General features: G+C 40.5%; 2 protein-coding genes and 2 non-coding genes across 4 annotated transcripts; 2 read left to right on the forward strand and 2 right to left on the reverse strand.

The window, feature by feature from the left end:
• Positions 1 to 10,479: 10,479 nt before the first annotated feature.
• LOC138880168 (uncharacterized) lies at positions 10,480 to 11,370 on the reverse strand. Its single transcript, XM_070159840.1, has one exon. The coding sequence runs from the start codon at positions 11,368 to 11,370 to the stop codon at positions 10,480 to 10,482; it is 891 nt and encodes a 296-aa protein (XP_070015941.1).
• A 2,144-nt stretch (positions 11,371 to 13,514) lies between these two features.
• Positions 13,515 to 15,363, reverse strand: LOC138880169 (uncharacterized). Its single transcript, XM_070159841.1, has 4 exons — positions 14,918 to 15,363; positions 14,593 to 14,773; positions 13,871 to 14,533; positions 13,515 to 13,670 (listed from the first exon to the last, which is right to left on the reverse strand). The coding sequence occupies exons 1-4, from the start codon at positions 15,361 to 15,363 to the stop codon at positions 13,515 to 13,517; spliced, it is 1,446 nt and encodes a 481-aa protein (XP_070015942.1).
• Positions 15,364 to 15,394: 31 nt separating this feature from the next.
• LOC138880562 (small nucleolar RNA R71) lies at positions 15,395 to 15,498 on the forward strand. The gene has a single exon (XR_011403296.1). It is a non-coding gene; the product is annotated as a small nucleolar RNA R71 (small nucleolar RNA).
• A 3,403-nt stretch (positions 15,499 to 18,901) lies between these two features.
• LOC138880550 (small nucleolar RNA R71) lies at positions 18,902 to 19,005 on the forward strand. The gene has a single exon (XR_011403284.1). It is a non-coding gene; the product is annotated as a small nucleolar RNA R71 (small nucleolar RNA).
• The last annotated feature ends 53,084 nt before the right edge of the window (positions 19,006 to 72,089 follow it).

Genomic DNA, 72,089 nt, shown 5'->3' on the forward strand with positions numbered 1-72,089 from the left:
ATAAATTCAAATAAAATATTAATTAATCAAATATTATATCAATAATTTTTTTGTTGAGAAATCATACAGTGGATGGTGGTGGTGATTGCTATCTGTGGTGGTGGTGGATATCGATTAGAGGTGGTGGTTGGTTGTGTTAGGCGTTATCCTGATTTTCTTACCATATTTGGTTTTCCTATCTCTTGAAGGAAAATGGCAATATAATTACCTTAATTGGGTTTTCCTTTTTGTAGAAGGAAACTGTAATTCTCCTATATTTGGCTAGTCTTTTTTCTTGTAGGAAAAGGTTTCGACTTCTATAAATTGAGGATCCATCCTTCTCATTCAGTAGCATCCACAATGTAGCCGTATGGGGTTTGAGAGTCGTGTTTAGGGGGAGAACTTTACGGGACAAGTGTTAGTGTGTCACTTGTGTTTGCCTCTTCTTGAGGTTGTTCTCTGGATATTTTCTACTCTCTTTTTATATAGTGGATTGCTCATCTCCACCGTGGAGTAGGTCAGTTGACCGAACCACGTTAAATCTTTGTGTCTTTTTTGGTATATTTCTCTTTGTTGCATGATTTATCATCGCTCAAGGTTTGCTTTGCTAGCTTCCGCATGACACCTCACTTTTTCGGTCCTAACAAGTGGTATCAGAGCGAGGTTCAAGACAGGTTCATCTTGGCGGGTTCAGTTCTAGCCGCAACATATTTGACGATAATCGTAATTTTTCTTTGAGAAATTTGACCGGAATACTACTCGCGTTGAGACAAACTTTATGGTGGAGATTTGGAGATGCGACCTGTTGAAGGCTATGTGAAGAAGATGGATCAAGTTTATTTCGTCAGAAAATTCAGGTCAGGGAGGGAGAATTGTTAGGCGTTGTCCTGATTTTCTTACCATATTTGGTTTTCCTATCTCTTGAAGGAAAAGGGCAATATAATTACCTTAATTGGGTTTTCCTTATTGTAGAAGGAAATTATAATTCTCCTATATTTGGCTAGTCTTTTTTCTTGTAGGAAAAAGTTTCGACTTCTATAAATTGATGATCCATCCTTCTCATTCAATAGCATCCACAATATAGCCATATGAGGTTTGAGAGTCGTGTTTAAGGGGAGAACTTTACGGGACAAGTGTTAGTGTGTCACTTGTGTTTGCCTCTTCTTGAGGTTGTTCTCTCGATATTTTGTACTATCTTTTTATCTAGTGGATTGCTCATCTCTGCCGTGGACGTAGGTCAGTTGACCGAACCACATTAAATATTTATGTCTTTTTTGGTATATTTTTCTTTGTTGCATGATTTATCGTCGCTCAAGGTTTGCTTTGCTAGCTTCCGCATGACACCTGATTTTTTCGGTCCTAACAGGTTGTGATATTGACTGATGGTGGGGATTGTACCATTGTGGGTAGTAGCTAGCGGTGATGGTAGATGACAGTAGTGGTTGATGGTGGTGACGACTGAAAACGGTAATTAGTGATATATAGTAGTGGCTAGTGTCATTGTTGGTTGCTGTGGCAATTGTTTTGTGGTGGTGAATGGCTAGTGGTGCTAACAGCTGACTGCAGTGATTGGGTGGTGGCGGTTATGGCTGAAACGGTGGTAGTCAGTAAGTTAGTAGGTGGTAATAGTCTATAATGGTGGGTGGCGATAATGATAGTGGTAGTTAGAGATTAAAGTATATAGAGTAGTGGTGAAATATATCTTCCATAAATGCTTGAATGAGTAGTATCTCGATGATATTAAAGCTTTATTATAGGTCTTAATCATTAAGTTCTAATCAAACCTGTTAAGTAGTTGTAAAAGAAAAAAAACAAATGCACTTTCAAAGGTTTCTAGGTCACATCAAAACTTACTATTAGTTAAATAGTTTTTGTTTGTATTATTTGGTACTTAATTCGTCTTTGCAAATTGTTTTTCTAGACTGCAATCATCACCTTTTATCTTCTGTAGTATTAGTATTCTTTTACTTAAAACTAATTAATCATGTCCTTTACATTTGTCCATTCACTTTGGACTTGCTATTCACTTATTACAGTATTCAAATATTATTAGAAGTTTTCATCACATACGTCGTTGTTTATTTTTTTGTAAACTGTTATCTTTGTGCGTTTAGAATAATACCTGAATTTAATTCGTGCACATGTTACCCTTGCTTATGTACCATTGTTTGAGGGTCTTAATCCACTTCAATTTATTAATTAATTAATTTGTTCTTAAAATACCTTTGCAAGGGTTGATAATGTTAATTAGTTTCTGACCAAAGAAACTATGTATAAAGAATTTTCAGATATTCATAACATCATATTATGTGTCATTAGTTTGGGGTATTATAATTTTTTCCTTAAAAAAAGGAGATGACATCGCCAAAATCGACATTCATATTTTGACAGAATTAGTACTCAAATTGACACGAACCCATGGTTTACTATTTAATTAGAAGCAAAAAGGTCCGAAAAACATTTTTTTTTCTTTCATGTTTAAACTTTAAAGCAGCCAAAAACTCCTTTTGCAAAGAATAAACAACTATACTAATAGATAGAGAAATGAAAAGCTTTAATTTTTTACCCTTTCTTCTTTTTGCTTTCTATCCTGCAAAAAGCTTTTTCTTTATTTTGTGAAAGTTGTCATCATTTGCTTCTAAACTAATCGTATTCCTCCGGCCTAGAAATATATATATATATATATACTCTTATGTGAACTTTTGAGAATTATTTGTTTAATAGTGGAATGATTAGTTTGTACTATATGTGTACTTCTAAATTCTTCTTTTGGAACTACATTATGTCTATTTTTAATTGATAGTGCTTGTAGTTTCTATCATCTTGGACTAGAAGTTTGCTCTTATGTGTAAGCTACACGTGCGTAATTAGGATTTGAAGTTTATGGGTTTTGAATTTGCCACGGAACCTATAACTCGTTTTAGTTACTGGATTCACAATTAAATATTTATATATATTTAATGAATTTTTTAAAATACAATATTTAAGCTAAAATGACTGGGTTCGACCGAACCCACACCTAATAAATTCTAAGGCTAGCTCCGCCTCTGTTAGTTACCACTAACACCGCGACAAATCTTCATGGAATTATTCTTAATCAATGCACATCAAAGGTAATTAATTGTTTGCTTTCGTTAATTGATTGGTCGATTACGCGTTAATCCAGCATCATCACATTCATCTGAGAACAATTGGACCTCATGACTTTTTGTATAGCTAACGATCTCACTAATAATGATGTTGAAAATTAATCTTAAAAGAAATGATTAGGAAAGACTCTTATTGCAAACTTAATAGTTAGAACCACATCAAAAATTTGCAGAAGATATTAGAAGGTTTTTTGGTCAAATTATTATTGATAAGGTGTTTATGGAAACATGCAAAAACTTTAATTGGAAACCTCACTTTATAAACTCCTTCAACCAATAGAATGATTTTTCTTCCCTCATGTTTTTTCCATGTTCCCCACTTCTATTTATTCATTTCTCCACTAATATAATGTTTAATTTCTTTGTTATTTTAATTTGGGTGGTGATGTACGGACTAAAAAAATGCAGAGACGAATGCAAGTATAAGGTAGCTGTGGTAGGCAGTGGCAAAGATTAAAATTTCGCTAAAGGTATTCAAGTAATCACCTTTGAACATATCGCTCACGTGCAGTGATATGTGCTACGAATATGTGCTAATTTTGGTGAGTGGTAAAAATGACTCCGTCACGAGAAGGGGTGTCAGTTGTGTTGGTGGTAACGGGTGGGTTTTGTGGCGTTTGAACGTAATGTGGTACTTAGGGAGTATGGATAGGAGGTTTTGTGGGTTTGCAGGGGTTAATGGAGGTATGATTTGAGTGGTGGGTACTGATGCCGGGGTGTTGTTAGCCTGGCGAGAGGTAGAAGGAAAGTGTCTGAGATTAAGTCCAATGAGGAAAAATGAGGTGGTTGCGAAAGCGTTGTCACGGCCAGATGTGCTAGCTCCCTGATAGGTTGTACTTACTCCCTTAAAGATTCCATCTCTTGGGCAATCCTGGCCATATGTTCATCATTCCTTGTATCGTCCTTCTCTCCCGATCGCCCCGAGCCATCGGCTATGACTAGATCATGTTCGGTCGAGTTTTCCCTAGGAGACATCTTCCCTTTTGATCTTAAGTTGTACGGTGATTCCGTCAGTTATGAGTCGACACAAACCAACTTTCTTTTGGGGAGTAATAATAAAGCAAAAAATGAAAGAAAAAGAAAAAAGAATCAAAAGTCAATTTCTTTGTTTATACAAGTAATGGGTCATACAGAGCAGTTAATTCACGTATTCAGGCGAGCACATTTTTCTAAAATTTGTGGGACCTCTCATTGTCGGAGGTATGCCTAAGTCACGAATGTTTGACAAACAATCAGATTTGACACATTTAGATCCGAAGCAAATTTTGTTTTTATTGATAGTATTTGGGTTGAAATAAACGGGAATAGAGGTTACATCATTATTTCCGACATTCACAAAACTGCATGGGCTCGAACAATTTGCCCTTAGGGAAAAATAAGAAAACTGGAGATAAAGATAAAAAATGAGAAAGAAGGGGAAATTAACCAACTTCTAGTAACCATCCTTGGAATCTTTCCCTATCTCTTATTCCTCGTCCGACTCTTCCTCCCGATCTTCTTCAAATTCCTTTCCGTCATCATTGAACTAAGATTCTTCTTCTAGATCTTCCTCCTTCTCTATCTCAGATTCTATCTGGATGCACTCCACTACTAGGTCATCATCTTCAGTAGGTGACAGCATGTGATCAATGGATCCTGGGACTACCTGACGGTGCATTGAGGTAGTCACAAGGTTATGTGGCATGATCTCATGGTAGATTTTCAAAGTAGCCACTGCATCCTCCAGCCAGGCTATAAACTTTCTGCTTGGTCGGTCTAGATCATCTTCCTTGTTGATCCAGACATAATACTCTCGAGTGCACCATGAGTTTGGCATTGTGACCAAATATTCCACTCTTTCTGGAGTCTTCTTATCCTTGGTATTGGAATTTGTCCATTATACTCATCCTTATATAGTGTTGTCCTTGTCCATAGAGGCACATCTTGGATCAACCCGAATTGTTTGAGAACCCGTAGGGGTGAGTATGGCTGGATGCCCTCAAGTCCTATCAGCTTAATGGAGTATTTTTTAGGAGGCCTTATGATTGCCCTCCCACCTAACCATGACAGCTTCCAATTCTCCCATTCTCCACTTAGATTAGTCAACATTTCCCTCCACTCTTCTTGTTTATGTGGGGAGACCCAATGTCTCATCCTCTCATTGTGGGTGCAGATCATGTTGCTGACGCCTACAAAGTAGTCGATTCTGGCCTCTCGTTAGAAGAAATGCTCTGTGGCCCAGATCTGAAGCAACAAGTTACAACTCTTAAAGAAATCATACCCTCATGCACATGCGGAAAAAGCCCTTAGAATCTTATCCAATACCATCGGTACCAGAGTATCTTGGAGGTTTCCATGGAATGTCGCTAGAACCACGGGTAACAGGTTGATATTGATCCGACCCCTTCTTTGCAGGAAGAGTGATCACGCCCAACTATGCCTTATAAAAATTACCAAGCGGACGTTGCAAATATAATCTGAGTATTTAGCCCAGAGTCAAACCCACAAGGTCAATTACTCTTGTTAGACTCACTAAATTCTACGTAATCAACTTCCCAAATGTTTTGAATAACAATTGAGGATATTTTTACTCACTATAACTGACTGCAATTAAGTAACTAAAGACTAACTATGATTAAGTTGTAAACAACTAAGAGGAGGATCTAAGGTTGTGATTTCCCCTATTGATGGAATCCCTTCCTGTTATGTTGCATACAGATTTGCATAATCATCTCTATCGATCATGAGCACTCTTACTACCATAAATCTCTCCCGAGTGATTACGATAATTTACTAGACGCACTTTCTCGAATTACGCTAGCTGGCCTTGATTACATCTCACTTTAGATCACACCCAAGGCTTCGTTATCCCTAATCCCGCCTTTAAACCCTCGGTTATTGATCCCTCATATACTTTGGGAGTGGTGATGTTCAACAATTACCTAAATATGCACTCTCTCCCGAGTAATACATACTAAATAGGCACAGCTAATTGAAGATCCTATCAATTAACTACAACAAGAACGTAGTTGAACAAATAGAGATTAAACCGGGCAAACTATATTACCATAGCACGGAGTTCATCCTTCAATAGGTTCCATCAAAACCCTAGTATAAGGAATTAGCTACTCATAGCAAAGCAAGATAAAACTACAAAAGTATTCATAATGCGCAATTGAAATAACAAAGAGAAGATTGAAAAACTCTAATGGTTAATTGCTCTTCTCACACTTCTTCTTGCCTCCAATTAAATCTAAAAACAAGTTTAACCTTTGCTTGAGCGAGTTTGTTGAGTTTATAAAGGGTTAGGATAAGTTTTTCCCGATTTACACTTTAGTCCCAAAAGTTTTGGGCAGTTACACAGTTGACCGTGGACGCGGTAGAACGCGGCGCGACCGCTGTGAAACACAACTATTCTGCCTCATTTGCTTGGACTACCGCGGTCTAGCCGCGGTTGACCGTGGTCGCGATGGTATCTTTCCCAGTCCTCCTTTGCCTCTTTCTTGCTTATTTTCGTTTGGGTTCTTCTTGATTGACCTTATGTCCACATTATTGACTCCAAAACACTCCATAGTCTCTTCCTAACTTGGATTAGTCCCTGCAAAGCAAAAGAACACCAATTAGAGTATTTTGTTATCATTTAACCATTAAAACAACAATAAAGTATGGTACATTTAGAGTGTAAATAGCGTCTATATAGCCCACTATCAACACCCCACACTTAAACCGTTGCTAGTCCTCTAGCAACAAACCACACTATATAGGCCTAATCGTCATTGGGTCACTTCCCTACTCCCTATATCAAGAATAGTTCACATGGATAGACTACTTCAGTGCAATCTCCTCACCTCAAGAGTGGACTCCTTTCTAGCCACGCAATACCCCTAAACAACTCTCCTACTCTCAGTCAGAGGTCCAGACTTACTTTCCCTTCATGAATCATGTGCCTACTTACTACAAAAGAGACTTATATCATTTACACACCACACACCGAGGAATTCGAATACAACATTTCACTCATCCTCAGAACAAATTCTTATGCCATAAACAACACACCATAGGCTTGCCCGTAGTGTAATACTCGACTTATCGAGCTCATTCGGTCTAGAATCAAATAAGACTTTGTTTGGTTGTAATGTTGTTTGCGGAACGGGTAGGATACATCTGGGTATAGTGACTACACCTCCCTAAGCACTCCACTACATTGTGTACTTTTAAGCTCTTCACTTTATCACACATTCTTTCCACCATTACATTATTGTGTTAACCCCTTATTATTATTATTTTTTTCTTAAGTACACTTTTTCTTTTAATAGCTGCCACCACTTTGAGGCTTTTTTTTTCTACTGGCCTCTAATATTGTTTATCAGTCAGTGCACTTTTATTTTCTTTTTGTCCCCTTAATTCCACTTAACAGCCCAACCAACCACCCCACACTTATATTTTTCCATATCCGTTACACTTTGAGTGCTTCTAAGAGGTGGTAGGGTTCAACAAGATAGGTTATTTAAGCCCGAGTTAGGCTTGTAATGTGGTTGCCAAGGAAAACAAGCTTACAGGCTCAACGGGGTTGACTAGGGTATACACAGTTAGGTGGGAACAAGTATACTTAGAAGGGTTAAGCAAAGAAATGCATATATAACTTTCCAGACCAAGGGTTAAGCAAAGAAATGCCTATATAACTTTCCAGACCAAACAAGACTACCATTTCGCTTTGCACACACACAGAGAAAGTTCTAGGCCTTGAATGTTAACACAGAATACAGAAAGTCTCACTCACACACGACACATGACTCAATTCAGTTAGGATCATCAGACACTCTGTTCTAAGTACTTGAGCCATTCAGGAACACACAATTTAAGGCCTTCTTTGAGTCAACTAAAGAGACTAAGTGTCACACTAAAGCAGTCTTTATTCAAGGTACCATAGTTCTATTTTTGTTTTTTGCCCAAGACTTTCTAAACTAAAAAAAAAACTAACTACAATCGGTTCAAATAGAAACCCTTGGAAAAGAATCGTGGTTTAAATAAAAACCAAGGGGGAGTTGATACCCTACCTAATCAAACAAAAATCTTTTTTTTTGTTTGACTTATATCCCTCGAGAGACCCATCGAGAGAGAGGTGTCCGTCTTCGGGCCAAGTCGAAGTTAACTAACATAAACTAACAATACCAAATAAAACAAAAAAAAACACCATACAAAGTTATACAATTTTACAACAACAACCATCCCCCACCCCACACTTAAAGCATTGGCATGACCCCATGTCAATGAATATAAAGCAGAGTAAGGTAAGGGGACTTCCCTGATGCTCAATCCTGATCAGATATGGTGCTAGGATCGAGGTGACACGCTCGTCCTAGTGCCCGGAGCCAGCCCATGATCTTTTTCTCCGACTTGGCATGTTGAGTAGTCAAATTGTCAACTCGAGTGCCCAGGTCAGTGACCGAAGTGCGGAGGCCAACCATATCTTGCTCCAAGGCTGTCATGCGGGTACTTTGGCGGGCCTGTGATGGGCTCGCTTCATCAGCTCTCGGCAGTGGTATGGTAACAACGTCCTCAGCATCATCATCATCAACCATCGCTACTGGCTCTCTCCCAACTGTGATTTTGCTAGTTTGGAATGGGGCTTTCAATGGCAATTTCCCATATACTCTGGGATTTTCAGGAACTCGTGCAGCATGACACAGCTTGGTAAATAGAGAGGGAAACTAAAACCCTTTGAGTACTTCTGGGGAACGAATGAACATCTCATCATGAAGGAGCTTGGCGACATCAAAATCCCGGTGGGTCATAAAATAGTATATAGCTGCTGCTCGTCACCCATTGATATCAGTAGTGTTGCTGGAGGGCAGTAAACGGCTGTTGATAACTATGAGCCAACACTTAGCCTCCCAAATGAGGGACTGGGAGTTCAATATGATCATGTGATTTATTCATATATACTCCCTGTCAGGCACATATATTGCTTCCAGAATCGGTGCCCACTGGATAGTTGGGCGGTGATAAGCAATGTAATGATCTCTATCGCCAGTGAATACTGGCAGCCGGTGCACTAGGCGGATGGCCTCAAGGGACGCATTTACCCGGGTGTTTCGTACTGTGACCACCCCATTAACATGCTCCGGGTAGTTAGCGTAGAACTCCCTTACTATCAGTACATTCGCCTCCACCTGTTCATCAAAGAAGATGTCTAGCTGACACCCCCTAAACTCGGGAAAGATATTTGGGCATTCCACTTGCAAGGCTTGCCGGTCAATATGTACTTCAGGTAATAATTTCTTGGACGCCTTGGTATTATACCTGTCCTCAGCTGGTTTGGAGACAAACCTAGTGCGGTCAAACTGTTCCGCACTAGCTTGACCCCGAGCTCTAGAAGAACTGCCCGGTCCACTAGCGGAGGACCCTATGGTACGTCTCTTCCTGGATTGATGCATTGTACCTGCCAAAAACAGATCCTCCTATTAGTGAGGGTTTAAGTTGTGTGAACCCTGGGTGGTTACTCAGACTTCACCACTACCATGGTCACATTAGCCATTATAACTTCATTGGGGAAATTTCACAAATACCTTATGAGCAAGGGCTCTATTCTAACACACCTAGCCCCATGGAAACATCAATCATCCCCCAAATCAACCATTCTCATTTACCCTTCCACCCCACCACAATTTATTTTTTTACACAACAAAACCACACTCTTCTCTGCAATATTTTTCACATAACCCACTAAAAATCACAAAATAAAACCAAAACAAAATTGAAATAGAAATACTACAACAAGTAAAACATTAAGCTTGCAAAATACCAAAACAAAAATACAAGAGAAGAGACAGGAAAGCTTGACACACCTGGTTCTAGTAGAGGGCGAGAAGAATAGAAGTTGAGGAAGAGAGAGTGGTAAGTGGGTGGTGTGTGTGTGGGAGTCTGAAAGAGGTGAAGAAGAAGAAAAAGAGAGAGAGGCATTGGGTTAGGGTTCTAGATGGAGAGGAGATGGGGGAAATTAAAAGGGGTGGGGCTGGCGTTTTAATTTTATTAAGGGGGAGGGGGGGAAATTAGAAAAGAAAAGAAAAAAAATTAAATCGCACTTACCTGGGCGACAGAAAAGTCGCGAATCACCGCGGCCGCGGTGAGTGAATAGGCATGAAACAGAATGATCGTGTTTCACCGCGGTTATGCCGCTCCCACCATGGTCGCGGTAAATCGAGCAATCTTGCCAGAATACTCGTCATTTACCGCGGTTGAGCCTCGACACGAGGAATTTTTTTTTTATTTCATAAGGAAGTTACAACAGAAAAGAAAAACAACAACATTCATGGGTTGCCACCCATGCAGCGCCTGATTTAACGTCGTGGCACGATGCAAATAAGCACATTTAAGGCTCGCTCGACCTCTGAGGTTCAGTCAGATGGATCTCTGACACTTTCTTTGGTTCATCCATGCCCACATATAGTTTCAATCTCTGCCCATTGACTCTAAATGTATGAGAGTCTTTTTCTGAGGCAATCTCTACAGCACCTGAAGGGAATACTTCGACCACTCGAAATGGTCCAGACCAATGTGACTTGAGTTTAACTGGAAATAGCCTTAATCTTGAGTTATAAAGCAACACGATATCTCCGGGCTTGAAATTTCTTTCAACAATGTTTTTATCGTGCAACCTCTTCATTCTCTCATTATACAGCCTCGTGCTCTCAAAAGCAAGATATCGAAACTCATCGAGCTCATGCAATTCTGTGAATCTAGTTGAGCCCACAGCCTCAATGTCCAGATTCAGTTGTTTCATTGCCCACCAAGCTCTATGTTCTAGTTCCATTGGCAAGTGACAGACCTTCCCGAACACCAGCATATATGGTGACATGCCAATTGGTGTTTTAAAAGCAGTTCTGTAGGCCCAGAGTGCATCATCTAGCTTTTTTGCCCAATTAGTTCTTATGGCGTTCACAGTCTTGGTCAGTACACTCTTTATCTCTCTATTAGACACTTCGACGTGTCCACTGTTCTGAGGATGATATGGTGTTTCTACCTTGTGGCACATATCGTACTTTGCTAGCAACATCTCGAAGGCTCGATTGCAAAAGTGAGTGCCCCCGTCACTGATAATAGCTCTCGGGGTCCCGAAACGGGTGAATATATTCTTCTTCAAGAACCCCACCACCACTCTTGCATCATTGGTGTGAAGTGCTGCAGCTTCCACCCATTTGGACACGTAATCTACAACAACAAGTATATACTTATTTCCAAAGGAGCTGACGAAGGGGCCCATGAAGTCTATCCCCCAAACATCGAACACTTCAACCTCTTGAATTGGGTTTATAGGAATCTCATGGTGACGGTAAATGTTCCCGGTTCACTGACATTCATTACAGCTCTTCACCTATTGATGTGCATCCTTAAACACTGTTGGCTAGTAGAACCCAACTTCTATCACTTGCGCTGCCGTCCTGACTCCTCCAAAATGCCTGCCATATGCTGATGCATGATATGCCTGCAAAACAGAAGATTGTTATATCTCTTGAACACACCTCCGGATCATATTGTCAACACATATTCTAAACAGATAAGGTTCATCCCAGTAATACATGTGGCAGTCACGATAAAACTTTTTCTTTTGCACAGAGGAAAGGTCATAGGGAACTATGCCGCTTGCCAGGTAATTTACAAAGTCTGCATACCATGGCACTTCCTCAAGGATTGTAACAAGTAGCTACTCGTCTGGAAAGGTTTCCAGAATGTCCTCAACATCAACTGAGTTTTCAGCTCCTTCAAGTCGTGATAGATGATCAACGACTTGGTTTTCTGTGCCCTTACGGTCACGAATTTCAAGGTCAAACTCTTGTAGTAACAGCACTCAACGAATCCGGCGCGGTTTGGACTTCTTCTTCTCAATCAAGTACCTGAGAGCTGCATGATCAATATATACAATTACCTTAGAGCCAATCATGTATGATCTGAACTTGTCAAATGAAAACACCACAGCCAACATCTTCTTTTCAGTCACAGTGTAGTTCAACTGGGCTCCACTCAGTGTTCTACTGGCATAGTAGATTGGGTGCATTAGCTTGTATTTCCGCTGTCCCAGCACTGCCCCCACTGTATAATCACTGGCGTCACATATGAGTTCGAATGGTTGCTCCCAGTCGGGGGCAACAATGATGGGTGTTGTGACTATCCTCTTTTTCAACTCCTCGAATGCTACCCTGCAATCATCAGAAAACAAGAAAGGGTGATCTTTTTCTAACAACTTACAGAGAGGGTTGACAATTTTTGAGAAGTCTCTTATGAATCTCCGGTAAAAATCGGCATGCCCGAGGAAGCTCTTGACTGCATTGACTGAGGTGGGGGGTGGAAACTTTGCTATCACGTCAAATTTAGCACAATCCACCTCAATTCCCTTGCTTGATACCCGGTGTCCCAAGACTATGCAATCTTGTACCATGAAATGTCACTTCTCCCAATTAAGTACTAGGTTAGTCTCAATACATCTTTTCAACACTCGGGTCAGATTTATAAGTCACTCGTCGAACGAGTTCTCCACCACTGAGAAATCATCCATGAACACCTCCATTATGTCTTCGACCATGTCAGTGAATATGGCCATCATGCACCTTTGGAATGTGGCAGGTGTATTGTATAGGCCAAAGTGCATCCTCTGAAAAGCATAAATGCCATATGGGCAAGTGAATGAGGTCTTCTCTCTATCCTCTGGTGCAATGGAGATTTGATTGTACCCTGAGTACCCATCCAGAAAACAGAAGTGAGACCTCCCTACCAATCTGTCAAGCATCTGATCAATGAAGGGAAGTGGGAAGTGGTCTTTTCGGATGGCCAGATTCAATTTCCTGTAATCCATGCAAATTCTCCAGCCTGTGACGGTTCTTGTAGCGATCAACTCATTGTTATTATTTTTGACCACCGTCATGCCACTTTTTTTGGAATACATTGCACCGGGTTAACCCAGTTGCTGTCAGAGATTGGGAAAATGATTCCCGCATCCAACCACTTGATCACTTCTTTCTTCACCACTTCTTTCATGTTGGGGTTCAGCCTTCTTTGGTGATCCCTGGAAGGTTTGTATCCCTCTTCCAGCAGAATTTTATGCATACAATATACCGGGCTGATCCCTTTAATGTTTGCCATGATCCACCCAATGACAGTCTTGCACTCCTTGAGTACCTGCAAAAGTTTTTGTGCCTGCACATCTAACAAACTAGATGAGATAATAATAGGTAATGTGGAGTTAGGTCCTAGGAACTCATACCTAAGATGGGCGGGCAATGGCTTCAATTCCAGCTTTGGTAGTTCTTCTATGGATGGCTTGGCTGGAGGAGTTTCTCTGTTTTCTAAGTGCAGGGGCTCGAATTCTAGAGTTCTATCCCAAAACTCTCTGCCCTCTAAAGCCAGCACCCATTATGGAAATTCTTCCCCATTCACCTCATCTAAATTTACCATACATGTAGCAAGAGGGTCCTCAATAGTTAACGTCTCATCATCAGCTTCTACGATTACATCCAAGGCATCAATAAGAGAACAATTGGTGAATTCCCTTGGTCGCCTCATAGATTTCTGCACATTGAATGTTATCTCCTCATCGTTAAACCTCATCTTGAGCTCCCCAGTTTCACAATCAATGAGAGCTCTCCCCGTGGCCAAGAACGGCCTTCCCAAAATTATGGGAATCTCTTCATCCACCTTGCAATTTAGAATCACAAAATCTGCAGGGAACACAAATTTCCCTACCTGAATCAACACATTATCCAAGATACCAGAGGCGTTTTCACGGTCTTGTCAGCCAGCTGCAATAACATAGAAGTGGGTCTAGCTCTTCCAATCCCCAACCTCTTATAGATCGCCAGGGGCATAAGATTTATGCTAGCCCCCAAATCACATAGTGCCTTGGCAAAAGAAAAGTTACCAATGGTGCATGGAATTGTGAAACTCCCTGGGTCAGACAGCTTCTCAGCAACTGGTCTAGTCACCACAACACTGCAGGTCTGAGTAAAAGTCACTGTGGCCAAGTCCTGGGAATCGAATTTTCGGGATATTAAGTCCTTCATAATTTTTGCATAACCAGACATATCCTTCAAAACATCAATCAATGGAATATTTACCTGGATTTGTTTCAGCATCTCCAAGAATTTCTTGTATTGTTCTTCTTTCTGGTACTTGGCCAGCCTCTGTGGGAATGGTGCGGGAGGTCTCTTATTCCCAATAATTTGGGTATTTTCTTTGTCAGCTACCACCTCAACTACCTGTTCCTGGGCTGTATCAACTTCTTTCTCAGCCTCAATCTGTGTATTATGTTCTTCCTGGGTAGGCTGTACTGTAAACTCTATCAGTTTTGTTGACTCATCTAGCTCAATGGGCACTGGTATAAGTGTCTCAGCTTGTCTGCTTTCTCGAGCCCTGTCATGCTCCAAGTCTAGTCTCTGCCATTACGTAGACTCACTACCATCAGCTGCTTTGGGCCTTGATCTTTTGGATTTACCTGCTTGTCTACAGGCAATGTCCCAAGAGGACGATTATTCAAAGACATCAAAATCTGGCCCATCTGCACTTCAATATTCTTAATAGCTAACCCATGTGCATATACTCTTTCACTCATTTTTGCATTTGACCCAATAACCTGCTGCATCATTGCCTCGAGTCCAGCAAACCTATCTTCCTGTCTTCCACCATACTGTTACTGAGGAGGATGATAAATTTGCTGCTGATTTTGATTGTCATATCCCTGTGGCCTTTGGTAAGGCGCCATTTTATTGTGAGGTCTCATACCTCCCATGTTTCCATTGTTGAGCTATGGTTGGACTGACCTGTATGGCTGATTTTGTTGGCCCCAATTCTGACTACCTTGTCTCTGGCCCCCATAATTAGATACATAATTCATGTCTTCAGGATAGTGATGATGATCACTTTCTGCATTCCATTGGTTACCAATTGGCTGACTAATGCAAGATGTGCATAGGACCCCATTGGTAGTATCAACAATGTGTACCTGTTGCTTCTGCCCTGACTCTTCCACCTTTTTGGTGAGTAGACTCATCTGTGTCATTAATGTGGCCATGTTTTCAGCAAGAGTGTTGGATGGATCTAAGGGCACTGAGTGAACTACTAGAGTGATAGGTGCATTCTTGGTTGTCCACCCCGAATTCTGTGCCATCTTGTCAAGCAGACTCTGACTTTCTCTCCACGTTTTGCTCAAAAATGCTTTACCAGCTGAAGCATCAATATTACCCTTCACGCTATCTGCCAAACCCATGTAAAACCGTTGCCCCAACATCTGATCTGGAATACCGTGGTGCGGATATATAACTAACATCCCTTAGAATCGTTCCCATGTTTCTTGTAGTGTCTCCATTGATTTCTGTTTGAAGCTCAAAATTTCATCAATTTTTTGAGCAGTCTTGTTGGGTGGATGAAACGTGTTCACAAATTGCTTGACTAACTCCTCCCAAGTCGTTATGGAATTAATAGGGAGTGAGTTTAGCCAAGTCTGGGCAGCTCCTATCACTGAGAATGGAAACAACAACAACTTTATTGCTTCCTGAGTTACGTTGGGTTGCCTTTGAGTTTTGTAGATTGACAGGAAATTCTTCAAGTGCTGTTGAGGATATTCGATGTGTGACCCCAAAAATAGTCCCTTGTTTTGCAACAAATGCAGCATGTTGTTCGTGATTTGAAACGACTCAGCCTATATCTGCGGGACTAATATCGTTGTGGACAAGTTCTCTGTTATGGGTTGTGTCTAGTCATACAGAGCAGCCTCTGGCACAAGAGGTGCCACTGGCGCTAATGGCGCAGCTGGGTCTACTACGTGATCCCCCATGTCTGGATTGAATTGTTCAGTTGTTTGTTATTGTTTGTTTTTACGGTTGGTCCGTGTGACAACCTACCCCGATCCCCTATTAACTGCTTTCCCTAAGTTTATTTCTGCTATTTTGTTTTGCCGGGATATTCGTTTGAGTTTCGGAGAGTTTTGGGACATATAATCCCTAAATGAGAGCTTAAGTGTTGGAAAGTTGACCGTAGTCGGAACATCATGAAGACGGCCTTAGAATGGAAATCCGATGGTTCCGTTAGCTCCGTTGGGTGATTTCGGGCTTAGGAGCATGATCGGATTGTGTTTTGGAGGTCTGTAGCTAATTAGGCTTGAAATGCCGAAAGTCGAATTTTTGAAGTTTCGGGTCCAATTGTGAGATTTTGATATAAGGTTCTGAATGGAATTTCGAAAGTTGGAGTAGCTCCGTAGTGTTGAATGTGACATGCTTGCAAAATTTGAGGTCATTCGGACGAGGTTTGATAGACTTTTTGATCAAAAGCATAATTTAAGAGTTCTTGGAGTTATTAGGCTTGAATCCTATGTTAAATTGGTGATTTGATGTTGTTGTGAGCGTTCCGAAGTTTTGAACAAGTTTGAATGATGTCATGGGATGTGTTGGTACATTCGGTTTGAAGTCCCGGGGGCTCGGGTGAGTTCCAGGTAGGTTCCGAGATGTTATAGGCCTAAAATCATAGCTGTTGCAGGTCCAGGGAGTTGCAGACCTTTAAACCCACCATGCGGTCCGCACAGGATTTTGTGCTACCGTGGTGGGGGCTTTGAGGCCGCACAAAATCCAGTGCGGTCCGCGGTGAGGAAAGTTTCACTGGTCTAACTTCGGAAGCCTGCATCTTTTGATCTACAAGGAATTTCAAGATGATTCAAAAACGAAAGTTGTAGCTCTTCGTGTCTAGGTCCCAGAAAGGTAAATAAATCACAATTTGAACATCTGTAGAGAAAGTTATGGCCACAAAACTAAAGCCTGTCACTGTAGTCAAATCCACCGTGAACAACACTAGTTTTTGTGCGGTCAGTGGTGGTTTTTGTGCGGTCAGCAGTGGTGGAAATCCGGGAGGTGCACTGTAAATACAAGGTTTAGGGTTTTATTTCATATTTTGACCTAGAGAGCTCGGATTTTGGCAATGTTTCGAAGGTTTTTCAAGAAATTAATCGGGGTAAGTGATTCTAACTCGGATTTGGCTAGAGTACATGAATCTATCATTGAATTTATCATTTAATTCGTGATTTGGGATGGAATTTGGGAAGAAAATTGTGAAATCTTTCAAAAATGTAAAATGATGATTTGAAGGACCAAATGGTATCGAAATTGGATAATTTTGGTACGGTTAGACTCATGAGGGTATGGGAATTCTGAATGTAAATTTTACCCAATTTCGAGACGTGTGCTCGGGGGCATTTTGGTCATTTTACCTAATTTCGCATATTAGCTTAGAGTTTCTTTGTAGAATTAGTTACTTGAAGTGTTATTTATATTATGCAATTGATTGAATAGATTTAGGCCATTTGGAGTCGAGTACTCGTGGCAAGAACGTGGTTTTGGGTTGATTTTGAGCCGGTTCGAGGTAAGTGGTTTGCCTAACCTTGTGTGGGGGACCTTCCCCTTAGGATTTGGTATTATTGTTAATTGAAATACCTTGTACATGAGGTGACGGGTGCGTACTTGTGCTAATTATGGAGGTCGAGTATTAAGGTTGTAGGTTAGGGGAGAGTTGTGAATATTTATACATCACAATAGAGTGAGACTAGCCAGTTAGGAGTTAGACTAAGAATGTCATTGGTCATCTATTGATGCAAGGCTTTACCTGCTAGTCTTACTATACCAGTCATCTTTTTCGTATGTCGTATTCTGTATTTCATATCTATTGTATTGCTATTATTGTATTGCTGTTATTTTATTATGCATTTTTATGGTACTAATATATCGGCTTCTGTTGCTTTATGAGTCGAGGGTCTCCTGGAAACAGCCTCTCTACCCTTCGGGGTAGGGGTAAGGTCTGCGTACATATTACCCTCCCCAGACCCCACGTGTGGGATTATACTGGGTTGTTGTTGTTTCCTTTCCTGTTTATATTACTTGCACTTTAAGCCTGTTGTTAGCTTAGGAAAGTTTGTCTAAGTGATTTAATTGCTTTATTTGCTCAAATTGTTTTACCTGAATTCTGTGCAGCAAGCTAGACTTGAATTACCTGTTTGCCTTAATATGAAACTGACATTTGCTGAATATATTTCCATGTTGCTGCTGTGTATTTACATTTGGGACTACAGATGTGGGATTCCGGTAGATCCCCCTTGCCTGTTTATTTGGGACTACGGATGTGGGATTCCGATAGATCCCCTTTGTCTGTTTATTTGGGACTACAGATGTGGGATTCCGCTAGATCCCCCTTATCTGTTTATTTGGGACTACGGATGTGGGATTCCGGTAGATCCCCCTGCACAGTTATATGGAACTACGAGACTGCACCCGGTAGATTCCCCCAGTACTGGGTATTTACATTTGGGGACTACGAAATGGGATTCCGGTAGATCCCCGACACATTATGAGTTGGACTACGGGACGACACTCGGGAGATCCACTGGACATTTACGTTTGGGGGCTACAGGACGGTATCTTGGTAGATCCCCGGTTGCTATCTCTGTGTTGAGTTGTGTTCCCTCAGTGAGTATTTTTGCCTCTGTTCTAATTGTTGTTGCTCTTTCTATTCTATGTTATTTCTTAGATCCCCTGGCCATGTTTTCAGCAAGAGTGTTGGATGGATCTAAGGGCACTGAGTGAACTACTAGAGTGATAGGTGCATTCTTGGTTGTCCACCCCGAATTCTGTGCCATCTTGTCAAGCAGACTCTGACTTTCTCTCCACGTTTTGCTCAAAAATGCTTTACCAGCTGAAGCATCAATATTACCCTTCACGCTATCTGCCAAATCCATGTAAAACCGTTGCCCCAACATCTGATCTGGAATACCGTGGTGCGGATATATAACTAACATCCCTTAGAATTGTTCCCATGTTTCTTGTAGTGTCTCCATTGATTTCTGTTTGAAGCTCAAAATTTCATCGATTTTTTGAGCAGTCTTGTTGGGTAGATGAAACGTGTTCACAAATTGCTTGACTAACTCCTCCCAAGTTATTATGGAATTAATAGGGAGTGAGTTTAGCCAAGTCTGGGCAGCTCCTGTCACTGAGAATGGAAACAACAACAACTTTATTGCTTCTTGAGTTACGTTGGGTTGCCTTTGAGTTTTGTAGATTGACAGGAAATTCTTCAAGTGCTGTTGAGGATATTCGATGTGTGACCCCAAAAATAGTCCCTTGTTTTGCAACAAGTGCAGCATGTTGTTCGTGATTTGTAACGACTCAGCCTACATCTGCGGGACTAATATCGTTGTGGACAAGTTCTCTGTTATGGGTTGTGTCTAGTCATACAGAGCAGCCTCTGGCACAAGAGGTGCCATTGGCGCTAATGATGCAGCTGGGTCTACTACGTGATCCCCCATGTCTGGATTGAATTGTTCAATTGTTTGTTATTGTTTGTTTTTACGGTTGGTCCGTGTGACAACCTACCCCGATCCCCTATTAACCGCTTTCCCCGAGTTTATTTCTGCTATTTTGTTTTGCCGAGATATTCGTTTTGAGTTTCGGAGAGTTTTGGGACATATAATCCCTAAATGAGAGCTTAAGTGTTGGAAAGTTGACCGTAGTCGGAACATCATGAAGACGGACTTAGAATGGAAATCCGATGGTTTCGTTAGCTCCGTTGGGTGATTTCGGGCTTAGGGGAATGATCGGATTGTCTTTTGGAGATCTGTAACTAACTAGGCTTGAAATTCCAAAAGTTGAATTTTTGAAGTTTCGGGTCCGATAGTGAGATTTTGATATAAGGGTCTGAATGGAATTCCGAAAGTTGGAGTAGCTCCGTAGTGTTGAATGTGACATGCTTGCAAAATTTCAGGTCATTCGGACGAGGTTTGATAGACTTTTTGATCAAAAGCATAATTTAAGAGTTCTTGGAGTTATTAGGCTTGAATCCTATGTTAAATTGGTGATTTGATGTTGTTGTGAGCGTTCCGAAGTTTTGAACAAGTTTGAATGATGTCATGGGATGTGTTGGTACATTCGGTTTGAAGTCCCGGGGGCTCGGGTGAGTTCCAGGTAGGTTCCGAGATGTTATAGGCCTAAAATCATAGCTGTTGCAGGTCCAGAGGAGTTGCAGACCTTTAAACCCACCATGCGGTCCGTACAGGATTTTGTGCTACCGCGGTGGGGGCTTTGAGGCCGCACAAAATCCAGTGCGGTCCGCGGTGAGGAAAGTTTCACTGGTCTAACTTCGGAAGCTTGCATCTTTTTATCTACAAGGAATTTCAAGATGATTCAAAAACGAAAGTTGTAGCTCTTCGTGTCTAGGTCCCAGAAAGGTAAATAAATCACAATTTGAACATCTGTAGAGAAAGTTATGGCCACAATACTAAAGCCTGTCACTGTAGTCAAATCCACCGTGAACAACACTAGTTTTTGTGCGGTCAGTGGTGGTTTTTGTGCGGTCAGCAGTGGTGGAAATCCGGGAGGTGCACTGTAAATACGAGGTTTAGGGTTTTATTTCATATTTTGACCTAGAGAGCTTGGATTTTGGCAATGTTTCGAAGGTTTTTCAAGAAATTAATCGGGGTAAGTGATTCTAACTCGGATTTGGCTAGAGTACATGAATCTATCATTGAATTTATCATTTAATTCGTGATTTGGGATGGAATTTGGGAAGAAAATTGTGAAATCTTTCAAAAATGTAAAATGATGATTTGAAGGACCAAATGGTATCGAAATTGGATAATTTTGGTACGGTTAGACTCATGAGGGTATGGGAATTCTGAAATGTAAATTTTACCCAATTTCGAGACGTGTGCTCGGGGGCATTTTGGTCATTTTACCTAATTTCGCATATTAGCTTAGAGTTTCTTTGTAGAATTAGTTACTTGAAGTGTTATTTATATTATGCAATTGATTGAATAGATTTAGGCCATTTGGAGTCGAGTACTCGTGGCAAGAACGTGGTTTTGGATTGATTTTGAGCCGGTTCAAGGTAAGTGGTTTGCCTAACCTTGTGTGGGGGACCTTCCCCTTAGGATTTGGTATTATTGTTAATTGAAATACCTTGTACATGAGGTGACGGGTGCGTACTTGTGCTAATTATGGAGGTCGAGTATTAAGGTTGTAGGTTAGGGGAGAGTTGTGAATATTTCTACATCACAATAGAGTGAGACTAGCCAGTTAGGAGTTAGACTAAGAATGTCATTGGTCATCTATTGATGCAAGGCTTTACCTGCTAGTCTTACTATACCAGTCATCTTTTTCGTATGTCGTATTCTGTATTTCATATCTATTGTATTGCTATTATTGTATTGCTGTTATTTTATTATGCATTTTTATGGTACTAATATATCGGCTTCTTGTTGCTTTATGAGTCGAGGGTCTCCTGGAAACAGCCTCTCTACCCTTCGGGGTAGGGGTAAGGTCTGCGTACATATTACCCTCCCCAGACCCCACGTGTGGGATTATACTGGGTTGCTGTTGTTGTTGTTGTTGTTGTTGTTGTTGTTGTTTCCTTTCCTGTTTATATTACTTGCACTTTAAGCCTGTTGTTAGCTTAGGAAAGTATGTCTAAGTGATTTAATTGCTTTATTGGTCAAATTGTTTTACCTGAATTCTGTGCAGCAAGCTAGACTTGAATTACCTGTTTGCCTTAATATGAAACTGACATTTGCTGAATATATTTCCATGTTGCTGCTGTGTATTTACATTTGGGACTACGGATGTGGGATTCCGGTAGATCCCCCTTGCCTGTTTATTTGGGACTACGGATGTGGGATTCCGATAGATCCCCTTTGTCTGTTTATTTGGGACTACAGATGTGGGATTCCGCTAGATCCCCCTTATCTGTTTATTTGGGACTACGGATGTTGGATTCCGGTAGATCCCCCTGTACAGTTATATGGAACTACGGGACTGCACCCGGTAGATTCCCCCAGTACTGGGTATTTACATTTGGGGACTACGAAATGGGATTCCGGTATATCCCCGACACATTATGAGTTGGACTACGGGACGACACTCGGGAGATCCACTGGACATTTACGTTTGGGGGCTACAGGACGGTATCTTGGTAGATCCCCGGTTGCTATCTCTGTGTTGAGTTGTGTTCCCTCAGTGAGTATTTTTGCCTCTGTTCTAATTGTTGTTGCTCTTTCTATTCTATGTTATTTCTTACTGTTGCACTTAATTATATTGTCTTGTTCTACACTGTTATACTTTGTATTTTATTTAACCTCAGTAGGGCCCTGACCTTCCTTGTCACTACCCGACAGAGGTTAGGCTTGGCACTTACTGAGTATCGCTGTGGTGTGCTCATGCCTCTTCTGCGCATGTTTTTCATGTGCAGATCCAGGTACTTTCACTCTGTCTTATCCTCCTTGAGGCGATACGCTTCTGTAGAGACTTCAAGGTATATCTGCCGCGTTCGTAGACCGAGGAGTCCCTTTCTATATTTCTGTAATAGTATAGCACTTCAGTATTCCCCTTTTGGTTAGACATTTTTTGAGTTAGAGCTTCTTATGTATCTCTTAGCTTGTGATTCATGGGTTTCCGGGTTTTGGGAGAGATGTATATATGGGATTTGAGAGTTATATTTTGTATGCCGAGCAGCACTTTTAAAACGCTGTTTTATTACATTATTTCTGTTTTAAATTGTATTCTTCCGCAAATTGGTTTATCTTTCGCGTTTTAGGCGTACCTAGTCGTAGAGACTAGGTGCCGTCACGATGGTTCACGAAGGACGAACCGGGGTCGTGACAAGTTGGTATCAGAGCTCTAGGTTCATCGGAGTCATGAATCACAAGTCGGTTTATTAGAGTCTCGCTGATCGGTACAGAGACATCTGTACTTATCTATGAGAGGCTATGTAACCGTTAGTAAAAATTCCACTTTATTTGATTTCTCTGTAGTGCGAGATTTTTGACATCATGAATTCTAAACCTCTGTCTTCCATTCTCTCACAGATGGTGAGGACACGTGCTACCAGAGATGATCAGACACCTACACCCCCTGTGAGAGCCGCCAGAGGTCGGGGCCAGGGTAGAGGCCGAGGACGCGGACGCGGTGTAGCCAGAGCACCCGCGCGAGCTTCCACCGAGGAGCCACTAGCAGTTCCAGCCAGAGCCTAGGCACTGGATGCGCCTACTGCTACTACTACTCCATCACTTTAGGAGACATTTGCACAGTTCCTGAGCATGTTTGGTACATTAGTTCAGGCAGGGTTGATTCAGGTTGTACCAACTATTTCACCAATTAGGAAAGGGACCCAGACTTCCACCACCCCCACTCCAGAGCAGCGAGTTCTTATTGGTCGGGTACCAGGTGTTATAGCGACATAGTTTATGGTCCCAGTTTAGCGGGTGTTAAGGACCTCTCGCCGAGTAGAGGACAGGTGAGTCCAGGAGGGAGAGGACAGACGAGGTCAGGAGAGAGAGTATAGGGAAGTGAGGAGATCTCATAGACTGGAGAGACCCACTGGTCCTTATTTTGGAGGAAGAGTACGACATGGTAGAGGTTTTGTGGGTCAGCCAGCTCAGTTTGCATCTCAGATTTCACATAGTGTTTCAGGTGTTCAGCGGTCTTGGAGTACCCGTATCGCACAGTTCCCACTGCCACATCCTCCCAGAGCTTGTTTTAAGTATGGTGACACACGCCATGTGGTGAGGGATTGCCCTAGATTTGGGAGGAGTGCACCTCCATAGACTTCTCAGCCACAACACGCTCCATAGAGTTCTCAGGCTATGATCACAACACCAGTTGCTACCCCACCTGCTCAACCAGCTAGAGGGGAAGACCAGGTCAGATATTATGCCCTTCCTACCTGTACCAAGGCTGTCACCTCCGATTCTATCATCACAGGTATTTTCCTGGTTTGTCAAAGAGATGCATCGGTTTTATTCGATCTAGGCTCCACCTACTCTTATGTGTCTTCTTATTTCTCTGCATTTGAGTGTATCTCGGGATTCTTTGAGTTCTGCTGTTTATGTTTCTACTTTTGTGGGAGATTCTCTTGTTGTGGACCGGATTAAACGATCGTGTTTGGTTGCTCTTAGTAGTTTTGAGACCAGAGCTGATTTATTGTTGCTCAACATCGTAGATTTTGATATTATCTTGGGCATGGAATAGATGTCGCCCCATTATGATATTCTTGACTGTCACGCCAAAACCGTGATGCTGGCTGTGCCAGGTGTACCGCGTGATTAGTGGAGGGGTACTTTAGATCACACTCCTAGTAGAGTTATTTCTTTTCTTAAAGCTCAGCGTATGGTTGAGAAGGTGTGTGACACGTATTTAGCTTATGTGAGAGATGTTAGTATTGATACCCCTTCAGTTGATTCAGTCCTAGTAGTACGAGATTTTCTCGATGTGTTTCCAGCTGATCTTCCGGACATGCTGCCTGATAGAGATATTGATTTTGGCATTGATCTGTTGCCGGAACTCAGCCCATTTCTATTCCTCCGTATCATATGGCTCCTCCTGATTTGAAGGATTTAAAGGATCAGTTACAAGAATTGCTTAATAAGGGTTTTATTAGGCCCATTGTATTACCTTGGGATGCTTCTGTCTTGTTTGTGAAGAAAAAAAAGATGGTTCTATGCGTATGTGTATTGATTATCGCTAGTTAAACAAGATTACAGTGAAGAACCGTTATCCTTTGCCTCGTATTGATGATCTGTTTGACCAGCTTTAGGGTGTTTTCTAAGATTGAATTGCGCTCAGGTTACCATCAGTTGAAGATTTGGGAGCCAGATATCCCGAAGACTACTTTCAGGACTCGGTATGGTCATTACGAGTTCCTTGATTATGTCATTTGAGCTGACCAATGCCCCAGCAGCCTTTATGCATTTGATGCACCGTGTGTTCCGGTCATATTTTGACTCGTTCATCATTGTCTTTATTGATGATATTCTGGTGTATTCCCGGAGTCGGGAAGATCATGAGCAGCACCTAAGGACAGTGCTTCAGAATCTAATAGAGAAGAAATTATATGCTAAGTTCTCGAAATATGTGTTTTGGTTGGTTTTCGTGGCATTCTTGGGTCACGTAGATTCTAGTGAGGGGCTAAAGGTGGATCCGAAGAAAGTAAAAGTAGTGCAGAGTTGGCCCAGACCATCATCTGCTACAAAGATCCGCAATTTTCTTAGCTTGGCGGGTTACTACCGTCCTTTTGTTGAGGGGTTTTCATCGATTGCGGCCCCTATGACCAGGTTGACTCAGAAGGGTGCTCTATTCTAGTGGATGGAAGAGTATGACGTGAGCTTTCAGAAGCTCAAGACAGCTTTGACTACAACCCCAATTTCGATATTGCCTACAAGTTCGGGGTCTTATACTATCTATTGTGATGCCTCGAGGATTGGCCTTGGAGCGGTTTTGATGTAGGACTGTAGGGTGATTGCCTACGCGTCCAGACAGTTGAAGGTGCACGAGAAGAATTACCGTGTCCACAACCTTGAGTTAGTTGCCATTGTTCACGCTCTGAAGATCTGCCATCATTATTTATACGGGGTTCCTTGTGAGATTTATACCGATCATCGGAGCTTGCAACACCTGTTCAAGCAAAGGGATCCAAATTTGTGCTAGATGAGATGGTTAGAGTTTCTGAAGGACGATGATATCAATATTCTGTATCATCCGAGCAAGGCCAATGTGGTGACCGATGCCTTGAGTCTTCGAGCAGAGAGTTTGGGGAGTTTGGCTTATTTACCACCATCGGAGAGGCCTATGACAATGGATGTTCAGGCCTTAGCCAGCCTATTTGTGATAGTGGATCTTTCGGATCCCAGTCGGGTTCTAGCTTGCGTGGTTTCTCGGTTTTCCTTATTTGATCATATCAGGGAGCGTCAGTGTGATGACCCTCATTTGCTTGTCCTCAAGGACAAGGTCCAACACGGTGATGCCATAGATGTGACTATTGGTGATGACGACATATTGAGGATGCATGGTCGGATTTGTATACCCAATGTTGATGGGCTCCAAGAGTTGATTCTAGAGGAGGCTCATAGTTCGTGGTATTACATTCACCCGGGTGCCACAAAGATGTATCAGGATTTGAGACAACACTTTTGGTGGAGGCGGATGAAGAAAGATATAGTTGGATTCGTAGCTTGGTGTCTCAACTGTCAGCAGGTGAAGTATGAGCACCAGAGACCGGGTGGGTTGCTTCAGCAGATAGAGATTCCGGAGTGGAAGTGGGAGCAAATCACCATGTACTTTGTAGTTGGGCTCCCACAGACTTTGAGAAAGTTTGATGCTATTTGGGTGATTGTGGATCGGCTGACCAAGTCCGCTCATTTCATTCCTATGTGTACTATTTATCCTTTAGAGCGGTTGGCGGAGATTTATATCCGGGAGATTGTTCATCTGCATGGTATTCCAATTTCCATCATTTCAGATAAAGGTACACAGTTCACATCACGGTTCTGGAAGGATGTTCAGTATGAGTTGGGTACTCGGGTGGAGTTGAGTACAACATTTCATCCTCAGACGAACGGACAGTCCGAGCGCATTATTTAGATTCTTGTGGATATGCTTCGTGCATGTGTGATTGAGTTTGGAGGGTCTTGGGATCCGTTCTTGCCATTGACGGAGTTTGCTTACAACAACAGCTATTAGTCCACATTCAGATGGCACCGTATGAGGCTTTATATGGTAGACGATATAGATCTCCGGTGGTTTGGTTTGAGTCGGGTGAGGCCAGATTATTGGGCACCGACTTGGTTCAGGATGATTTTGAGAAGGTCAAGGTAATTCAGGATAGACTCCGTATAGCCCAGTGCAGACAAAAGAGTTACGTGGACCGGAAGGTTCGTGATGTTTCCTATATGGTTGGAGAGCGGGTTCTGCTTTGGGTTTTGCTTATGAAGGGCGTTATGAGATTTGGGAAGAAAGGGAAGTTGAGTCCGAGATTTATTGGCCCTTTTGAGATATTGAGGCGTGTTGGGGAGGTTGCTTATGAGCTTGCCTTACCTCCCAGCTTGGCAGGAGTTCATCTGGTATTTCATGTTTCGATGCTCCGGAGGTATCACGGTGATCCGTCCCACGTGTTGGATTTCAGTCTAGTCCAGTTGGACAAGGATCTATCTAGTGTTGAAGAGCCAGTGGCAATATTGGACAGGCAGGTTAGAAAGCTGAGGTCAAAGAACATTGCTTCGGTAAAGATTCAGTAGCGGGGCCATTCGGCCGAGGAGACGACCAGGGAAACCGAGTAGGATATGCGCTGCAGTTACCCTCATCTTTTCATAACTTCAGGTATGTCTCTATGCTCGTTCAAGGACGAACAAATGTTTAAGTGTAGGAGGATGTGACGACCCGGCCGGTCGTCTTAAGAATTAACGCCCCAATCCCCTATTAACTGCTTTTCCTAAGTTTATTTCTGCTATTTTGATTTTCCGGGATGTTCGATTTTGAGTTTCGGAGAGTTTTGGGAAACTTAGTCCCTAAATGAGAGCTTAAGTGTTGGAAAGTTGACCGTAGTCGGAACAATGTGAATACGACCTCAGAATGGAATTTGATGGTTCCGTTAGCTCCGTTGGGTGATTTCGGGCTTAGGGGCATGATCAGATTGTGTTTTGGAGGTCCGTAGCTAATTTAGCCTTGAAATGCCGAAAGTCGAATTTTTGAAGTTTCCGGTCCGATAGTGAGATTTTGATCTAAGGGTCGGAATGGAATTCTGAAAGTTGGAGTAGCTCCGTAGTGTTGAATGTGACGTGCTTGCAAAATTTCAGGTCATTCGGACGAGGTTTGATAGACTTTTTGATCGAAAGCATAACTTAAGAGTTCTTGGAGTTGTTAGACTTGAATCCTATGTTAAATTGGCGATTTGATGTTGTTGTGAGCGTTGTAAAGTTTTGAACAAGTTTGAATGATGTCATGGGATGTGTTGGTACATTCGATTTGAAGTCCCGGGGGCTCGGGTGAGTTCCAGGTAGGTTCCGGGATGTTTTAGGCCTAAAATCATAGCTGTTGCAGGTCCAGAGGAGTTGCAGACCTCTGAACCCACCAGTGCGGTCCGCACAGGATTTTGTGATGTCGGGTGGGGGCTTTGCAGCCATATAAAATCCTATGCGGTCCGCAGTGAGGAAAGTTTCACTGATCTGAATTCGAAAGCTTTTATCTTTTGATGTACAAGGAATTTCGAGATGATTCAAAAATGAAAATTGTAGCCCGTCGTGTCTAGTTTCCAGAAAGGTAAAGAAATCACAATTTGGACATCTGTAGAGAAAGCTATGGCCAAAATACTAAAGCCTATCACTGTAGTCAAATCCACCGCGGATATCACTGGTTTTTTGTGCGGTCAGCGGTGCTCAACCGCGGCCAGCGGTGGTTTTTGTGTGGTCAGCAGTGGTGGAAATCCGGGAGGTGCACTATAAATACGAGGTTTAGGATTTTATTTCATATTTTGACCTAGAAAGCTCAGATTTTGGCGATTTTTCGAAGATTTTTTAAGAAATTCATCAGGGTATGTGATTCTAACTCGGATTTGGCTAGAGTACATGAATTGTGATTTGGGAAGAAAATTGTGAAATCTTTCAAAAATGTAACATGATGATTTGAAGGACCAAATGGTATCAGAATTGGATAATTTTGGTATGGTTAGACTCATGAGGGTATGGGGATTCTGAAAATATATATTTTACCCGATTCCGAGATGTGGGCCCGAGGGGCATTTTGGTCATTTTACCTAATTTCGTATATTAGCTTAGAATTTATTTGTAGAATCAGTTACTTGAAGTGTTATTTATATTATGCAATTGAATTGAATAGATTTGAGCCATTTGGAGTCGAGTACTCATGGCAAGAGCGTGGTTTTAGGTTGATTTTGAGCTGGTTCGAGGTAAGTGGCTTGTCTAACCTTGTGTGGGGGACCTTCCCCTTAGGATTTGGTATTATTGTTAATTGAAATGCCTTGTACGTGAGGTGATAAATGCGTACTTGTGCTAATTGTTGAAAATTTGATTTTCATTAAGTAATTACTTGAATGTTTCCTTTCTTGTTTATATTACTTGCACTGTTGTTAGCTTAGGAAAGCATGTCTAAGTGATTTAATTGCTTTATTTGCTCAAACTATATTACCTGAATTCTGTGCAGCATGCTAGACTAGAATTACCTGTTTGCCTTAATATGCAACTAACATTTGCTGAATATATTTCCATATTGCTGCTGTGTATTTACATTTGCGGCTATAGATGTGGGATTCCGGTAGATCCCTCTTGCCTGTTTATTTGGGACTACGGATGTGGGATTCCGGTAGATCCCCCTTGTCTGTTTATTTGGGACTATGGATGTGGGATTCTGGTAGATCCCCCTACACAGTTATATGGAACTATGGGACTGCACCCGGTAGATTCCCCCAGTACTGGGTATTTATATTTGGGTACTACGGAACGGGATTTCAGTAGATCCCCAATGCATTATGAGTTAGACTACGGAGCGACACTCGGGATATTCACTGGACATTTACATTTGGGGGCTACAAGACGGTATCCTCGTAGATCCCCGATTGCTATCTCTGTGTTGAGCTGTGTTACCTCGGTGAGTATTTTTTCCTCTGTTCTAATTGTTGTTGCTCTTTCTATTCTATGTTATTTCTTACTGTTGCACTTAATTATACTGTCTTGTTCTACACTGTTATACTTTGCATTTTATTTAACCTCAGTAGGGCCCTGACCTTCCTCGTCACTACCCGACCGAGGTTAGGCTTGACACTTATTGAGTACCGTTGTGGTGTACTCATGCCCCTTCTGCGCATGTTTTTCATGTGCAGATCCAGGTACTTTCACTCTGTTTTATCCTCCTTAAGGCGAGACATTTCTGTAGAGACTTTGAGGTATATCTGCCGCGTTCGCAGACCGAGGAGTCCCTTTCTATCTTTTTGTAATAGTATAGCCCTTCAGTATTCCCCTTTTGGTTAGACATTTATGGAGTTAGAGTTTCTTATGTATTTTTTAGCTTGTAATTCATGGGTTTCCGGGTTTTGGGAGAGATATACATATGGGATTTGAGAGTTATATTTTGTATACCGAGCGACACTTTTAAAACGTTGTTTTATTACATTATTTCTTTTTTAAATTGTATTCTTCCGCAAATTGGTTTATCTTCTGCGTTTTAAGCTTACCTAGTTGTAGAGACTAGGTGCCGTCACGATGGTTCACAGAGGGCGAATCGGTGTCGTGACAGCCCGATTCAAGGCCTTGAAAACTTTCTCGGGATCTGATAATGCTTCAAATACTTCACCAGTTCTCGATGAGTTTCTAGGCATGCACCTGTACAATCAAGTCAACAAACGTTAAAATTTCAATGAATAGATTGGAAATAAGGAAAACTGACTACACTAAGAAATTTTGTATTTCTTTCAGTTGTAATTGATAACACCGTTAATTCCCCAGCAACAGCGCCAAAATTTGATCACTCCCAACTATGCCTTATAAAAAGGACTAAGCGGACGTTGCAAATGTAATCTGAGTATTTAGCCCAGAGTCGAACCCACAAGGAATTAACTTATCAATTACTCTTGTTAGACTCACTAAATTTTACGTAATCAACTAACCAAATGTTTTGAATAACAATTGAGGATATTTTTACTAACTATAACTTACTGCAATAACTAAAGACTAACTATGATTAAGTTGTAAACAATTAAGAGGAGGATCTAAGGTTGTGATTTCCCCTATTGATGGAATCCCTTCCTGTTATGTTGGATAGATATGCATAATCATCTCTATCGATCATGAGCACTCTTACTACCGTAAATATCTCTTGAGTAATTATGATAATTTACTAGACGGACTCTCCCAAGTTACGCTAGCTGGCCTTGATTACAGCTCACTTTAGATCACACCCAAGGCTTCGTTATCCCTAATCCTGCCTTTAAACCCTTGGTTATTGATCCCTCATATACTTTGGGAGTGGTGATGTTTAACAACTACCTAAATATGCACTCTCTCCCGAGTAATACATACTAAATAGGCACAACTAATTGAGGATCCTATCAATTAACTACAACAAGAACGTAGTTGAACAAATAAAGATTAAACCGGGTAAACTATATTAACATAACACGAAGTTCATCCTTCAATAGGTTCTATCAAAACCCTATACTAAGGAATTAGCTACTCATAGTAAAGCAAGATAAAACTACAAAAGTATTCATAATGTGCAATTGAAATAACAAAGAGAAGATTGAAAAACTCTAATGGTTGATTGCTCTTCTCACACTTCTTCTTGCCTCCAATTTAGTCTAAAAACAAGCTTAACCTTTGCTTGGGCGAGTTTGTTGAGTTTATAAAGGCTTAGGATAAGTTTCCCTCGATTTACACTTTAGTCCCAAAATTTCTGGGCAGTTACACAGTCGACCGCGGCAGAACGCGACGCGACCGCGGTGAAACACAACTATTCTACCTCATTTGCTTGGCCTACCGCGGTCCAGCCACGGTCGACCGCGGTCGCGGTGGCATCTTTCCCGGTCCTCCTTTGCCTCTTTCTTGCTTATTTTCATTTGGGTTCTTCTTGATTGGCCTTATATCCATATTATTGACTCCAAAACACTCCATAGTCTCTTCCTAACTTGGATTAGTCCCTGCAAAGCAAAAGAACACCAATTAGAGTATTTTGTTATCATTTATCCATTAAAACAACAATAAAGTATGGTACATTTAGAGTGTAAATAGCGTATTTATAGCCTACTATCAAAGAGCAACAATCCTAACAGCGCCAAAGAGAAAGTTATGGGCCCGAGACTCTCTCACATTGCTTGATCATACTGAAATTCTCCCAAGTACTTTTCATATCTTTCATGATGTCTGAACCTATCGAACATTTGATCCAGACTCGCTCATCCATTCTTGATGTTTCTCAAACTTCGACTATTTGCTAGACCTAGAGCATCTAGAAACTTGTAACTGGGCATGGTGACAGGTAGTATTGGTTTCCTCCCTGTAAATGACAGCTCCGTGAAACTGGTTACTTCTTCCAATGTCGGCACTAACTTACAATCAGCAATCTTGAACACCACCTTAGCCGGGTCCCAAAACTCTATTAGCATGTGAGTAAGCACCTTGTCTTCTTGGATGTTTAGCAAAGTGGTCAGTTCCCCTAGGTATGTCGAATTTCATCTCCGTGCCCTCGGCGGATATTCTTCCACCACTTCTTCAGCTTGTGTGGTGCTCCCTTCACCATACTGATCTTGGGGATGTTTTGGTTGATTTCTATTTCTGAAGCGGGTAAAGAAAGGTTTTGGTGAGTGTTTGCTTCGGATCTTTAGGTGTCTCGTCAGGTTCGTTTTTCTTTCCACCTCATGTCGTTGGGTGCATGACCTGTTGACATTAGAGTGTCTTTCCTATTTATGTATCGATGCCAATGACCGACTCACCTAAGGTTTATGCTGTATGACCTATGTTTGCTAGAGTATAGTATTTCCTACTTTTGAATTGGACTGAAGACTGCGAGAAGTTATGTTAGTTGACCTGACAAAGCCTTTCTCTGAAACTAAAGAGTTTTGAAGAGAAGGTTCGAAAGAGTGTAAAAGACAACCCTCGCGTGCCATTGGTGTGATAGTGTATGGCCAAGATTCAATAGGAAGAAGTGTGATGACAATATATATAAAGCGATAACAGATAAGGGTGTAACAATAACAATTATGATAATAAGCAGGCATAAGGAGCAAGTAAAACAGGTAAACACATAATTGCAAATTAAATACAGTTAAAGCAATACACAAACAAATCTAAGTTCCAAATTCAGTCTAAGTATGGGTAAGGTCAGAACCTAAGTGTGAAATTGTTATGATCCGGAATCCCCACTCTCGGGATTGTGATGGCGCCTAACATTCACTTGATATGCAAGTCAATGTTAGAATAATGTTTACCCATTTTTAACAAAACAAGTTAATTGATACCAGTTAAATTGAGATAACTAAAATAGAACTGAAGTAAAGTGTGGAAAGTCATAATAACCGTAATATCTATATACAACCCCAGATCTGGTGTCACAAGTGCACGAGCGACTAGAATAATACAGATAATGATTTGAATGAAAGTAAAACTGTCTGAAAAGAAATAAACAACCAGGATAAGGTAGAAGGGGACTTCAAGACTATGAACGCCGGACAACTGTACCTTAAGTCTCCGTCCGATGGTGAATCCAAGCAATCTACTGACCGCCGCTGAGACCGACTCCAGAATTTGCACAAGAAATGCAGAATGTAGCATGAGTACAACTGACCCCATGTACTCTGTAAGTACCGAGCCTAACCTCGATGAAGTAGTGACGAGGCTAAGGCGGGTCACTTACAATAACTTGTACGCAGAGTAGTACCAATAACATGAAAGAAATACAGAAAATAAGGCAGTTAATTTATGAAATTAAACTCAATCCTCAAAATAAGTAAACAAGGAGCACTGAATCCTCAGAATCTCGTATGAAAATACCGAAGCCATCACAACACAACAAGGAATACAAATACACAATCCATTACGGCATGCAACCCGATCCCACCGTACAAACACTGTGAGCACGTGATTTTTGTTTCGCACGACAATCGCTCCAAAAAGAAATAAAAAAATAATAATTGGCCCTGCTGTACAATTTTTGGATTTCTGTGCGGCACTTTGTTGATTTATTTGTGACTTTGGCCCATTTTATTTATTTACTTTATTAAAACAAAATTGAAAAATGTGTACGTGTCAAGCATAATTTGAACCGTAACATGGTTTAAATAGAAAGGCATAAACAGGCACCTTTGTCCGTGATTTTGTTTTGTTTGATTTTACTTGTTTTGAAATATTTTAGTGTGTGTGCGAATAATTGTATTGAGTGTGCATTTAATTTTTGATTTTTTGTTTAGTTTTGTTTTTAAATAAACAAGGAAAAGAAATAAAAAAAAGAAAAAAAAAAAAGAAAAAGAAAGGGTCCCTTTATTCTTCCGGACTTGGGCCAATTTTAACAAAATTAGCCCAAACGAACAGCCCAAAACCCAGGCCTGCCCGGTCAAGACCACCTGATGCCCAGAGAATCCAAACGACGTCGTTTTGGTACAGGTTGATCTGGTCCGTTGATCTCAAATTGATCAACGGCCAAGATCAATTCCCCATAACCCACCAATAAACCCGACCCGTCTCACCCGGACCGAACCCAAACCCTCAAAACGACACCGTTCCATTTAAGCCTTCAGATCCAGACCGTAGATCTAGATTGATCTAACGGTCGATGTTTACCCACCCACTAACTATATAAACCTTTCACCATACCCTGCCCCCCAGCCAACACCCCTACCTTCGTCTTCACCAAACCCATCCCCTTCAAACCCTAGCCGCCCCTGCACACCTTCACCAGAAACCCGGCGGCCTGAACGCCGGTGACCTCCACCTGAACACCATAGAACCCCCATGCCATCCTGAACCTAAATCTACCAACCACACACTTCGAATCCTACCCCACCTTCTCGAATCTTCATTTGAAGATTCGAGTCGGAACCTAATCTACACCAACCAACCCAAGCTTCACACCAGACACTCCCCAGACCCTCCTCGTGACCAAACCATACTTGGTTTGGTCCGAATCTGATCAGGGAAGCCTGAATCCCAGATCTAAGTTTTGAAAGTTTTGTGTTCCTTCATCACTGGCCCATGCCAGTCCGAGCCAAAAAGATTAAGGTCTAATGGACCTTAATCGAAGTGTTTCTCATCTGAGAAACACTTCGATTAAAGTCCGTTCAGCCTTAAGAAAGGTCTGTCCAAATCCGGGTTCAAACTTTTTAAACTCTTCAAGTTTAAGGTGAGTCTGCTTTCTTCCCTTTATTTGTTTTTAGTCCGTGTGATTTGTTTTAAAAGACTGTTCATATTTGTTTTAATTTTATCAACTTTTGTTTGTCCACTTTGTTTGAATTTCTGTGTTTGTCCGAGTCCCTCCCCTCCTATTCTAATAAGGCATGTGTATTGGTTGTATTCCAAATTTGTACTGACTAACTGATTCCTCGAAGTACAATTCTGTTTTAATCAGTATAAGTCGAGTCATGTGTCCCATACTTCTGAATGTCTGATTTTTGGCTACGATTGTGTATGTTAATGCTAATATAGTCGAGTCGACATGAGTCGTCAATTAGTTTCAACTGTCTGAGCATAGTAAATCGATTTGCTTCTGTTGAACATTTGTTGAATCAATTAAGAACCAGTTTTTGCTTACTTATAGATTGTTTGAATTGATCAGTTAATGTAAAAAGGATTGTTTATGTTTAAATTCTGAATTGGAAGGCATGTGCACTCGTGCACAGCATGTGCATTGGTGCACCTCATGTGCCTTGTGCACAGCCTGTTTTTCTGCATTAAGAAGGCTTTTAAGTTTTAAACAATTTGACAGCATATGCTGTCAGATATATTCTACTGCCCATACCTTGCTTTAAGTTTAAAAAGTGTTAAACCTTTTAAAAGTAAGTCTGCCAGGGAATGTTGATGGGGTTTAATACTTAATTAGCTAAAGTTGGAATTAAAAATGGAAGGCACATGGGAGGGGTACTGGGATATTCTGAAAAACAGGTTGTTAAAAGAGATGGTGTTTAGGCTTATAAGAGGGGGACATTGAGAGAATTAGAAAAGAGGAGATACAGAAAAGGGAGAGCTGAAAGGGAGGGATACAGATTGAACCTTAGGAGCTGAAAAAAAAAAAAACACAAAACACAGATAGAGAGAGGTGAAGGGATAGAAGCTGTATAATCAACAATCAGAAACTGTTTCCTCCTATTATTGTTCGGGGTTCAGCTGTTCAATTGGTTCAAAATCAATTCTGATTCTTTGAATTTCCAGTTGTGTCTACTAGTCGAGTGTTTTTGGTTCACTACTGGCTTGGTCTGTCTGGAGTCCTGAGTCTACTCCACTGGGTGTTGCTGTCATTTGGCTACTGCTTTCTATTGGCCATAGTTGCATTTCTGCACTCGAGCTTGTTTCTTGCTGTATTGCTTTGTCTGCTTCTATCTTGCCCTGCCGCTGCTGCTATTTTGTCTCTCGCTGCTGCTGATTTCCCCATCTTTTTCTTCTTCTCCTTTGCATTTTCAGTGTTTCCAGGTATACATTTCAAACCCAACTTTGGTGTTAACTGTAACAATTCAAAAGCATGAAATGAAAGGAGTTTCCTGCAGAAGATTTAGATATCTGTTTTGTAATGCTTGTGATATACTGACTTCAGATTGTGTACATTGATTAGTGTGATTCAGTAATGAAGATTAGTTAGATAATACTCAATCAAGTTTAGCCTCTAGCTTCTTAGTTTGTAGTTGTTTACTGGTACAAAATGTAATGATACAATACAGAGAGGGCATGGAGAATTAGTATAGATTTTGACTGGATTCCCGTTCAACTGAACGACATGCATAGAATAGAATATTTCTACCTTACACAAATGTTTTTTTGTTCATTTTAGTTTTCTTTTATCATAACTCGTTAGGCAGTACATTATATTATATTCAAATCCCATTAGTGACAATGCCTAGTAGTTAATTCCTTTAATTCAGCCCCAATCAGTCTAGTAAATTTCAAGTCAAGAAATGTTTGGACACAAGTATAATGTTGGGTCAATCTCGAGTGTAATTTCTTTGTCCAATTAAAGTATGTTTCATAAGTTATGACATCCCCCCATTTTGTAAATAATCAATCAGAAATTGGTAAGAATACGAATTAGGCAAAAGCCTATAGTTGAATTAGCACGTACCTTTTCTTCTAGTTTTAGAGACAAACGCATTAGAAATGTAGCCATTTGAGGATATCCTTTCTAAAATAGAGATGAGCCTCGCCAAATAAAAAATGCAAAAATTGCGGGGCCCTCCATAAATAACCATGATAATTATTTAGAACTCAAGATAGGCCATTTAATAAATTTCATGGCTTTTCTACAAAATAATAACGCGTTAGACTCTTTAGACACGGTTTAAGTAAATTATATTCCTAAATTCGGATGCACATTGATGTGGCCCAAATCCAAGTCTCAACGGAGTCGAAATGTGTTAACAACTACGGGTGCATTGATTGTGACGTGGTTCGAGATGCATTTTCATGACGTTGCAATTCCATAAAAATAAATGATAATAATAAAAGCGGTTTAAATCTTAATAAAAGCACATAAGCCACAACATGTATTTAAATAAGATATTTAGCCATTATAGCAATTTAAGCGACCGTGCTAGAACCACGGGATTCGAGGGTGCCTAACACCTTCCCTCGGGTCAACAGAATTCCTTACTTAGAATTTCTGGTTCGCAGACTTCATTTGGAAAAGTCGAAAATTTCCTCAATTTGGGATTCAAGATAAACCGGTGACTTGGGACACCAAAAGCCAAACCTTTCCCAAGTGGCGACTCTGAATTAAATAAATAATCCCATTTCGAATATTGTCACTTAAATTGGAAAAACTCCCACCCGCGCATTTAACCCTTCGGGGACGGGCGCGCAAAAAGGAGGTGTGACAGCTCTGGCGACTCTGCTGGGGATTGTGACCCAGAACCACTGGTTCAGGGTCCAAGAATTCGAGCTTAGAATAATTGTTATATCTGGCTTATTATCTGATCTTTATTACATGTTTTGCATAAAAGTGCTAAATGTTGTCTTTTACCGCTTTTGATATTATCTGAACTGTATATAAACTGTGCCGAAACCCTTCTTTTCTTACCTCCGGGGAGAAGCTCGCTGGTCGAGACTCCCTATTCTGTTAGTGTCAATACCTGAAATAAGAAAGAGGTCGGACAAGTTACAAAGCCGGACGATCTCGCGGGTCCCCGGTACGTAGCCCCCTCCTCGACTCGAGTTGTCCGCTCGGGTACACAGTCTAGAACAAATACCAAGGTTTAAACCTAGTATAACGAAACTTCATGACGGATCCCTAGTAGGAACGCTTATTTGCATCATATTGCATTTGACTTAGGAGACTCAACACAGGGGTTGGGTCCGTCTAGGACAGGCAACCTGAAATGGAAAAGACCATCATGCTGCATTCCTATCTGTGTTGCGCATTTATTTGCTTCGGTTCCGCATGTCGACCGGTTCTAAAAAAAAAGAAAAGGAAAATAGCAGCGTAGGGTAGATAATTACTTATTCTTGGAAAATAAAACCAATGTCCAAGTAGTGTCAAAACCTCGCCGGAATTTTTCTAAAAAAAAAACTGTTTTGTTTATTGAGAGTTATTAAAAAAAAAAATATATATATAAAAATTTTCTTTTATCACTTTCAAAAATCAAAAAAAAGAAAAGGTATTTATTTTAAAAAAAATAAAATCAAAAATTCATAATTTAAAAATGTGTTGTTTCTTTTGTAGTACCCCTTTTACGAATGCAGACTAATAGTCCAAATTTTTTCTAAAAAAAATAAAATAAAAAATATATATAAAAAAAAAAAATAGTTCCTTTAATCTTTATCTCTTTTAAAAAAAAAATAAATAAATAAAAATACGTATTCCTGATTTCTAGGTTTATTCGATTTTTCCTATTTTTACGATATGCCCGAACTACGCCGGTTTGATTCTCACCGGGTGTGAGATACGTAGGCAACCCTCGTCGGGTTCAACCCCCATTTTGCTAAAATAGCCAAAATCAAAAAAAAAAAATATGTTTCAAATTTTTTAAGAGTCATAAATAAGTCAGGTGCTGCTGTTTTGTCATAAATAGCCGAATGTTCCCGAAAGGAATGCCGGAAGGCTAACTTTGCATAAACAGCCACCTTTGGGCCATTTTTAAGGTTTAGTCCAGTTGACCCACACAACCTTAAAATCTTCGTCCCCGAGACGTTGAAAGGTCGTGTTGACAATATTGAGTTTTCTAATTTGAAAAAAAAACGATAAAAAGAGTCGTAAATAAATAGGGTGACGCTGTTTTGTCATGAATAGCCGAATGTTCCCGAAAGGGACGCCGGAAGGCTGACTTTGCATAAATAGCCACTCTTGGGTTTTGTTTAGCACTTTTAGACCCACACAGCCTTAAAATCTTCGTCCCCGAGGTGCTTAAAGGCCGTGTTCAAAACTTGGTCCCCTCTGTAAAATATGTTGAGTCAGTCATTTTTAAAATCACCTTAATAAATGTGCAGGATGAGCACGGTGCAAAATGAACATTTTTCAATAATGACCAAAATCCCTGTCAAGTTACGGCTATGGTGGAATGATCTAGGTGTTGAAGGACAAAATGAGGTTAAGAAATTTCTGAAAGGTCTTGTAGGTCTGTTGGAAGTCCATCCCCGGGGAGATATCATAAGAGCTTTGATTACCTATTGGGACCCGGCGCACAATGTTTTCCATTTCTCTGATTTTGAGCTCACCCCGACTTTGGAAGAAATGGCCGGATACATCGGGAAAACTGAACTTCCGTTGAGGGAAAAATACTTGGTCGCCCCGAGAGTTGTCACGGTACATCGATTCCTAGACTCATTGAAAATACCTACAACAGTCCACAACCCGGATCTAGCGGCCGGATTCTGTACTCCATGCTTCATATATGATAGGTACGGTCATGAGGGGGGATTCAATAATCCAATCAACAAACTGTGCAGCAAAGGGGTTCGTCAGAAGTGGGACGAGCACAGACGGGTAGCATTCATGATGATGTTCCTGGGCCTTCTGGTATTTCCAAGGAAAGATGGAAACATTGATTTGAAGATATCCGGGGTCGTCAGCACTTTACTCACGCAAAGCGACAGTACTCTCGCGCCGATGGTGGTATCTGACATCTTTCGAGCTCTTACAGTTTGTAAAGCCGGGGAAAATTTCTTCGAAGGTTGTAACTTGCTCCTACAGCTATGGATGACCGAGCACCTCTGCCGTCATTCCGAGATTTTGAGCCATGATTCCCCGGAAAAGACCCGCATAGAAGAATCTTACATAAGAACCAAAGAGATCAGTTTGCCCAAAGGAGTCCTGGCATGGACCTCGTTCCTTCAAGCTCTTACCGCCAGCCAAATACAATGGACGTTGGGATGGTTGCCTGTTGATGAGATCTTATATATGTCAGCAGCTAAAACTCATTTCTTGCTGATGGGGTTTAAGAGCATTCAACCTTACGCACCCGGCCGAGTTTTGAGACAGTTAGGAAGATGCCAAACAGTACCTCATGAGAAAGATCTTAGCACTCAAGCAGTCGAGATAAGCCCTAACGGACAGTTCCCAGAAGCAAAGATTCGCCAAATCTGGAATGAGGGCCAATATCTGAAATCAGATACTTGCGTGCGGGATCGAGCCAAAGGAGAAACGGCGCCAGGTTACCTTGCATGGTATAGAAGGGAACTCGAGCATGAAAGGCCAGCTAAGAGACCCCACATCCGGGATTTCACCGAGTCATCGCAAAGGCATTGGGATTGGTTAGCAAAGGAAAGAGGTTATTGTGCCGAAATCAGCAGATTAAAGCAACAAGTAGAAGGCATGAGATACGAGCACAACGTGCAAATTGCCACCGATCTGGGGGAGCGGAACAGGTTAATTCAAGAAAATGAAATGCTCAGAGCCCAGATCAAACAAATAAGATTGGATGCAGATAGACAACCAAGGCGTCGATCGGACGAGCAGCTGATAAAAGGGCTAAAAGGTGAAATCAGGGAATGGCGAGATGGTTTGGAGAAATCTGAAAACATCATAGCAGAGCTCAGGGCACAGTCGGATACAAGAGCAGATAAGCATCGCAGATACCTGAATCAATTGGAAGGTGACCACGAGAAGACTGTTGCTAAAATAAAAAGAGAGATGGCAACACTTGAGATCAAAGCAGCTAGTCAGGCCAAGGATTTCCAAATTGAGAGCAGATACTGGTGCGACTCTATAGCCCAGATGAAGTTGGAGGTACGGTGATTGAAGCATCAGCATGTACAAGATACTCAAGTCTTCAAGATATGCAGCGATCAGATAAAGCGCCTGCTTGTAGAGAAGAAGCAAACCAGAGATAGGATCAAAGCCATTGCTCATGCCATCACCAGACGATGTCTACGATGTGAGAACATGTCCAGTGTTACCTTCCCCTCGGCACTAATGGTTTATGTCAAGCAGACTATGCACGAGCTGGAGCAACTTGAGAGGGATCTCACGCCTAGGACCGCGGCGAGGCCGAACAATGCCCCGCGGACACCAATTTTCAAAACCATAATGCACTCACAAGTCAAGCCTGTATCTTAGCGTCTTCTGTTTGTTTTTCCGTCAGGGTGATTTTTAGTCTATTTTTGAGTCTAGGTTTGTTTTTCAAAGTTTGATTTTGGCAGAATGTAGTTTGTATTAGACTGCTTCAATAATAAGAGTTTGCTTCTTTCACGTTCATTTGTGTTATTCGAACTACGTAATGATCTGATTCACGTAGGCATCGTGATACGTAGGCAATCCTCATCGGATCCGGTCGCATTTCTTTTACTGCAAAATAAATAAAATAAATAATAAAAAAAAAAGAAAAATAATAAAAACGCCGGAATGACGCATGCTCCCGTAGCAAACATATAGTAATCCACTTAACTGTATAGGTGCATCATGCCCAACGTGAGATTAACTATCTGTTATTTGCTACAAATTAACCGTGCGTTTGTCGTTGAGCATTTTCCTAGGGTTTTTGAAAAGACGGTTGGTTTGGTGGAAGTCTGGCCTCACACTCATATTTCACGAGGTCAAGAAGAAGTGTTCAACTACCTGTTATTAGGGCCAGAAGCAGTACTCACACTTACTTCACCAGGTCAAAAGGAAGTGTGGAAATGTCTTCAGAAATTCCATTGCAAACGACCCCTGTTTCTGAGGAGAGCTCAATCTCAGCCATCCTCACACCTGAATCCGCAACTGCGGAGGAAAATAGAATCCTACGGCTCCGCATGTTGGAAATGCTGGACGACTGGAACAACGGGAAAGAGCCGCCAAGTGTCGTCCCCGGATTCCCTGAATTATTCTCCAGGTCAAGTGGAACGTCCAATGTCCCCATAAATTATCCTGCTACTCCATTTGGGTACCCAGCCACCTCCGCCTTCTCTGCTGGATCACCTTCTGAGCCTCATCCCCGAATGTCGGCCACTGATGCAAGCATGAACATCTTTACTGCATCGCCTTGCCCGATTACGGCACAACCTACCACATACAAGCCAAGCTTTGACTCATAATCTTTTACATTCCAAGCCCCATCGTTCTCAATGGAACCAACTAGGTTCGCTACTAATACTAATCCTCTACCGCCTCAGTGCGAGCTTGCACCCGGGCAGGATTAGAACCCCAGATTTGCAGAACAAAATGAGATTGCCAAAAGGATGAGAAGCCTTGAACAAAGTTTGAAGAATATGCAAGGATTGAGCGGACAAAAGAGCGTCTTTTACGCTGACCTATGCATGTTTCCTCACGTGCACCTGCCGACGGGTTTCAAGACCCCAAAGTTTGAGAAATACGATGGGCACGGTGACCCCATTGCACATCTTAAGAAATACTGCAACCAATTGCGGGGAGCCGGCGGAAAAGAAGAACTGCTAATGGCATACTTTGGGGAAAGTCTAGTAGGGATAGCTTCGGAATGGTATATGGATCAGGAAATGTCCCGATGGCATATATGGGATGATCTCGCCAGAGATTTTGTAAAACAATTCCAGTATAACATCGACATTGCGCTAGACCGAAACTCTCTGTCAAATTTGAAGAAGAAACCTTCAGAAAGCTTCAGAGAATATGCTATTAAGTGGCGTGAACAGGCGTCAAGAGTGAAGCCTCCCATGGATGAAGTGGAAATGGTCACTACCTTTCTCCAGGCTCAAGAGTCTGACTATTTCCAAAACATGATGTCAGCCATGGGTAAGCCATTCGCGGAAGCGATCAAGATTGGAGAGATGGTGGAAAATGGCTTGAAAACAGGTAGGATTCTGAGTCAAGCAGCCATAAGGGCAACCTCCCAGGCCGTCCAAAGCGGGTCCGGAGGAACGACAAGGGGGGAAGAAGAAGGAAGAAACGACTATGGCAGCCTCTGAAGCAAGGGAGTATCGTCATCCCAGGCCCCATTTTCCGGAAAGAGCCCCACAACACTACTACCCCCACTCAAATTTGGCATATGCTCATCAACCTTATATGGTCATGAATGCCCAACCTTATAACCATCCACCACAACAAGCCAACCGAGGCCCAGCTCCACCTCCCAGAAATCAGCCTCCTTACCGCAACCACTATAACCCACAACCCCCGCAGAATAACTACCGCCCCCAGGAGCCACCTCGACGGCGGACTTTCACGCCCATCGGTGAGCCATACTCAACTTTGTTCCCAAAGTTGGTCCAGTTGGGTTTCTTGCAACCCATCCCTCAAACAAGGCAAAACCCGACATCTCCTTCTTACAAAGCCGGAGTCAGATGCGCCTATCATTCAGGGGCCGAGGGACATGATACAAACGACTGCTGGTCATTGAAAAGAGTGGTCGAAAATTTGATAGAGCAGGGGAAAATAGTGCTAAGGGACGAGGAGATCCCGAATGTAACAAACAATCCATTGCCCGCTCACAATAATGGGCCGCTGATCGGCATGATTTGTGAAGACAAAGAGTTCGACCCTGCTTTGAAAGCCATAATTGCCATTGTCGACACGGGGAAGAGGCCTGAAATAGACCAAAAATCAGAAAAGGGGGAGGAGGCCAAGGTTGCAGAGAGCAAGCCTGAAAAGAAGGTGGAGAAGAAAGTGGTACCAGCAAAGGGCGGAGTTCTTTACGTACCGCGAGGTCAAGCTGAGAAGACGCAGAAATCCGGGATCAAAAAGACAAAACCTATGTACGTGCCAAAAGGGGCCTATGTGGTCCGGGGGACGATTCAACCACCTCGGCTGAATGAGCCAGTGGTTATCGGACGCGTGCCACAAAAGCCAATGACCAACCCGTCCACAGTGCCGTGGAATTATCAAAAGACTTTGGTAATGTACAAAGGTAAAGAGGTCATGGGAGAACTTCCAGAAAATACTTTCATTGGAAGGTATTCAAATACCCAAGAACTGAACAACGCCACACAAAGGCGCTTCCCGCCAAAGAAGCCCGTAAGTGTTGAAGAAGCGGAAGTGTTCTTCCAACAAATGAAAATGCCGGATTACGAAGTGATAGATCAGCTGCGCAAGCACCCTGAGCAGGTGTCCATGCTATCATTATTGATAAGGTCGGCCGAGCATCAAAAGATCTTACTGAAGACCCTGAATGAGGCATATGTGCCAGTTGAAACCTCGGTTGAGCAATTAGAGCGGATGACAGAAAGATTCTTCGCCGTCAACCAAATCTCCTTCAGCAAGAACGATCTACCCCCGGAAGGAGCAGCACACAACAAGGCTTTGCATTTAACAGTCAAATGCGAGGACTACTATGTCAAGCGGGTAATGTTGGATGGAGGTTCAGGCGTTGACATTTGCCCGCTCTCCACGCTACAAAGAATGGAAATTGGGACCGGAAGAATCCGACCCAACAATGTCTGCGTAAGAGCTTTCGACGGCATCAAGAGAGATACCATGGGAGAAATAGACCTGTTGTTGGTCATAGGACCAGTCGAATTTCGAGTAACCTTCCAGGTGATCGACATGGACACATCCTACAATTTTCTCCTTGGCAGACCTTGGATCCATGCGGCAGGAGCCGTGCCTTCCACTCTTCACCAGATGGTGAAGTTCGAGTACGAAGACCGAGAGATCGTGGTCCATGGGGAAGATGAGCATGCCATTTATCGGGACCCATCCATCCCGTATCTTGAACCGAGAGAAGGGAGCGAACATACGGTTTATCAAGCTTTCGAGGTTGTACTGGCAGAGCAGCACGAAGAGGGAATACCCTGCCCCCAGCCTTTCTTGTCTAATGCTTCGGTTATGGTGGCCAAAGAGATGATCCGACACGGATTTAGGCCAGGGAAGGGACTTGGACGAACCCTTCAGGGAATAACAGAACCCGTTACTTTACCAGTCATCAAGAAACCTTTTGGACTAGGTTTCAAACCTACTCCAGCAGACAAAAAATGGGCAAAGAAAAGGAGAAATGAGGGCTGGAAGTTGCCTCAACCACTGCCGGATTTATATGCGACTTTCATCAGGCCAAGGTACGCTGAAGAAGAAGATGATGAGGTCTTCACAGCTGAGGAAATCGAGGAAATATGTGGGGCAATGAGGGAAATGCTTTACGAGGTCCACATGGTTCAACCAGGCGAAGGCACAAGCACTGCTGAGATGATGTACATGGGGCCAAACGCCAAACTCCAAAACTGGGAGGCCACGCCATTCCCGACTAGACGGAAGTCCGGGTAGACCTGTCCTGCCACCTTTCCTGTATCACAAGTTATCTCCGGGACATAACTTGAACGTTTTCTTCTTTTTAATTGTTGTTTCGAATTCCTAGTTGTAAACATTGTTGTCTTCCAATTTTCCAAAGAAAATATACAAAAAAAAATCATCATTACTTTCCTATTTCTTTCTGTTGTTCTGATTTTTATTAGTTTTCCTTTTATCTTCCTTTTCAGTCCTAATAATGCGGCTTTAAATATGACATGCTTGCGGACTTCGCGCCCAGATCACAATGAGCTATTTAACTGCGAATTAATGAACCCAGAACTAGAATATGATGCGGAAGAGGCTTTTAGGGAGATAAACCGAGAGTTGGAATATTTCGAGAATAAACCTAAGCCAAATCTGAATGACACAGAACCGGTAAACTTAGGAACCCCGGAAGAAGCCCGGGAGACCAAGATAAGCATTCACACGGACAAGAAAACGCGAGAGGCGATAATTCAACTTCTTCTTGAATTCAAAGACATGTTTGCTTGGTCATATGATGACATGCCGGGACTAGGTGTTGATCTAGTGGTTCACAAATTGCCGATTCATCCTGATTGTCCTCCAGTTCAACAAAAGCAACGAAAGTTCAAAACTGAGGTCAGTGACAAGATTAAAGAGGAGATCACCAAGCAGCTGAAAACGGGAGTGATCCGGGTAGTCCAATATACAACATGGCTGGCGAATGTGGTTCCAGTACCGAAAAAGGACGGGAAAACTCGGGTATGTGTAGATTACCGAGATCTGAACAGAGCAAGTCCTAAAGATAATTTCCCGCTGCCTAACATCCACATCCTCGTTGATAATTGCGCCAAACACGAGATACAGTCTTTTGTAGATTGTTATGCTGGGTATCATCAGGTACTGATGGATGAAGAGGACGCCGAGAAAACTGCCTTCACCACGCCTTGGGGCACCTACTGTTACCGGGTCATGCCATTTGGTCTGAAGAATGCTGGGGCTACTTACATGAGGGCCATGACTGCCATTTTCCATGACATGATGCATCAGGAAATAGAGGTGTACGTGGACGATGTGATAGTCAAGTCCAGGACGCAGGATAATCACATCCAAGACTTGAGGAAATTTTTCGAGAGATTAAGGAAGTATGACTTGAAGCTAAATCCAGCCAAATGCGCTTTCGGAGTTCCGCCAGGCAAACTTTTGGGTTTCATCGTAAGCAGGAGAGGGATCGAGCTAGATCCAACTAAGATAAAATCTATCAGAGATCTACCTCCCCCGAGAACGAAGAAAGACGTGATGAGTCTGTTGGGCAGGTTGAACTACATCAGTCGGTTTATTGCCCAGCTGACAAGCACGTGTGAGCCCATATTCAAGCTGTTAAGGAAAGATGCGGCGATTAAGTGGACAACTGAGTGTCAAGAAGCCTTTGATAAAGTCAAAGAATACCTTTCGAATCCCCCGGTCTTGGTCCCTCCAGAACCGGGAAGGCCACTTTTCTTGTATCTGACAGTTTTAGAGAACTCTTTCGGCTGCGTCCTCGGGCAACACGACGTAACCGGAAAGAAGGAACAAGCAATCTACTACTTGAGCAAGAAATTCACCGGCTACGAGGCCAAATACACTCTGCTGGAAAGGACATGCTGCGCTCTCACATGGGTTGCTCAAAAGCTGAGACATTATCTCCAAGCCCACACTACATTCCTCATAAGCAGGTTGGATCCTTTGAAGTATATATTTCAGAAACCAATGCCTACTGGGAGACTGGCTAAATGGCAAATCTTGCTTACGGAATTCGACATAGTTTATGTCACTCGCACGGCAATGAAAGCCCAGGCGTTAGCAGATCATTTGGCCGAAAATCCGGTCGATGAGGAATACCAGCCATTGGATACCTACTTTCCAGATGAAGAAGTAAACACCGTAGAAGTGATCTCGGAGGAAGCACATGTTTGGAAGATGTTCTTTGATGGAGCCGTGAACGCCAAAGGTGTAGGGATTGGGGCAATATTGATCTCGCCTTCCGGTCAGCATTATCCCGCCACAACTAGACTTCGTTTCTTTTGCACAAATAATACAGCTGAATATGAAGCCTGTATTATTGGCATGCATATGGCAATCGATCAGGATGTCGAAGACTTACTGATTATGGGAGATTCTGACCTGATCATCCGGCAGGCTCAAGGCGAATGGGAAACTCGGGATGTCAAACTTATCCCGTACCGACAACATGTGGAGGACCTCAGCAAGCGCTTTACATCAATAGAATTCAGGTACATTCCGAGGTGTCACAATGAACTGGCAGATGCACTTGCTACTTTGGCTTCAATGCTACCCTACCCGGGCAATGCCCACGTCGATCCTTTGGAAATCCAAATCAAGGAAAGACACGGTTACTGCAGTGTAATCGAGGCGGGATCAAATACGCAGCCTTGGTACCATGACATCAAGAGGTTCCTGAAGACGCAAGAATACCCCGAGCACGCTACTGGAGATCAAAAGAGGACCATTAGGCGACATGCAAGTGGTTTCTTTTTGAGCGGTGAATTGTTATATAAGAGGACCCCGGACCTCAATCTCCTAAGATGTGTCGATATCGAGGAGGCAAGAAAGATCATGCACGAAGTACACGCAGGTGTGTGCGGACCTCACATGAACGGGTATGTCTTAGCGAAGAAAATCCTCCGAGCAGGTTATTATTGGATGACCATGGAAAAGGATTGCTTTAGCTTCGTCCGGAAGTGTCATCAATGTCAGGTGCACGGTGATTTGATTCATGCACCTCCCACGGAACTGCATCCCATGTCTGCACCGTGGCCATTTGTCGCCTGGGGCATGGACGTCATTGGACCAATTGAACCAAAGGCTTCGAATGGACACAGGTTTATACTGGTTGCCATCGATTACTTCACAAAATGGGTAGAAGCTGTCACTCTCAAGTCGGTCACTAAGAAAGCTGTGGTGGATTTTGTACACTCAAATCTTATCTGTCGCTTCGGTATTCCTGCGACTATCATTACAGATAATGCAGCAAACTTGAACAGTCACTTGATGGGAGATGTGTGCGAGCAATTCAAGATAACACACAGGAATTCCACTCCTTATCGGCCAAAAGCCAATGGTGCCGTGGAAGCGGCAAACAAAAACATCAAGAAGATTCTGAGGAAAACGATCCAAAGTTCCCGACAGTGGCATGAGCAGTTACCTTTTGCATTATTGGGGTACCGCACTACGGTACGCACGTCAGTAGGAGCAACTCCTTATCTTTTGGTTTATGGGACCGAGGCCGTAATACCGGCAGAGGTAGAGATTCTTTCACTTCGAATCATTGTCGAAGCAGAAATCGAGGACAGCGAGTGGGTTAAGACTCGGTTAGAGCAATTGACATTGATTGATGAAAAGCGGATAGTCGCAGTTTGTCACGGACAGTTATACCAACGAAGGATGGCCCGTGCTTACAACAAGAAAGTCCGACCCTGGAATTTCGAAGTAGGACAATTGGTACTGAGGCGTATTCTGCCGCATCATGAGGAAGCAAAAGGGAAGTTTGCTCCGAATTGGAAAGGCCCATACATCGTAAGGAAGATATTGCTGAGAGGAGCACTGTATTTAGGTGATATCGAAGGAAATGATCCTGACACAGCAGTGAATGCAGATGCAGTCAAGAGATACTACGTCTAGATCATACTCCAAGCGGTCCTGACACATTTGAGAATGGCGAAGGTTTTATCCCCCACTACTCCCAAACACTACCCAATTCTCTCAACCAACTTTTGAGCCGCTTACAAAACAAAAAAAAACAAACAAAAAAAAAGAGAGAAAAAAAAAACAAAATTTGATTGAGGCCTGAACTACGTTTGACTTGATTCCGAAAGGATACGTAGGCAGCCTCTCCCTGAGGTTCAGTCACACCAACAATAAAATCCCATTCACCTTGAAATTGAAACCGGGGCACGTCGAGCAGTTTAGAAGTTAATATCATCTACCTCTCTTTACCAAGCACAAGCCTTCAAATCAATTACCGAATATGGTGGGGAACCAATAAGCGTCACAAATGGAAACAACACACTCTGATTTGAGAGAGATAAAATGAGAGAGTCTCGGCAGTGAAAACCTTCGGGCACCACGAGGCGACGGGAGTAGAGAAACCAAAATGAGAGAGCTTGTTTAGTAAAAACTCGCAAAGAGTGCTATCAAGCGATGACAGGAAGAGAAATGAGAGAGGTCAGCCAGCGAAAACCCGCAAAGGGCGCTGTTGGCCGAAAAGGAATGACGCCACCCCAAGAAGGTCTCGGCAAAGTTCCACCGGTTTTGGAATCACAGATCTGTTCTGGTTCAGGAAAACGCAAGCTCTTAGAAGGTCAGACGTCCAGTCCAAAGAGCATGTCATGTCATTTAAAGCCAGCGTTATCTTCCTCAGATAAGTCTTTCTCGTCCCGAAAAGGGTATTCCTTTTCTGATTTGTTTTCCCCTTTCTTTGTTTCTTTTCGAATCCCTTTTGCATTTTAACCCCGAGTTCAGGACACACCGGAAAGGACAGGTGGCAGGTTTGTTTGCACGGAATCTCGTCTTATGAAGGAAAGCGCCTCATCTGGTTGGTATGATCACCCAAGCATGATGAATCATGACGTTTGATGGTGTTTCAGAGTGAAGAGGAAAGAGAGAATTCTCGAAATCTTCCCCAGCAAGTCCACCTTCGGACAAATCCCCACAGAGTCTCCCCCTGTACAAAACCCCACAGAGTTTCTCCTTCTGTACAATCTCCCACGAAGTCTTCCCAATATAAAAAAAAAAAAAAAGAAAAAAAAAAAAAAAAAAGAAAAATCCCCGTTGGAATTTCATCACACATCCCCAGCAAGTCCTTGTGTAAATATTCTCCAACAAGCTTACCCCAACAAACCCTGGGAAACCCGTTTTGAAACAAAAACCCAACATACCCCATTTTACAGAATCTGCACAAAGAATCCACTTTGTAAATATTCCCCCCACATAGCTTCCATTTGTACAAGTTCCCACAGAACACCTCCAATGAAACCCCCGTTGAGAACCTTCAATCAAAATGGGACGAAAGAAAAAGAGGCCTCACGAGGCCAATCATCACAGAATCCGGAAATACAAGCCTGAGCAGTCTAAAGGTTTCGCCATTCGAATCAAATCAATGGCGGGACTTCGCAACAGAAATAGAGACGCGACAAAGCAATTGGGAACGATCAAGGTCACCGAACCAATCGTCGTTTCCGAACTAACAATTTTTCTTTGTCTGAAAAGTTGAAACATGAATGATCCAAGACAACCATGCAAGAAGCGGGTGTCGCCCAAAGAGGAAGGTGCACGGGTACAAGAAACATTTTGGCAATAAGGAACTCACTCAAAAGGTAAGTTCCCGCAAAACTCCCTTTTATCTTCTATTAAAACAAGAAAACTTAAAAATAGATCGTGTAGTATTCTCGAGCTTTATCCCCAGCCAATCAGCATTAGGGTTTTAAACCCTAAACTGAATTTTCCTTTTAGTCAGCATTAGGGTTTTAAACCCTAAACTGAACTTTTCCCTTTCAGCCAGCATTAGAGTTTTAAACTCTAAACTGAGTTTTTTTCATGAAATCAGCATTAGGGTTTTAAACCCTAAACTGAATTTTCCTTTTAGCCAGCATTAGGGTTTTAAACCCTAAACTGAATTTTCCTTTTAGTCAGCATTAGGGTTTTAAACCCTAAACTGAACTTTTTCCTTTCAGCCAGCATTAGAGTTTTAAACTCTAAACTGAGCTTTTTCATGCAATCAGCATTAGGGTTTTAAACCCTAAACTGAATTTTTCTTTTAGTCAGCATTAGGGTTTTAAACCCTAAACTGAACTTTTTCCTTTCAGCCAGCATTAGAGTTTTAAACTCTAAACTGAGCTTTTTCATGCAATCAGCATTAGGGTTTTAAACCCTAAACTGAACTTTTTCCTTTCAGCCAGCATTAGAGTTTTAAACTCTAAACTGAGCTTTTTCATGCAATCAGCATTAGGGTTTTAAACCCTAAACTGAATTTTCCTTTTAGTCAGCATTAGGGTTTTAAACCCTAAACTGAACTTTTTCCTTTTAGCCAGCATTAGAGTTTTAAACTCTAAACTGAGCTTTTTCATGCAATCAGCATTAGGGTTTTAAACCCTAAACTGAATTTTCCTTTTAGTCAGCATTAGGGTTTTAAACCCTAAACTGAACTTTTCCCTTTCAGCCAGCATTAGAGTTTTAAACTCTAAACTGAGCTTTTTCATGCAATCAGCATTAGGGTTTTAAACCCTAAACTGAACTTTTTCCTTTCGGCCAGCATTAGAGTTTTAAACTCTAAACTGAGCTTTTTCATGCAATCAGCATTAGGGTTTTAAACCCTAAACTGAATTTTCCTTTTAGTCAGCATTAGGGTTTTAAACCCTAAACTGAACTTTTTCCTTTTAGCCAGCATTAGAGTTTTAAACTCTAAACTGAGCTTTTTCATGCAATCAGCATTAGGGTTTTAAACCCTAAACTGAATTTTCCTTTTAGTCAGCATTAGGGTTTTAAACCCTAAACTGAACTTTTTCCTGTTAGCCAGCATTAGAGTTTTAAACTCTAAACTGAGCTTTTTCATGCAATCAGCATTAGGGTTTTAAACCCTAAACTGAATTTTCCTGTTAGTCAGCATTAGTGTTTTAAACCCTAAACTGAATTTTTCTTTTGGTCAGCATTAGGGTTTTAAAACCCTAAACTGAACTTTTTCCTTTTAGTCAGCATTAGAGTTTTAAACCCTAAACTGAGCCTTTCCCCATCTAGTCGGTATTAGGGCTCCAGCCCTGAACTGAGCATGCATATCCTCTTTCATCAATTTTATGAACTTCCTATTGAATAATTAACGAAATTTTCCTAGTGAAACTGGGGCAGAAAATTTCGTTCGTTTGTTTTCTCCCGCAGGTCTGACCTCGAGCCACATGGATCGAAATGACCCACGAGATGAATCCCAGTTCGGAATCAAAGAAGAAAAAAGAAAAAAAGAAGAAGATGTCCCGAGATATCGGAGTAGATGCAAAGAGGATTGACTCCAACATTTGACTAAGGTCCTAAACCCTGCCAATTGCGTCTCACTCAGTATCCCAGAGGTTAAACAAGTCGCCGCAACTCGCAAGCATCAAGATTCAGATCGGAGTCTACAAGCAGAATCAGCTAAGACCCAAGATCAAGTCGTAAAAGAATCATAGATAGGAATCTTGTAACTAGCAGTTGACATGCATATAAGTAGTTAGTTCAGTTTCCAATTTTCGTTTGGTTGTAATAAGGCGGTCAGTAACGTAGCAGTGACAACAGCAGCAGCAGTAGCAGCAAGCATTGCAATCCCATGGTAGTCCCAGCTACCAAAACTTCCCGAACTACATTGACCTGATTCCTGTTTAGCCCAGGATATGTAGGAAATCTTTGAAGCAAGATTCGGTCAAATCTTTCAAAAACATGCTTCATACGGAGTAGTCCATAGGCAAAAATCGCTCATACACGCTCACTTTATCTTTGCACGAAAACTCTTCGTGTTTCCGAACAAAGAGGGGCAGCTGTGAGCACGTGATTTTTGTTTCGCACGACAATCGCTCCAAAAAGAAATAAAAAAATAATAATTGGCCCTGCTGTACAATTTTTGGATTTCTGTGCGGCACTTTGTTGATTTATTTGTGACTTTGGCCCATTTTATTTATTTACTTTATTAAAACAAAATTGAAAAATGTGTACGTGTCATGCATAATTTGAACCGTAACATGGTTTAAATAGAAAGGCATAAACAGGCACCTTTGTCCGTGATTTTGTTTTGTTTGATTTTACTTGTTTTGAAATATTTTAGTGTGTGTGCGAATAATTGTATTGAGTGTGTATTTAATTTTTGATTTTTTGTTTAGTTTTGTTTTTAAATAAACAAGGAAAAGAAATAAAAAAAATAAAAAAAAAAAGAAAAAGAAAGGGTCCCTTTATTCTTCCGGACTTGGGCCAATTTTAACAAAATTGGCCCAAACGAACAGCCCAAAACCCAGGCCTGCCCGGTCCAGACCACCTGATGCCCAGAGAATCCAAACGACGTCGTTTTGGTACAGGTTGATCTGGGCCATTGATCTCAAATTGATCAACGGCCAAGATCAATTCCCCATAACCCACCAATAAACCCGACCCGTCTCACCCGGACCGAACCCAAACCCTCAAAACGACACCGTTCCATTTAAGCCTTCAGATCCAGACCGTAGATCTAGATTGATCTAACGGTCGATGTTCACCCACCCACTAACTATATAAACCTTTCACCATACCCTGCCCCCCCTAGCCAACACCCCTACCTTCGTCTTCACCAAACCCATCCCCTTCAAACCCTAGCCGCCCCTGCACACCTTCACCAGAAACCCGGCGGCCTGAACGCCGGTGACCTCCACCTGAACACCATAGAACCCCCATGCCATCCTGAACCTAAATCTACCAACCACACACTTCGAATCCTACCCCACCTTCTCGAATCTTCATTTGAAGATTCGAGTCGGAACCTAATCTACACCAACCAACCCAAGCTTCACACCAGACACTCCCCAGACCCTCCTCGTGACCAAACCATACTTGGTTTGGTCCGAATCTGATCAGGGAAGCCTGAATCCCAGATCTAAGTTTTGAAAGTTTTGTGTTCCTTCATCACTGGCCCATGCCAGTCCGAGCCAAAAAGATTAAGGTCTAATGGACCTTAATCGAAGTGTTTCTCATCTGAGAAACACTTCGATTAAAGTCCGTTCAGCCTTAAGAAAGGTCTGTCCAAATCTGGGTTCAAACTTTTTAAACTCTTCAAGTTTAAGGTGAGTCTGCTTTCTTCCCTTTATTTGTTTTTAGTCCGTGTGATTTGTTTTAAAAGACTGTTCATATTTGTTTTAATTTTATCAACTTTTGTTTGTCCACTTTGTTTGAACCTCTGTGTTTGTCCGAATCCCTCCCCTCCTATTCTGATAAGGCATGTGTATTGGTTGTATTCCAAATTTGTACTGACTAACTGATTCCTCGAAGTACAATTCTGTTTTAATCAGTATAAGTCGAGTCATGTGTCCCATACTTCTGAATGTCTGATTTTTGGCTACGATTGTGTATGTTAATGCTAATATAGTCGAGTCGACATGAGTCGTCAATTAGTTTCAACTGTCTGAGCATAGTAAATCGATTTGCTTCTGTTGAACATTTGTTGGAATCAATTAAGAACCAATTTTGTTTACTTATAGCTGTTGATTTGGATCAGTAATGTAAAAGGGACGTTTGGTTTAAATGCTTAATTGGAAGGCATGTGCACTCGTGCACAGCATGTGCATTGGTGCACCTCATGTGCCTTGTGCACAACCTGTTTTTCTGCATTAAGAAGGCTTTTAAGTTTTAAACAATTTGATAGCATATGCTGTCAGATATATTCTACTGCCCATACCTTGCTTTAAGTTTAAAAAGTGTTAAACCTTTTAAAAGTAAGTCTGCCAGGGAATGTTGATGGGGTTTAATACTTAATTAGCTAAAGTTGGAATTAAAAATGGAAGGCACATGGGAGGGGTACTGGGATATTCTGAAAAACAGGTTGTTAAAAGAGATGGTGTTTAGGCTTATAAGAGGGGGACATTGAGAGAATTAGAAAAGAGGAGATACAGAAAAGGGAGAGCTGAAAGGGAGGGATACAGATTGAACCTTAGGAGCTGAAAAAAAAGAAAAACACAAAACACAGATAGAGAGAGGTGAAGGGATAGAAGCTGTATAATCAACAATCAGAAACTGTTTCCTCCTATTATTGTTCGGGGTTCAGCTGTTCAATTGGTTCAAAATCAATTCTGATTCTTTGAATTTCCTGTTATGTCTACTAGTCGAGTGTTTTTGGTTCACTACTGGCTTGGTCTGTCTGGAGTCCTGAGTCTACTCTACTGGGTGTTGCTGTCATTTGGCTACTGCTTTCTATTGGCCATAGTTGCATTTCTGCACTCGAGCTTGTTTCTTGCTATATTGCTTTGTCTGCTTCTATCTTGCCCTGCCGCTGCTGCTATTTTGTCTCTCGCTGCTGCTGATTTCCCCATCTTTTTCTTCTTCTCCTTTGCATTTTCAGTGTTTCCAGGTATACATTTCAAACCCAACTTTGGTGTTAACTGTAACAATTCAAAAGCATGAAATGAAAGGAGTTTCCTGAAGAAGATTTAGATATCTGTTTTGTAATGCTTGTGATATACTGACTTCAGATTGTGTACATTGATTAGTGTGATTCAGTAATGAAGATTAGTTAGATAATACTCAATCAAGTTTAGCCTCTAGCTTCTTAGTTTGTAGTTGTTTACTGGTACAAAATGTAATGATACAATACAGAGAGGGCATGAAGAATTAGTATAGATTTTGACTGGATTCCCGTTCAACTGAACGACATGCATAGAATAGAATATTTCTACCTTACACAAATGTTTTTTTGTTCATTTTAGTTTTCTTTTATCATAACTCGTTAGGCAGTACATTATATTATATTCAAATCCCATTAGTGACAATGCCTAGTAGTTAATTCCTTTAATTCAGCCCCAATCAGTCTAGTAAATTTCAAGTCAAGAAATGTTTGGACACAAGTATAATGTTGGGTCAATCTCGAGTGTAATTTCTTTGTCCAATTAAAGTATGTTTCATAAGTTATGACATCCCCCCATTTTGTAAATAATCAATCAGAAATTGGTAAGAATACGAATTAGGCAAAAGCCTATAGTTGAATTAGCACGTACCTTTTCTTCTAGTTTTAGAGACAAACGCATTAGAAATGTAGCCATTTGAGGATATCCTTTCTAAAATAGAGATGAACCTCGCCAAATAAAAAATGCAAAAATTGCGGGGCCCTCCATAAATAACCATGATAATTATTTAGAATTCGGGACAGGCCGTTTAGCGAATTTTACGGCCTTCCCAAAATAACAATACGCTAGTTGCTTTAGGCGCACCTTTAATAATTTAACCTTCTTAAACACGGGTGCACATTGATGTGACCCAAATCCGAATCTCAACGGAGTCAAAATGTGTCGACGACCACGGGTGCATTGATTGTGACGTGGTTCGAGATGCATTTTCACGACGTTGCAATTCTATAAAAATAAATGATAATAATAAAAGCGGTTTAAACTTAATAAAAGCACATAAGTCACAACATGTATTTAAATCAGATATTTAGCCATTATAACAATTTAAGCGACCGTGCTAGAACCACGGGATTCGAGGGTGCCTAACACCTTCCCTCGGGTCAACAGAATTCCTTACTTAGAATTTCTGGTTCGCAGACTTCATTTGGAAAAGTCGAAAATTTCCTCGATTTGGGATTCAAGATAAACCGGTGACTTGGGACACCAAAAGCCAAACCTTTCCCAAGTGGCGACTCTGAATTAAATAAATAGTCCCATTTCGAATATTGTCACTTAAATTGGAAAAACTCTCACCCGCGCATTTAACCCTTCGGGGACGGGCGCGCAAAAAGGAGGTGTGACAAACACGATCCTCCCTTATTTTACCATATCAATAATAACAAGTAATATCTGTTGGGGCGCGCAGCCCGATCCCATAATATAATCAAAATCAATATCATAATCCTCCCTTATTTAACCATATCAATCCTCCCTTATTTCACCTGTTGTGGCGTGCAACCCGATCCATAAATAAAATCAATAAATGTAATAAATTGAGCCGTTCGGAGGCTGCTATGCGTAAGATTGCATTCTTGGAGCATTGCTTAGCTTGTCGGTATTTTGAATGGGCTTGTTTGAGATAAGTAACACTTCTAAACTTAGCACCGAGGGTATAAACCCCGAATTATGTGTTATGTGATTGATGTTGAGGTGAAGCACATGCTAGGTGACGGGCGTTTGGGCATGCACCCTATAAATTATGACTCTATTGTTTCCAGGGCACTGAATAGTGACCCTATTTTGTTGATATTTGTGTTTTCACCATGCGATTAAGTAACTGAGCTTTCAATCATGTTAGATATTATGTTTAGGCTTTATGCTGATATTGTTAGGACCCATAGTGGTTGTTTCTTGCTGTCATCTTACTGATTTTATTGATATTCGTACTCAGTCATATTCATGCATTCATATCATATATCAATCTCAGTTGTTATTTATTGATACATCATATCATTGTTGTCGGGCTAGTTTCATGACATTGTGAGCCCGTGAGTGAGACTAGAGAGATTGATGACTGAGTGACGCTAAGGGCCTGAGTGAGAGTGATATTATGGGATCGGGCTGCGTGCCGCAGCGATATAGCGCTTGGGCTAAAGGAGCCCTTCCGGAGTCTGCACACCCCCAGGGAGCGCAGTCAACTATATATATATATATATATATATATATATGGATCGGGTTGCACCCCGCAATGAGCCTTATGGATATATGTATATGGATCGAGTTGCATGACACAACAAGTTTTATGGCTATATATATGTGGATCGGGTTGCACGTCGCAACGAGTATTGTAGAGTGCTGAGTATTGAGCACGGTAAGAGAGAAATGCGAGACAGTGAGATTGAGTACTATGAGAGTGTGAGTACATGCGTTCATCACTGAGAGTCATTGCATTTGACATGTGTACTTGAGATACATGCATAGAGATGTATGTCCTTTTGCTGCCCTATTTTGGCGACATTCATGATTTTACCTGTATCTTGACATGTAGGCATAGAGATGTAGTTTCCTCATGGTATCCGAAAATGAAACATTTACTTGATGAAAAATTTTTGGGAAAATGTTATAGTTTTCAAACTTACTCATATTTTTGACGATTTTGGTAAAGGATTTGGATTTTCACTGATATACTTGAAAAGCAGAACTATTTCGAAAAACTATGAAAAGGCTGAGCATTTTATCTCTGAGCTACTTCTTTATTTACTTGCTTTATACTATTATGAACTGCTATTGGTTATTGGTGTTGGACCCGACTTATGTTCCAGCTCGTCACTGCTTTCAACCTAATGTTAGGTTTATTACTTATTGAGTATATGTGATTGGTTGTACTCATACTATACTTCCTGCACATTACGTGCAAATTTCAGATGTTAATGTTACTGTGCATTGTGGGAGCTGGATTCAAAGGAGTACCTGTGTGTTTGTTGTAGCTGCCTCTTGTTTATGGTAGCTTTAGATTATAAAACACTATTTATGTACATTTCAAACAGAAGATTTACTTCATATCAGCTTTGTAAACTCTTCTTGTTATTTTAAGGAGAAGGTGTTATGCACCCCTTAAAATCTACCTGATGTAGCTCCATAGGACTTAGACTAGTATTAAAGGATTAGTTGTTTGTATTATGCTTAACTAGTGTTAAATGAGTACGACTTACTATATATTAGAACATGATATTTACAAGGAAAATGCGTAGTTTTAAAAGGATACAAATTTATATAGAGGAGCCTCGGAAAATAATGTTGGCACATAGATAATTGAAAGAGTTTTGAAATAAGTGTATGATATTTGCATTTATGAAAACATGTGGGAAATGGCCAAGTTATAAAATACTTTGTATTTAAAGGAAGTGACTATTTGTGTAACTATAGTAAAATAAGGGTGTTGTAAGAAAATAAGTCTAAGATGTACCTTAGCTTTCAAATCTCAATTTTTTGAGGAAAGCGTTAAACAACGTGTTGCTTAGAAGGCTGATTTTAGATTCCATTTCTGGTTTTTGAAAAGAAGGGGCTGCCTTCCTTGCTAAGCTATTCTTGGGCTTCAAAATCTCCATAAAATTTTAGCGAAAGAGATTAATAGCATGAGCAATATGTTACTAACGAATGAAAACTAATTATTATTAAGCCTAATGTTTTTTTAATCCTATGTTCTTTTAGAGCTTGCCTAAGTTGTCTACATGATTCAAAAGGTAAAATAAAGCATTCGGTCCAATATAGCAATTGTTGTATACAAGCGAGAGATAAGAAAAACAACAAGGGCACAACAAAGGTAGTGAAGTAATAAGGTTGTTAAGGCAGTGACGCAGTAAATAGTAAATGAGCAAAAGAAGAGGAAGGACTCTGGTTTTGGGCCTCAAAGAGGTAGGCCCAACAGATATCAAAATGGGCTGCAGCTGACTTCAGACATCCCAAAATGCAGTGACGCTGGGCTTGGGCCCGAGTTCCTTGAGAACTCAAAAGGCCCAACCATTGTACATGTTCGGAAGAAAAACAAGAAGGTCATTAGAAAACAATACTCTATACACATCCATGCATGAAACTTATGAGCAAAAATAAAATAAGGTGACTAACAGTATTTAAACATTAGGGAGGTCATACTAATGTGGTGACTATGTATAGTAAAGAATAAACATTAAAAACCTTTCGCTCTCATTACACACTAAACCCAAAGAGAGTAATGAATATCAATGAATTAAGGGCTAAGTTAGAGTTCCACTCCAGGTCAAAGCCCTCTTTGAATCTCCCAATACTTAAAAGTTCCCAAGAGTCTCGAGCCCAACCGAGAGTTAAACTCTACTCCCAAATACCCCTAACCACTAATGACCCATTCTTCCCTAGAGGTTTAAGTGCCAATGAGGCACTTTCAATGCGAACCAATCACCATAACAACACCATAACATAGAAGTACATACTCGCCTTAATTGAGTTTCATAGAGGCATAAAACAGTTTATCTATGTCATTACAACTACATTTAGAACTAAGTAGGTAATTAGCATGCTAGACAGTTCCTAAAAAGTTTCAAACACATGATCATGTTACTGCTAAGGGATCGTACATCTAGTACCAAACGTCCTACTGACATAAGAACATGTTCTAGTGTGTGATCACTTACGAATACATGCATGCATCTCAATAGCACCCAATCACATTAAACAACAAGTTGACTAAGCCTTAGCCCTTAAATGTACACAGGTTAACAATTACAACTCATTGCAGGTTTATCACTATGGTTAATGCTTTTCAAAGAGTGTAGGCACAGATTCAGTCTAAGCAGCTTCAAAATGATACCAGATTATTAATCTTAGTTATAAAGCACAAACTATCAATTGATCAGAGCACTAATGAGTATTGACGAAAGTTAAGGATAGAGATCACATTCAGAACTCTTACAGGTATCCTCATCACAACTAGGATTGGAGTTTAACAAAACAAGGTAAGCATACATGTAGTTAATCAAACAGAATCATTGGATAACTTAGGATCACTAACATACATAAAAAAGGCTGAACAAAGATTAAGTCATGATAAGTTACTGTTAGAGCCGTTATGTGAGGCCTAATAGATATAAATATCATCAGATAGAATGGGGTATGCTAGATGTACTCAGAATTAGACTCTAGGTGTGAGGAGAAACTCAACTTCAGTATTTTAGATGGGCAAATGCATTATCACAATTTAAGGGCAGTTCAATATTTTCCTTGACTTAAACTCAGTAAAAGACAACCTTAGAGAAGTCTAACTAATATCAATATATACTTACATATAAGTCATTAACTTAGTCAAGCAACCAACAGAACTATAGAAGTGCACAAAGAGATGAGGGTGGACTCAGACATCATAACTAATACATTGGTCCCATAGTAATTTGATCTTCATTTGGAATAGAATTTCACTCCATTAAATTAAATCAATCAATTATGAATGATGCTCGGACATGAGATACTCCATATTAAAAATTTAAATCCAACAATAAATATGGACATAACTTAATTCATGGTAGATGTCTTGACAATAATGAAATACACACAAAGATAATAGTTGAAGTTATTAGACAATTAACCTAGTTACCCTAATGAAACTATGTCACATAAACGAGACTCACAGATATGCTTAACAGTGAATACAACCACAAGATTTTCACAGTAATAACTCAAGGACTATATCATATCACTATACATTTATGGGAAGAAAGAAAGTATCTTATTAAACTTTATCATGCTTCAAATGAGTAATATATTATTAGGCCTTGAGCATTTACATCCATCTTAGTTAAATCATAAGACAACAAGCTTCAAGAATATGATAATAGATTTCACTAAAACAGGATTAGTGTGGTAGGCATAAAGGTCACAATAGAACACTAGAGGAATCTGAAGGGAGAACAAACAGAGGAAACTATCAAGGAATATAAAATAGCTTAAGGGTATAGGACATTTGATTTAAAATAACAGTCAACAAAGTCCCATGATAATATAATCAAACTGATTCATAAATGCTCCACCTACTGAAGCATCAACGTTGGCTTTCAAGTTGTCTGCCAATCCTATGTAAAAACCTCTGTCCCAACATCTGATCCGGAATGCCATGGTGTGAACACTTAAATAGTATACTTTTGAATCTCTCCCACGTCCCTTGCAATGTTTCAGCTGGTTTCTGTCTGAAGCTTAATATCTCATCAACTTGCTTGGCAGTCTTATTGGTGGGTAGAATTTGTTCAAAAAGTGCTTGACTAATTCTCCCGTCACTGAGAATGAAAACAACAACAACCTTATTATATCCGGTGTCACGTTCAGTTGCCTTTGCATGACACAAATTGACAGGAATTTTTTTAGATGCTACTGTGGATATTCAATGTAAGACCCCGAGAACAGTCCCTTTTTCGCAACAAATGTAGCATGTTGTTTGTTATTTGAAATGATTCCGCTTGTATCTGAGGGATTGCAATTGCAGTTGCCAGATTTTCAGCGGTGGGTTATGCCCAATCATACAAAGCTGCTTCTGGCACAAGAGATGCCACACCCTGATTGTTCGGGTCATTCGCATTGTTTCTCTTGTTTTGATTGTCTATGACGTCCCCCAAATCTTGTTTGATTCATTCTGTTGAGTTCTGTTATCATTTGTCTTTCTTGTTTGCTCGATTTAGTGCCTTAAAAGCTTTCTCAGGGTCCGGTAATGCTTCGTACAATTCACCAGTTCTTGAGGAGTTTCAAGGCATACACATGTAGCACAGAACACTACAAACGTTAGAGTTTCAATGTAATGAAACTAAAGTCAAGAAAGTTGACCAAACTAAGAATCCTTTCAATTCTTCTTGCTGTAATTAATAATACCATTAATTCTACGGCAACGGCACCAAAACACTAGACGTATTCTCTCGAACTATGCTAGCTGGTACTAATTCACCACTCATTACGATCGCACCAAGGTTTTATTATCTCTAATACCGCCTTTAAATCCTCCGTATTTATCTCTCAAATACGTTAGGAGTGGTGTTGTTCAACAACTACCTAAATGCATACTCTCTCTCGAGCAGTACATACTAAATAGGTACAGTCAATTGAGGATGCTTCAACCAGCAATAATAATAATATAGTTGAACAAATAGAGAAAAGTAAATGGCAAATTTATAAACGCAGTGAAAAAATCATCCTTCAATAGGTTCCATCAAACTCCAGATGAGAATTTAGCTACTTATAGTTGTTTGCACAAATACAAGACTAGAATATAGCAATGGAAAATAGGAAGAAAGAGGAAAAAACATGAAGTTGAATCCTTCTCCTTGCTCCAAGCGTGTTCTTTCCTCTCCAAAGTCTTCTCTCCTTTCAAAAAGTGGCTAACTCTCATATTTATATGGTTTAGAGTTTAGTTGAGGCGAATTAGGCTTCTCCTAATTTGGATTGGAAAAGCTGATTTTTTCTGCTCCAGTCCCGGTCTGGCGAAGTGCACCTCGCTTCGCTATCCTGACTTTTTTGGTTTCTTCTGCTCCGGTCCCGGTCTGGCAAAGTGAACCTCGCTTCGCTGTCCGAGATTTTTCTCTTCAGCTCTTTTTTCACCATTTTTTCTCCCATTTGATCCTTTTGCGCGCAAGTTTGTTCCTACACATAAGAAACATGTAATGAGCATATTTTCACTACAAAAGCGGGGTGAACTCCCGCAATTCACACAAAAAATAACACAGATATGACTCTACTCTCTCAGAATTTGCATAGAAGTATCATATATTAGAATATCCTCTTTAATGATATTTTCGCTATTCCTAAGCACATTGTTTGGGTCTAGGGCTGCTCGGTGGGCCGGGCCCGCGGTCCTAACGGGCCTGGTGGGCCGGTCCTGGGTGGGCCGGTCTTGGTGGGCCTCCTGAGCCCGTCACGGGCTGGTCTTCATGGTTGAGCCCACGAGCCCGGGACCGTTTAGCCCGGGACCGGCAGGCGGGCCTGGCGGGCCCAACGGCTATTTTTCAAAAAAAAAAAAATCTCCAACGGCCATATTTAAAATCTAGCCGTTTGGGCTGAAAATATGACCGTTTTTTAAGTTAAAAAAATGGTCATTTGGCCCCCAAACTTTATTTTAACCTCAAACTTTATATAATTACACTTTTCCCCATTTCTCAACTATAAATACCCCCTCATTCTTTCATTTTTATTCACCAATTCATCAATATCTCTCAATATCTCTCAATCTCTCTACTACAATTACTTAATTTATTGTTGAAATTTCGTGAAAAATTGTGAAGTTGTTGAATTGAAGTTTTCAAGTGTTCAACGATTTTCAATTTTCAAGAAGTTGTTCGGCAATCCGGTAAACTCGTTTCAACTCTTACGTTTTTAGAATATATTTTTGTGTGGTTTAGTTTGCATAATTATAATTAATATGGCATTTACTTTGAAAAAAATGTTTGGTAAAGGAAAAGATAAAACCGGTGAAAGTAGTGGCCAACCAACTACCCTTCCCCCGGCTCCCCGACCTAGAAAAGATAAGCAAGTTGAAAGTAGTCGCCAACCTAGACGTCCTCCTCCTTCCGTAATTCTTGATAGTGATCACCCTTGTTTTCAATTTACCGATAGTGAATTTTATCATAATGTTGCACCAGGTGATAGATTAGATGATGAAATTATGAATGCTCTTTATCCTAATGAAACCATCTTAGAAAATAATGAGGAAAATGAGGATGATGATGAAACTCAAGCACCGGATTTAGATGATACACCTACTAGTCCTCTTAATAACCCAAGTGATGCACCGGTCGACCCACCTGTAGAAACTCCTACTTTTAATAGAGAACCTGCTAAACGCCTAGAAACATCATTAGTTTGGAATTTTTTTACTCAAGTAAGAGAAAAAAATAAGGCTAAGTGTAAAACTTGTGGGAAATTAATGTCGCATAAATATGTAGGAGACCGTAGCGGCACAGGTAGTTTGACTAGGCACATAAAAACACACCCTAGAGATAAGGCTAGATTTTTTCAAATGAAAGCGCAGCTAGAGGGGACAAGTGTAGATTCTGCGGTTAACCCTAGTACAGGTTCAAATCTAGTTCAACCAGGAATTAACACTGTCACTGGAGGTATTTTATATTACGATCCAAATAGAGATCGTGAAGAATTAGCAAAGATGATTACTGTTATGTGCTTACCTTATACTTTTGCTTCTAATCCTAATTGGGTTCATTATATTAGAAGAGTGTTTAATCCTACTTATAAAGGTTGGCCTCGCGCAACAGTTAAGAGTGATATTTATAAATTCAAACATGAATATGAACAATATTTGCGGTATTTATTTACTCATATACCTAATCGGATTTCTATTACTACTGATATTGGTAGAAGTGGTAATGATTGTGATTACCTAACTGTTACAAGTCATTGGATAGATGAGGCAAAAATGCATAATTGCATATAGAATAATTAATTCGCGTCACACAGGTAAGTTTATAGCTAACACTGTTGCAGATATTTGTAGATATTTTTGCTTTAGCGATAAAATAATGGCAATTTCAATGGATAATGCTTCTAGTAACACCAGTGCTATAGGCATGCTTACAACAACACTAAATCCTGCATTTACTAATATTTTCCATGTTAGATGTATTTGTCATATTTATCATTTAATTGTCGGTGATGGTATGCGAATATTAAACATAGAAATTGAAAAGGTTAGAATGGCTCTTAATTGGCTTTTTTATTCAAACCGTAGAAGTAGACTTAGAGAGTATTTTAAAAAATGTGATGAATATGGCCTTAGAGAAAGAAAGGTTCCTAAACCTTGCCCGACTAGATGGAATTGTATGTACGAAAGTTTAGTAGTAGCATATGAATATAGAAACCCAATTAATGCAACGTTTAATTCTCGGGTAGGTGGTGAAGATGATGATGAAATGCTTACCACTCAAGATTGGACTAATGTTAAAATTCTTTTAGATTTTTTAGAACATTTTCAAATTGCAACAAATGCATTTTCTGGGCAATATTATCCTACTATTTCAAACTGTTTAGTTTATATTGCAGCACTATCTGATTTGTTTGTTGAATTTAGTGAGGGTGGGGATATTTATGAACTTGCTATAAATGAAATGAAACAAAAGTTTAAAAAATATTTTTTTCCTATCCCTCCTATTTATGGTCTTGCTGCAATGCTAAATCCTACAATGAAATTGGGAGGTCCTCATTTTTGGTATTCAAATATTTATAAGGCTTTAGATCTTTCAAATGAGGAAATTGCGACACTTGCAGATGCAAAAGCTTCAATTAAGATTAACGCTCAAACAGTTTATAATGCTTATCAACTTGCCTTAGAGCATGCTAGGCCAACTATTCCAACCCCTACTTCGTCTAGCTCACAATCCTCTAAAAGAGTTGCGGGCTTAAAAGCTCTTAAATCTTGGACGGAGTTCAGGGGGTCTCAAGGTGAAAATTATGATGAAACTTCACATCTAAATGAGCTTCAAGTTTATTTATCTCAGGGACTTGAAAAGGAGAATCCAGACGGCTCTTTTGATCTTTTGGAATGGTGGAAGGCAAGGGAAAAACATTTTCCTGTTCTTGCAAGGATGGCTCGGGATATTTTATCAATTCAAGCTTCAACTGTTGCATCAGAGAGCGCTTTCAGTCAAGCAAGACTGCAAATAGGTGATCATAGAGCGTCTATGAGGGATAGCTTGGAAAAATCAGTATTGTTTAGAGATTGGATCCGCTCGGAAAGAAGAAACTTTGGAATTGCAGAAGCACAACCGGCGATAGATGAAGCTTATGAAGAAATGATAGCGGAACTTGCGGAGGATTCGGCTTCGCCCGGAAGTGGTGATGAACAAGCTTCTTTTCCACCACCACCAACGCAACCTCCTCCGAACCTTGAAGGATTTATGAGATTTGTTAGAGATAATACATAGAATAATATGTAACTTGTATTTTGGCACATCTTCCTTAGTTTTTTTCCTTCTAATGGTGGTATTAGTACCTTGTTGTGCTCATTCCATTGGGGGAAGGATGACTAAGAAAGATATGTCATTTTTTGGTAATAAAATTTATTGCTTCTACCCATGAGCTTCTTTTCGCAATATTTCTTTGTCTATACTTAGAATTATTTATAAGCTACAATATATACATAATATACAATATATATACTACAAGAAAATATATAAGAGAATATATATACATAAGATACAATATAATATACTACAAGAAAATATATTATGCGAAAATATATACATAATATACAATATATATACTACAAGACAATATATTATGCGAATATATATACATAATATACAATATATATACTAAAAGAAAATATATTATGCGAATATATATACATAAGATACAATATATATACTACAAGAAAATATATTATGCGAATATATATACATAAGATACAATATATATACTACAAGAAAATATATAAGAGAATATATATACATAAGATACAATATAATATACTACAAGAAAATATATTATGCTACAATATATACATAATATACAATATATATACTACAAGAAAATATATTATGCGAATATATATACATAAGATACAATATATATACTATAAGAAAATATATAAGAGAATATATATACATAAGATACAATATAATATACTAAAAGAAAATATATTATGCTACAATATATACATAATATACAATATATATACTACAAGAAAATATATTATGCGAACATATATACATAAGATACAATATATATACTACAAGAAAATATATTATTATGCGAATATATATACATAAGATACAATACATATACTAAAAGAAAATATATAAGAGAATATATATACATAAGATACAATATAATATACTTCAAGAAGTGATATTTATGCATGACAATTTAGTGTTTTACTATTGTTTTGTTATTTTCTTTTTCGTCAAGCACTTTAATAATTAGATATACATATATACTACATATATATTTTTAATATAGCCATGATACTACAAGAAATTGTCTTAAAAAAAAAAACCCGCGTTAGGCCCGCGAAGCCCACAAGCCCGGCCCGTTAAGCACAGGACCATGTGGGCTTAGGCCCATCACGGGCCGGTTCCACCCATTAGGCCCACGAAGACCGGGACCGCCAGAGCCCGGGACCGCGAGGCCCGGCCCGTTAGGCCCACTAAGGCCCGGGCCCGGGACAAAATACAGCATTATTTGGGACACAACATTGTGGTTGATGCAAATTGTACGATATCTAGTATTGAGATTCGTATAGTAGGGGATGCAATTTTTTGATAACCAGTTCATTCAAACCCCAATATTAAATCCAAATTTATGATTAAAACTACTGCTAGTTTAATACAAATAAGAATGTCGAACGTTGAATCTATCCAATTAAAATTTTGAATTCACATATGATTTCACAATATGTATGAGAAAACAATGAGAGGATTCTTGTTTCATCTTACAAATTCTCCGGAACAAAAGTATATATTTTAATAAATTGAAGATTAAATGTGGTTAATTAAATATTAGAATAACCAAAATAGAAGCTTGCTAATAGTGGAATCATCCCTTTCTAATTTTCTTTGTTTTAAAAGGCTTCAACGTCCTATCAAGAACTTGACAAGTTTTTGGTACAATCAGTTGTACCACATTGTGTGCTTTGTCACCACTTTCTCATCGCACTAAAACAAACCCAAAATATAGTTTTTTTTTTTTTTTTTAAATCTGGTTTTTTTTTCCTTCCAAATTTTTTACCATGATATCATCGAGCTCTGATTGGATAAGCTCGTCATTATTTTGTAGTTTGAATTCTTAATAATTAATCATGTCCTTATAGTCACTATTGCCTTTGTACTATAGCTTTTCGCCAACAGCAGTATTTAAGGTTTTTTTTTTTTAGTTTTTCGGCTCGTGTTTGATATCAACGTTGGTATGTAAAGCGTTTTCTAACAAATGAAATTTCATATTTAAGATTCGAATTCGGAGTCTTTAATTAAGTATATAAGAGTGCTTATTACTCCATCACAATAATGTAGTATATTATTACTAGTAGAGTTGTTATCACGTTAATTGTTTAATTATTGTAGACTTTATCTGATTACATATAGTGGTGGTTTGTGCGTCTATAGTAATAATTCACTTTAACTTGCACGCATGTTATGCTTTTGCTTACGTACCATGAATTAAGGTCTTAATCCACTCCGATTGAAAGTGGTTAATTAATTAATTAATGTTGGAGTTATTATTTACCATATGTTTCGCATAATTAACATGGGGTGTATTGAGAGATCGGATTAGCTATAGTTTGACTTGTAATTTCTTGAGTATTGTATTGTCACTTCAACGACTAAACTATCGTTTTCCCATTGATAATGTTCATGGGAATTAATCTTAATCAATACACATCAGGGGTAATTAACGATTTGTTTTCGTTAATTGATTGGTTGGTTTAGCCTTGTGACATCATCATATTCATCTGAAAACAAATATCGGACCTCAGGAAGTTTGTATAGCTAATGATCTGATCTTTATAATGATGCTTCAAATTTTAATGAAATCATTATGGAGGTTTCTTATTGGGACGTCATGACTAATTCACCCCTATTCATTGCTCTAATAGCATCATAGAAAATATGGGTATTATTACTTTTAGCCGCGCCAGAAACTATTTATATTTGGTAGTTGAAAAGTGTATAAAATTTGTATAATTCTTTTTATATAACATACAAAATGTATATTTATAAAAAAATATACAAATTCTATATATTTTTCCGGCTATTATTTTTACAGCGGCTATACATGTCACATCCCAAATTACCTCCTAGACGTGAGTGGCGCCCAAATAACACCACCTGCCAGGCGAACCATACTTTCTTGCTTTAACCATTAATTTGCAATATTTGATTAATTATGAGTATCCAAATATTTTGATAATTAATTATGAACAACTAGTATCTCAAAATATTAAATTAAAACTCTAGTCCAAATTTTACACTAGACCATGGAGCATCTAAGAGAATTACAAATGACATCAAGAAATAAATGATAAAGACTCTCTTGGCAGCCTTCACGAACAATGCAGCGGCTCACCTCAATAACCGAATCAATTCTAGCGAACTCGTCAGCTATTAACTCTATCTTCACCGATAGTATCTACATAGACATGCAGGTAAAGAGTGAGTTTTATGTAAATATAACCCAGTAAGATCCTCGACCCGCCACTTTAAATACCTCTGGACAAGTGTTAGAAAATACAAACACACTACGACACGAATGATATAGTAACTATGATAATTACACAATAACTTAATATATGTGTATCATAGGAGGATCGTGATTTGGAGGTCCGTAGTGGAATTTGGCTTGAAATGGCAAAAGTTGGATTTTGGAAAGTTTGATCGAGAGTGGACTTTTTGATATCTGGGTCGAATTTGGATTCCGAAAGTTAGAGCAGGTCTGTAATGTCAAATGTGACTTGTGTGCAAAATTTGAGGTCAATCGAACGTGATTTGATAGATTTCGACATCGATTATGAAAGTTGAAGTTTCAAAGTTCAATGATTTCGAATTGAGGTGTGATTCATCGTTTCAATGTTGTTATGTGTGTTTTGAGCCTCGAGTATGTTTGTGTTATGTTTTGAGACTTGTTAGTATGTTCGGACGGGGTCCCGAGGGGCTCGGGTAAGTTTCGGATCATTTTCACTCCATGTTGCATAGCTGAACATTTTTTGGTTCTGGTGTGACCGCACCTGCGGAGTGTTGGGCGCAGGTGCAGAGCCGCAAAACTGGCAGTGTTATTGTAGGACCGAGAAATGAAGCTGGGCATGAGGGTCACAGGTGCAGGTGCTTGGACGCACCTACGCAACCGCAGATGCAGTTCATGAGCGTAGAAGCGCGGACGCAAAAGCAGCTTAAGACCGCAGGTGGGGGGGGATTTCTAGGCAAGTTGTTTTCGCAGGACCGAAGTTTTACCACAGATGCAGTGGTCGCAGATGCGACAATTTGATCGCAAATGCGGAATCGGCTGGGCAGAATCTATAAAAAATCGAGGTTTTGGTTATTTCTTCATATTTTGATATATGAGACTCGGATTGAGGCGATTTTTGGAGCAATTTTCATCACAACGATTAGGGCAAGTGTTCTACACTCAGTTTTGGTTATATTTCATGAATCTATCTTTATTTTTAGCAATTGGTTGGTGAATTGAAAGAGGAATTGGGGTTTTTTGCCTAAAGTTTCATAATATGAATTTTTGAGTTTTGTACACCGAATCGGAGTCGGATTTTAGTGAAACTAGTATGGTTGTACTCGTAATTGAATGGGTTGACGGATTTTATAAGTTTTGGCAGGTTCCGAGGTGCGGGCCTAGGCTGGGCTTTTTGGCCGATTTTGGGTTTTTGATTAAAGATTCGACCCTTTTTGACTGGGATTAGTTCCTTTAGCATTGTTTGATGTATTTGAGTTGTTTTGATTAGTTTCGAGCCATTCGGAGGTCAGAAATCACGTGATGGCATTCTTGGAGCATTATTTGGCTTGTTCAGTGCCGGAATCGGCTTATTTCAAATAAGTAACTCTTTTAAACTTAGTGTTAAGGGTATGAAACCCTGAATTACGTGCTATGTGATCTTTGTTGAGGTGACATGCATGTGGGCATGCACCCTGTGAATGGCGACTCTGTTGTTCTAGGACACTGTACAGTGGACCTGCTTTGTTGATATCTGTGTTTTCACCATATGATAAGTTAATTGAGTTGTGCATCATGCTAGATATCCTGTTTAGGCTTTATACTGATACTATTGAGACCCGAGGGGCCATTTCTTGCTGTCATCTCATTTCCTTCATTTATATTCTGTACTCAGTCTTGTTCATGCATATGATATCATGTCTCTGTCTCTGTTATTATTATTTAGCATATCATATCATTGTTTTGGGCTAGTTCATGGCATTGTGAGCTCGTGTGTGTGAGACTGGAGAGTGATAACTGAGTGAGGCCTAGAGCCTGATTATGAATGACAGTTACGGGATCGGGCTACATGCCGCAGCGGTTTATTGATATATGCCTTCATTGGATTATGATAGCGCTTGGGCTGTACGATCCCCTTCGGAGTTTGTAACACTCTCCCAGTGAGCGCGGTTGATTAGATTCAGGGATGGATTTTTCCTTGGTATGGAGATGGATCTTCTCCATGAGGCTGGATTGGCCTGTTTTCTCTACTTGAGACTGATGATTAGTGATATATATATATATATATATTCCATGATGGATCTTTCTTGGGCCGTATGGGCTATATACAGAACCGAGTGGTTGAGCATTGATATAATATTCAGGGATGGATCTTCCCTTGATACCTGGGGATGGATCTTCTCCATGAGGTTGGATTGGCAATGTTTTTCTCGGTACTGGGTGACTTAAAGTTAGTGATGCATATATATTCCGGGATGGATTTTTCCTGGGCCGTATGGACCTTATACAGTACCGAGTGGTTGAGTATGATGAGTGTAAGGTATGATACAGTGAGGTTGAGTTCTCTGAGAGTGTAAGTACATGATTCATCGATCAGATACATGGCATTGGCTTGCATATATGGCATACATGCATAGAGACGCATTTTTCTCATGTTGTGTTGTATCACATCATTCGTGATTTTTTTACACACATTGATATGTGGGAATAGAGTGGTATTGCACACTTTTTATTTGGAAATTAAATGAAACATGTTTAACTATTGTGGAAAGGAT

This window comes from Nicotiana sylvestris, chromosome 10 (genome assembly GCF_000393655.2).
Source record: "Nicotiana sylvestris chromosome 10, ASM39365v2, whole genome shotgun sequence".
Classification (NCBI taxonomy): Eukaryota; Viridiplantae; Streptophyta; class Magnoliopsida; order Solanales; family Solanaceae; genus Nicotiana; species Nicotiana sylvestris.

What these genes read in the sequence shown, in the direction of transcription:
- LOC138880168 (XM_070159840.1), bottom strand. Translation starts at nt 11,370, where the DNA reads ATGGGCCCCTTCGTCAGCTCCTTTGGAAATAAGTATATACTTGTTGTT.
- LOC138880169 (XM_070159841.1), bottom strand. Translation starts at nt 15,363, where the DNA reads ATGGGTTTGGCAGATAGCGTGAAGGGTAATATTGATGCTTCAGCTGGT. An exon ending in CAACAAAATCAGCCATACAG is followed by an intron (nt 14,774 to 14,917) that starts GTCAGTCCAACC and finishes GTATGGTGGAAG; the next exon opens with ACAGGAAGATAGGTTTGCTG. An exon ending in AGACCGTGAAAACGCCTCTG is followed by an intron (nt 13,671 to 13,870) that starts GTATCTTGGATA and finishes TTCAATGTGCAG; the next exon opens with AAATCTATGAGGCGACCAAG.